The sequence below is a fragment of the Corapipo altera genome, unplaced genomic scaffold (genome assembly GCF_003945725.1).
Source record: "Corapipo altera isolate COAL_440 unplaced genomic scaffold, ASM394572v1 23b, whole genome shotgun sequence".
NCBI classification, from domain to species: Eukaryota; Metazoa; Chordata; class Aves; order Passeriformes; family Pipridae; genus Corapipo; species Corapipo altera.
In genome coordinates this window covers 11,056,717-11,127,598 of record NW_020884885.1, presented here as the reverse complement: position 1 = coordinate 11,127,598, position 70,882 = coordinate 11,056,717, and the positions used below count along the sequence as shown (strand labels likewise).

Sequence of the window (70,882 nt, the reverse complement as noted above, 5' to 3'; positions counted from 1 at the left end):
CAATTAAAAAAAATCTTTCCATTTTAATAATTGTGAAAGTTATTAACCCCTGGAAAGAAATTTAAATATGTGAGTTTTTGTTTTGGCAATGTTCCTTTGAAACATAAGAACTGAACTGGTAAAGGCAGTGACTTGTCTCAGACTGCCTCCTCCACTGTGCAACGTGGCAGCAAGCAGCAGGGCTGCTACTTCCACTCTGGAAGCTGCAGGAGGCAGGGATGAGGCCAGTTTGCCCTCAGCTTCCCACAGCTACAGACAAGGGAGACAGAGGAGCCACACAGAGGCCTGGCAGTCCATACAGAGTCCACAGCCAACCCAGTGCCATTCCTCCAGCCCCCACTACCTCCAAGCCCTCCGGAGAGGTGGTGGTGCTGACAGCTCTGCCAGACTGACTCTGACTGTTTGCCTCAACGTCTCCGAGTCTGTGAGATAACTGTAAAGCAATTCACACTCTGTCCTGTCTTTCTAGGTCATTAATTTACTGGAGAGGTTATCTTCTCTCAGTGCTCCTTCCTTAGCCTGTGTGTTAGCATCTTCTCCTCCGATGTGAACGCATGCCAGGCAGATTTCCAGCTCCTGTAAATTGGGACATATCTGGTGCCACCCTGCCCTAGTTATGCCCTTTGACAATAAACAAGATATTTCCATTTCCTGGCTGTGAGGAGAATCCAAATCTAGCTCTTCACAGTTTGGATACATCATCACCAAGGCATAGAAAGACTCCCATCACCTCGTCACTGGTACAGGGCTCATCTGAAAAGCAACAGAATTTGTGCCCTGTACAAGGCTTGGAGTGAGACTGGTGGCAGAGAGCAGATGGATGAAGCAAGGCACAATCGAGTACTGAAGGCAGAGGATCACTGGCTGTGGTGACTGTTTAGGAAGACCTGAAATTTGGGAAAGATTATAACTACATGCACCAGTGGTCAATATGTGAAGCCTGCTGGGGATGATACCTGGGTCTGTTCTCCCCTCAGGTATTTTAGCAGCCTGCAAAGCAAACACCATAGTCATGCAATTTCCAATTTGCCTCCATCATGCCTAAACCATGTATCCATTCATCCTCTTTCTCAATGTGGCTGCATGTTCGGCCTGAGCCCAAAGTCACGCAAAACTCAGCTGCTAGCACTTATCTGAGCACCCCCTCCTGACACAAAACCCACCCATCCCCTCCCTTCAGCAGCTTCTTAAATCTCTGTCCTAAGGAGTGATTTGCCTCAGGGACTTCAGTTCTGCTGGAGAAAAGGACCCAGTCAGGAGCTCAGCTCATCTTTCCATCACTGGGAGCTGGAAAGTTTCAGACAGAAAATCCTAAGACATAAAAATAAAAGTTTGGTCAAGACTTGGAAAGTGCCGGACGTGCAAAGGAATGACCTAAAAGGTAAAAGTCAAAGATAAATAAGAACAGTTCATGTAAACTGTGTGCTCATCTTAACAATAAACAGAGCGGCTGCCGCAGAGAAACTTGAAAGAGCTCCACTCTGCAAAGATGAATGGTTTGCTGAGCCTGCTCTGGGCTCTGTTTGAGGGGCTTCGGCATGAGTAATTGGGTGTGAGAAGCACTGGCTCACCAGGGCTGGAGCAGGCAAGCTCCAAGGAGGGGGAATGCGTAATGATCACTGGGGTTATTTATTGTTTCGTTTGCTCATTAGCTTGGCATCACCTTAAGTCTCCAGCCGCAGCACATGATGGCTTTGAACTGGCGCCCCGGGTGTCGCGGACACAGTGACATGCAGTTTTGATGTGTGCCCCACAGCTCCTGTAGGATTTCCGCTCTCCACTCTGCTCAGCCCAGCCGTCTGGCTGGGGATAAATCACCCTCCCCTCTCTAGAACAGCTCAGGGCTTTATTGGTATTATCTATCATTGTATAGTCCTTGTCTGGACGCGTGCAAGCTTACTGTCTCTCAACACTGAGGGCAGGATTTCAGTGTGCTAGGAGAGCTAAAACATGGGGAGCTAAACCCTTGTGGGTTTCCCCAGGCTCGCTATTCATCACAGGCAGCATGAGAAACTGGAGGCGGGAAGTGGGATGAAGACTCTTGCCTGCGGAGGGGCAAGTTCTGCAGCCAGCCCATGCACTGATCCTCAAGGTGAGGCAGCATGCAGGTCAGTTCTGCTCTCTGTGGCTTGTGGTTGGAGGTCAGGTGAACATACACTCTCCCCGGCAAGGGCAAATCTTCCTCACTGGCACTGCCTGGCCTGAGCAGTGTTGAAGATGTAATGTCAGAAGACAAGGTGGAGGAGAAAAGAGGATCTTACGGAGAAACTGTCAGTCCAGGGACACCTGCTCCAGTCCAAAACAGCATAAATGCCAGTTGATTGCTCATAAATGTAACGTATAACAGAGGATTTGGTCCAACACATTATGGACATTAGAAGGCCATCTGCACAAGGAGAGACTGCCAGTATCAGCATCTCGTGTAATTAGCCACCTTCATTCCTTTGATTTGGTACCAATTGTTCCCTAACCCAAAGAAAGCCTGTGTTGCTAGTGATAGACAGAGCACACAGGCTTACTTAAGACACTCTGATGTGACTCATGACCATGACGATGTGTCATGCAACTTCCAGGATAAAATACAAACTCAGCAGGAGTTTGCCAATTGGCAAACATTGGCAGGAGAATGCCAAAGAAACATCTGTGTGACTTGAGAAAGGTGAATATGTTCCCAAACTGCATTACAGTAGTGTTTATACTATCCTTGTTTTCTAACAGATCTGAGATCTGGTCTGCTTCGTTTCCCCTCACTTTTCATTAAGAGGGTTTGACCACATTCTGTGTTAATGGCTTGCTAGACCCTACTGCTTAGGGTGAACATCAGGAAAGTACCTATCATCAGAAATGGGCACATCACCAAAAGTGGGTAGGCAGATCCATTGCCTAACCTCCTATATCCTAGTGATGAATATCAACTAATAGAATGAGAACTCAGTAGTAAGAGAAACATGGGAACTCCAGTCTTCCTCCTTTCAGAAAAAACAGCTAGTTAACACGAGCCAGTGTAAACAACTAAATGTTTCAAGATGCAGTAAAAGACAGCAGGCTTTGAGTTCTGCTTAGGGGAAACTCGGAAGTTCTCTGCTGAGAAATTTGTGTGCTCAGACAGGGAAAACTGGAGACCACAGACAACAGCCTTTTAGAAGTTCCTAGTTGTTGGGAGGGAGCTCATATCCTTAGCTTGGAACCAGCTCAAGAGATCTAACACAGAGAACAGCAATAAACATGTGACCTGACCACAGGTGCAAACTCAAAGTTGATAATGTGTCCAAGGTGATGGATGTAAGAGGCATTAGAAGGCAAAAAGGTGTTTTTGGTGCTGTTATATAAGGTGTTTTCTGTGTGATTGTCCACCCAAGAGACATCACCTTAGCTCCTCTGGAAACAGACAGAATTACAATGCTCCCATGTGTTGTTCCGAGCATCCCTCCTTGGCACAACCATCCTGCAAGTGCCTCTGTAGTCTCTCTAGCAGTTTTCAAGCTCTAGATAATGCTGACAGCCTTTTCACCAAATCTCTCACTGACTCTCTTCCCACCTTCCCATCATAACTCCATGCAACACGAGCAGCAGATCTCCCTTCTCAGGGCTGTTTTCACATTTTTCCAGTGACGCTCTGTTCTGATATGTGCCCCACATATGGGCCAGAGTCCTGGAGTTGCAGACAGGGAGGTAGCTGCATGGCATGGATGATGCCCTTATTAACACACTTCTTCTCCAGGCTCTTAAACTGGATGTCTCTGAAATGCTTTGAGTGGCACTCCCAGTCCTCTGCCATTCCTCCTGCACCTCAAGAGAGGATTGCAAGGAAGGATGAAGCCAGAATTTGCGAAGATGGCTCCATTCCCTTCTTTCTAGCTGTGAATACACATAGTGGCTCTGTGTTTGGTCTTCCTCTGCTGTTCCACCTGCAGCCATCCAGGTGAGTGCAGATGTAGTACCCAGCTAAATGGACCCTGAAGAGGGGTGGAGAGGCCCTGGAAACCTGCAGGAACAGAGTGTTCTAGCTGGAAAACCCAAGTGCACCTCTGTGATGCTGGCTGACGGACACATTAAAGGCATCTATTTCAGCTCCTTGGAGCCAGATGCCTCCTCCTTCCTCTGCTGGGCAGAGAGCTGGCTCAGCATGGAGTTTTCTCTCCCATTTCCTAGGGATGTCAGTCAAAACCAGGCTCTTGGAAGTTCAAGCGTGGCCAAAAGGAAGCAGATTTCAAAACACACCCCTCCCTCCATTCCCCCCTTCCTAGGCCTTTTGTTTCCAGTTCCCCCTCCTCTCATCAAAGAAAGAAACAAGAAAAGATTCTGAAATCACCAAGCCATGATCTATCATTCTTTCAGGGGAGTTTCTTTTCTTCTAATATTAATCAACACAAGCCTTCCTCCCCACCTCCCCCACCCCAAGGGAGCAGTGGGCTTGGAAAGCTCAAGCGGGTTTCAGATGGGTCTTGCGGCAAAATTCCTTAGTTCTCAGTTGGAGTGAGATGCTGTCGGTGCAGTTGCCAGGCTTTCTGAGATTCCTGGAAGATAAATGAGATTGACTGCCTATTGCCTAGTGACATGAAGGCACAGGACACCCAGAAACTCTGCTGTTTTTTGCAAATTGGGGGCAGGGTCCCTGTTTCACTGCAATTGTCCCCAGTGAAGAAGGTGAGGCTCCAGCCAGCAGATGATGACACCTTCTGTATTTTGCTTTTTGACCCTGAACCAGATTGCAGAAGCATAAAGATTATCCTAAATAAGTCAGCTGCTGACAGACCTCCAGGGGTGGCCTCCCAGTGACACAGAATGAGAGTACAATTCTTGGGCCACTTTTTCCCCCTCAGGTCCCTCCCATTGGTATCTCACAGAGTGCCAGCAGAGCTACACAGGAGTGAGCTGTTCCATTCCTGTGCCCAGTGGTGACAGTTTTGCACTAGGACAGGAGACAAGTTTGGGCTGTTTGGAGGGTGCAAAGGGACTGAAGTGATGCAAAGAAGTTGCCTTGTCCGGCAGTCTCTTCCCCGAGTATGGTATGAATTCCTCTAATGAGGAATTTGGCTGTGCTGATGAGCCAAAGAATGTATTCAGTGGCTGCCAAGTGGGACACTCCTGTCCATGCAGTTCAAGATGCTGGTTGACCTCCCCTCAGGCTTGGGTCTGTGGACGGCAAGAGGCATACAAGGAGCTCCCAGCTCCTCCCTACCCAGAGGTTAACCAGATGTTCAGTCAGTGTTTGATCTCCCGGGGAAGAAAAAGAGATACTTTCAGGTTTCCAGGTAATATTAGAAGAGGTTCCTCTTCCCTTCTGTGTATCTGGCCTCCATGCCACACTTTTGACTGGGGATGAATTCATTTTCTACTGTACCCATCTTTGTGGATCTGGCTGGTTTGCAGAACATCATTTGCAAAACTTTGTACTTATGCTGTTGAAATAATATTGCCACTACACTTACTCCAATCCACTGAAACCACAATGGAGGTACTCTACTCTTTAATGAACCTTTGCCAGCTCTGCTGACTTCATGGATTTTGGTATGATCTCTTCCCTCAGTGTCCTTTTGACTTTTCTTTAGTTATTTATCTAGTTTAAGCATCATGAGGCACTAAGGAACTGTCTTACTAGTCCTCCAGATAGCTGCAAAACCACAACAGATGAGGGAGAACAAAGGGAAATCTTACAAAATCCTGCATGAGAACCTGGGTGCTGAAGCATAAACGGACCACACTACTCCTGAAAGATCTCCTGAGAAAGCCAGAACAAGTCACAGTAGAAGAATTTGCTGAGAAAATAGTGTGACCTCCTGAACACTTTAGTTAAAACAGCTAATTAATCTGACATATAAAGATTGTAACCTGAACCTCCTCCACTACCAAAAGCAGAGACTGCCTCTAAACCCTGATCATGTTGGTGTTCAAACTGACTTGCAGAAGTCTCCTTCTGATGACAGATAATCTGGCAACAACCCCTTCAACATATGTTACCAGCAACAAAGGTGTCCTCTCTGGATCACGATCTCCAGAATATTCTTGCTGTATTTTATTCACTTTTTGTTTCAGTCTAAAGAGAGACAACTTCATACTCCCTGATTTCTGATTTTCACTCCCATTGTTTTAATATTTAACCCTGCATGACTTTCTTTTTTTTCATAAATATTGATACAATGTTGAGGACCAGACTGAAATTATATGTGTCCCATTCTGCTTTCAAAGATCAGGACTACCAAGAAGAAAATGTAATGCTTAAAGTGCTTTTTAAATTCCTTTTAAAACTCAGCATCAAGATCTGCTGGCTCTGGGTCAGGCCTTGGTCACTGGTTTCACCCCCAAGGGTCAGCGTGGGCAGTCAGCACAGGACCAAGGGCCAGGGCAGAACAGCCCTCCCCAGGGCTGACCAGCTCCAATATGCCTCCTCTGTGAGATTCTTCCAGAGTAAACCTCACTATATTCACTATACTAATATTTATTATTTATTATTTACTTCATGGTCTCTCTAATGGCTCAAGGATAATCCCGGAATTAATACGGAATTAAAATATAGTTCATATCTTGGGGATCTTACAGTCTAGTTGCACTAAACCCAAACGTCTCTTAATTTAATTTCCCACCCTGACCTGAATTTCCATGAAGACTCTTCTGTTGAGGCTCATCTCAGAAGATTTCAGGTTGGATATTTGAAAGACATTCCAATAACTTTGAATGAAAGTGATAAAATTGCACTGATTTTGGGGAAAATTCCCAAAGAAAAATACCTTATATTAGATTTTTTTCTCAGCTATAATAATAATAATAATTGTGCTAGAGTTTCAAAAATACTATTTAATTTTATTTATTTTACCATTTCATTTATTTGTATATTCTTCTTGTTTCCACTATTTTATTGCACTTCACTATAAACACACGCTGGAGACACACTTGGAAGTGGTGTTAAAGCAAATATAATGTAGAAAGGAAGGAAGACAAAATGGTATTTTCAAATTTGACACATTTCCAAAAGTGGAAGCAGTACTTTTCTGAAACAAAAGCCTTTTAAAATGTCTGAAATTATCTTAAAATTCTGCTTCACTGAAAATTATAAACATATTAATTTTCATTTTTAGTTTAGACAGAAGAGAAACTCATCAGTGACGACATCTCCTGTACAAGCAGCATTTGGAGGCCGAAGCAGCCCTTGGTCTGTGTCTTTAAGAAGGAGGGATGACAAGATGCTGGCGTGCAGCGGCTGTTAGCATTTCCAACGTGCTTTCTATTATGGCAGGGCAGAAGAGTTGACAGTCTCTTCTCAGTTCTGTGGTTAGCTGGCTACAGGCATGCAGTCATTACTTTATATTAATGTGAGATGTGAACATTGTTTTGCTGGTTGTAATTATTCTCCAAGTGGTACAACCTTAAAAATTACAGCTTTGGAGAATCTCTTCCTCTGTAGTTCTTCCTGGGAGTCCCTGCCTGGGTCGGTTCCCAATAATGAGATTTTCTAAGGAGGCTGGGAACGTATTGATTGATTTATTTGCTTTTGGATTCTAATTAACTTTGATGTTCTGCAGCCACGCTCCTGGCTGCCATACTGCGTGCCGGGGAACAGCAGAGCTGGGTCTCAGCTTAGAAAAAGGAGTGCAGTGGGGGTCAGATGGGAGTAAGTGTCAATGGTTTGTGTTGCATTTTTCTTCCTGAGCCAGAAGCAAAAACCTTTCTGAAGAGTCCTTATTTTCACAAGACATGCCAATGGACAGGAGCAGGGACGTCCCTGCACACAGTCTTTTCTAATGTGGACAAGGCAGATGGACATGTCCCAGTGTGGGGCTGCCCTCCAGTGAACCAGGAGTGAGAACTGCCTACCCCTGCCCAGGGAGCTGTACCTTCTGGCAAAGGTTGTCCTGCAGCCACTAGGCATCCAGTTTCTGCCTTGACGAAAACAAAAGCTAGGAAAAGACATCTGAAACAATTGCTTAAGCAGTGATGAAAGGGATCAGCCTCCCTTTATCTCCACGAAAGACAGTGTGTCATCAGTCTTTGCACCATATTTCAGCACTATCCTCTCCATTGAGCCTGCCAGTGAGGGGCTGTGCGGCTGTGCAAGCAGATGTGGTGATGGGTTCAGTGCTGTTGAGTCTAAGGTTTGGATGAAAACCAAGTTGCTTCTCTCACACAGGCGAGAACTATCAGCAGTGATGACCTCTGGTAACACTCAGCTCTCAATGTGATCATAACCAGAGCCTTCCTCTCCATCAACCGGAGCCACTCAGTACACATTGAAATGGGTAATGGAAAGCCAGGAAGCACACACTCGAGCCCTGTGAGGCTTTGGGTTCATTTTGCTGTGGTACACTAATCCTCAGGCCAGCAGAGGGAATTTAGGAAGCAATATAGTTGGTTAATGCCACGCACTGATGTTCCCTTCTCAGCCCAACACCGGTAAACATACAAAAAGTGGCTGGCCTTCAGCTAGGGTCCAGAGTGTGCTTCAAGGTCAAAGTGAGACTGCACTGTCCAAACTGTTTGCATGCTGGAAGTGCAAACATATATTTTTCTTCTTTACTGCCTCCATCTTCACCCTCTTTTTGTTTTATCTTAGTACACACAAGAGCAAAGTGAAATAGGAATGAAGAGATGTACTCGTTCCTTCTGGTACTGCAGAACAGAGATGTCCTCTTTTGCAGAAGAAACAACCCTGTGCTTGTAGAATACCATTTTAAGAGTTCTAAGTCTTAAAGTGTTTACATGATGCTGCATCTACTAGAGCAACACATGTGATAACCACATTTATGGTAGCAGCCTCCTCAGCCATCATTTTGCCACACACATCATAGTCGGCAAGACCTCCTGCGTGTTGCTCGTTGGAGCTCTGGCTTTGTGCCTCTCCTCCAAACAATTTATACCATGCTCTGAGTATTCAGCAGCTTGCCACGGTGCAGAGCCAAGCCATAAATCCCTTGTGGGGAGTCATGCTATATATGTCCACTTGGACCTCTACACTGTCAGGATGAAGCAGGCTAGTCCCTGAGGCCACCAGAAAGTGGCCCCTTCTCTGATCCTGGTCACGCAGTCATCCTTAGAGTGGAAAGGGCCAGGTACCTACTGCTGCTGTTTAGGAAGGACCCAATCTGTCTGGAGCAGGGTGGTGTGTGCAACCACAGGACACAGCATGCTGCCTGTCCTTTCAGTTGTGTCCAGAATTCTGGGTAGTGACATAAGAGTTTGAGATCCGGATACAGCTTGGTGGCTGCTTTTTGATGTCACCTCTAAAAAGCCAGTCTACAAATGACGCTATAGAAGATGTGAGTGAGGAGAACCCCAGTTAATTCACTCTTGAGCAGGATGCAGAGAACCTTACTGAACCTAAAGTGAGACAACAGAAGCTCTGCCCTGTTTGACTTTGCCCTATTAGACCATCTATCTAGCACAGATAGATGGTCTAATAGGGCAAAGTCAAACAGTTTTCATATTGCAGTTAGAGGTGGCAAGATGAGAGAGGAGAATAGGCAAGAAAAGCTGTTCCTGTTCACAACATGGAAGGAGTAGAGAGCTGGTGCCGCTCATCAGCAGAGTGGATGCAACTATTCCTCTAGAGAGTAGACAAATAATATGGTGTAATCATTCACTCACAGTAAAGTGAACTTTGGGCTCCTGCTTCCTCTCTCTTTCTAATCCTGGCCCTGGTCTCCCATGATTATTCAGATATCTAACTCCTTTTTAGCTGTCGTGATCTGCACTAGAAATCCGGCCATTGGCCAACAGTCTGAGCTGTTAGTGACAGATCAGTGGGTGCTATGGGATCATTCGTTTAGCTCTCAGACAATGAAAGGACTGTTTTTTTCCAAACCTTCTCACTGACTGCCACATTTAATGAAGATACATATTGGGGCAGTCAGCACTTTAGGTGGTGAGACCATCAGTTGTCTTCTGCAATGAAAGGGGTACTTTTTTTCACACTTTTAGTTTCTGAAGCTTATTGAGAGAGACTGCAAAAGATGAATTATCCCAGCTGAAAAGTCTGGGCCTGCTAAATCTCGTAGGGTGGCTAGTTGGGCAGCACTATTGCAATACGAAGATGACTCAGCCACATAGCATCTTTGTTGGCATCCCCTTAGCTGCTGTGGAGATGATTATTTCTTTATTGCTAAACCGAGTCTGTCAGTGGCTTGGGGCATTTCTATGAAAAATGTAACAGAGGCGGAATAATAATTCAAAACATGTCAGACCAGAAAGCCATGGTTCATCATATCAGACTCCTTCTGCCTGAAAATCAACTAGTTCAGATCGTTTAGAGTGGGTGAACCAATGCCACAGATGCTTTTGAGTTCACCAAAGGCAGCGCATTGTTCCAGGAAAGCAGGATCCTCTTCTCATACAAATGGCTTTACAATACAGAAACAGAAGAGAGCAACGTAATTCTCAGAGTAGAAGCTACATCAGCAGAACTGACTCAGAGGAGAAATTTGCTTTTCAAAGTTTTCCATGAGGTGTCAGTTGCTCATGGGTGAAGTGATGCTAGCAGGCAGCGTCCCAGTTATTTTCCCACTGTGGGAACCAAATCCTTTTAGAACTGTTTTGACTGTAACCAAGGAATTAGAGAGAGGGATGAAGCCAGCCGAAAGTGTGACAATCTCCTAAAGGCACACAGATGGTGAGCAGACACTGGAAACTGATTCACTTTGAACGATCACTTTCCTGAAGCACATTTTGGACAGTTTTCAACCTCTTTGAGGACCTGAGGAAACCCGTAACTTCTCCAAGGCAAAATGAGGGGCAGGAGGGGAGAAGGAAAAAAGCATGATTTTTCCTTGAAATGCACATTCACACATAGTTAGTTATTTATTTGCCCTCTGACACTGAGGGAAGCTCATCCCAGAGAATGATCACCCGTGGCTCAGCCCAGATGGAGGTGGGCTACAAATTTCATTGCCAGTGCTAACCATGAAAATGTTTTCCCATTTCAACAGAAACCACAATCTCCCATAGTTTCCAGACTGTTCAAGTGATGTATAGCTTGGTAATTGTCCTGAAAGATAAGGGAAAGCCTCCTCTGTGGTTTCATTTGATATTGGCCTGATGTATGGGATTGCTCAGTGCTGGCTCGGTGGAGGGTGTCTAGAGACAGTGTGGAATATGCCTCTCTGCCTCCTTCTTGCTGGGGAAACTCTGCTGGTGGCAAGCAGGATCCTGAGGGTTGAAAATTGCTTTCCCACATCTAACATCCCTTTCATAGCAGCCTTAGTCAGTTTTTGGCATGATGACTAGAATTAAAGAGTTGTTTATAACTTGCTACAGAGCCTTCTCTGCAGTGCTGCCACCCCTGTGGTACCCCTGCACTGGGGACTAAGAGGAGCTGCTGAGACAGCTCAAAAGAGTAGGAGTGAAATGGGGCATGGGCAGAAAGTCTTGCAAGCGGAAGAGGGTGAAAAGCTTCTGGAGAGGGAAACTTTCACCCACAGCAAGTGACAGAAACTCCTTTTCTTCGGTCAGAGGAAGTGACTGTGGACAAACACCTGATTGATTGGCTATTGGAAGCACTGGTTGTTGAAAATACAGCCAACAAGATGAGGCCTGATACAGAGATCTTCCAGCTTGGTGCTATACAGAAGAGATGGGCCACTTAAGATTTTCAGATAAGACTCCGTAATGCCTATTTTTCTACTTTACTGAGAGAAGTGAGGATCATACTGATGATTTGAGATAAGACTGCCCAAGCAATAGGGACATACAGCCACTAGATGGCACGTCCATCCTTATCCAAACTGTATTCCACAGCCCTGAAAGTCCAGGTTACCGTACTCAACCCACATAGGTACAGCAAAAGGATGATGTTATCTCAGCATCTGCTCTAAGAAAATGCTGGTACACTTTACAGTTACTTCGTGTTGGGAATCTGCAATCTGATGAACATTCCTCTGTTATTTTGAAAGGATTTAAAAATAAGATGCACACAAGTGTTGCAAACTTGCTCTCGCTGGTTTCAGTGAAGATGTACTAAGGCTGCAAAGGGCATTTATGTACAAAACAGCTCGTAAAAGGAAATATACAGTGCTTTGTTCTCCCACAGGAGGGCTAGTGAATTATTTGGGTAGAACCCACATGAAGTAAGACATTATTGGTAGATACTACTTTCCAGATCCTTGGCTGCTGTTATGTGGTATACTTCCCTCATTTATACTAGCTGAGAGTCTAGTCTCTAGGTCTCCAGATCAGAATTAAGCAAGACACCAAGAGGTCTTCGGAGAAAGGAGCTTTTATTTGAGGGGACTGCCAAACACATTAGATTTGGACCACTTTCTCTCAGAGATTTAATCTCAGAGGAACTGGCAAAACAGAAAAGACCAGAAACAGGAATGAATCAAGCACATTAAGACATTTATGCTGTAAATGTTTTCCACGTAGCAGAAAATATCTAAAATCTTTCAAAGCAGGGAGTTTCAGTAGCTTTTGTCATTGAAAAACTGGCTTCCATTACACACAAATTGAAAAGGAATCCAAGCTCATAGATTTCCCTATCAATCAAGTCTCATATAGGATAAAGAAATTGTGTTCTAGTGCAAAAAAAGCTGAAATTATCTTCCCTCTTCCAAATTTTTTTTCCACTACAATATAAAGAGGTAGTAAAAGTATCCCTTGCCTTTTCTGTTTGTGTACAAGGGGAAAGACTGGGCTTTTATTTGATGTTATTCTGAAATTATCCCTTTGAAAATGCTATTTTATTAAGTCAGTGAAATAACACTTTGTGTTTCTCTTGTATGCCTGTGAACGTCTCTAGCACTTGTTAGAGGATGAGTCAAACCAGGCCTAGCTCTCTGTAACAAGAATTATATCAAATTGTACAATGAATATATTACTTCCACAAAGAAAAACAGTAACCAAAAAGAAATATTTGAATTTCCTAAGCACATTTAAAATTGCTGGGGAGCATACAGCAAAGATAAACAGCTGGGAGGAGAGGGAAAGGGAGTCTTACATCTTGTGAGTTCTCTCTGTTGCAAATCACTTTGGAGTCAGGGTGCACCACTGAAACTTGAGGGTCCTTATATGACGTAAACAACAAATACTCATTCCCAGGAAAGTGCTGTTGGAGATCTAGCCACAGATTTGAGACTAAAGGGAGACACCAAGTGGAAGAAAGACACATGACTAATTGTCAGCAGACCTCAAGGATGTAATTCCATGTGGTTCACTGCAGCTTTACTGACTAAGTACATGATGCAGGGGCACATTTTCACACCTCATTGCCCGTGTAGTCATTGAAACATGCATCTTTGCGAGAAAGAGAGGGAGGCAAAGGTGGAAAAGAGATTCTTTCCAATGCGAGATTTAAAATGGCTTAACACAGCAAGGAGAAACTTGGATGCCTCAATAAATGAAGTTGATGGCAATTAAATCTCTAAATACTTTTGTGGAACTGAGCTTATGTAAGAGGTATTAGTGGCATAGGATTGTTTGTTCCACTCTCCTTGCTTCTTCAGATAAATCGTGCCAGTGTGGCACACAATTCCCCGAGAAAATACCCAGTCTGCCAGAACCAGCTTCTGAATGCTTTCATTTACTTTGGCAGACCTTGAACTAGGTTCTTCTCCTTTCCTGGGTTTTCTGGAGTGTTTACGTCAACTGGACTGAAAGGGATGACTTCTCACCAGTCTCTGTAACCGTGGAGTGTGGAAATAATACTGCCTAAGCAACAGCATCTGGCCCAGCACACCCCTAATGCAGATCAACAGGGATCAGCAATGATCATTCCTCTCAATCCAAGGAGACAGACAGTTAAAAGAACTGTCAAGAAATAGTTGAGTGTTTAAACACAATTATTTGGCCTTCTATCACAGACAGAGTTGGTCCAGGTCAGCTTGGGTTCCAGAAGTGAATCATACATGAGATCTGCTCAGATGTGCTCATGTTTCTCTAGTGCCAATTCTGTTCTTCCTATTTTGAAAGACAAGGGCAGATCCATTCAACTCTGCATTCAAGGTATGAACTTAGGAGGAAAGTAATCTAATCAGCACTCTGGCTCCTTCTTCCTACCATGTAGAAAAATGCTTACACTTATCCAGGCAGCCTAACCTCAGAAACACTGTTATGGAAAGATATTAAGCAAAATAGCTCAAATCTTGTGGGAGGGGAGGAACCTCATGGTGCTTTGGCACTTTGTAACCTCCAAGTGCAAAGCTGCACATAAAATCCAGAATATCACTTCAATCTGTAAGTACTAGATCAAAAGGTTATAAGTGGAATCTATTGTGCTTCCACAGGCTGCCTTTAGAAACAAGAGCCTACTTGGTTCCTGAAGGGAATGGTGGATATTCTTGTTGCCCTCTGAACAGGAGGTTGTGTTTCAAGTAAGGTCTTTTCTGCTGTCGTGGTTTAACCCCAGCCTGCAATCAAGCCCCACATGGCCACTTGCTCATTCCCAACCAGCAGGATCTGGGAGATAATTGGAAGGGTAAAAGCTAGAAAACTCACGGGTTGAGATTAAGACAGTTTAATAGGGAAAGCAAAAGTGACACAAAAGCAAAGCAAAATAAGGAATTAATTACTGCTTCCCATGAGCAGGCAGATGTTCAGCTACCTACAGGAGAGCAGGGCCCCATCAAGGGCAATGGTTACTTGGACAGACAAACACCATCACTCCAAACGTTCCCCCTTCTTCCTTCTTTCCCTGACTTTATATACTAAGCATGATGTCATCTGGTATGGAATACCCCTTTGGTCAGTTGGGGTCAGCTATCTCTGTTGTGTCTCTTCCCAACCCCTCACGCACCCCCAACTTCCTCACCAGCGTGACAAAAAGCAGAAAAGGCCCTGGCACTGTGTAAGCCCTGCTCAGCAATAACAAAAGTATCTCCATATTATCAACACTGTATTCTGCACAAATGCAAAACACCCCCCCCCACATTAGCCACTGTGAAGAAAATTAACTTTACCCCAGCCAAAACCAGCACACCTGTAAAAGCCACAAACAAAACACCTTGTATCTCCAAAGAGAGAGAGAGCACATTTGAAGAAGTAGAATACTTCTGTGTAAGAGGAAGAAGAAAAATTTTGGTGTTTACTATATAAGCCTCAGGAGTTAAGTTCTTGAGGTGTTCATCCATATCTACAGGTGTTTAAAGGGACTGAGCCTGAATGCTACCTCTTTGAAATTAGTTTCTGGTTGCCAAAGATGCTTGCAAAAGGCACAAAGAGGATTGTATGATTGAATTAAGTGCTAGATCCATCAAGTTTCACAAAGTCCCACTGTGGATGTTGTTAGCCCAGGCATGCCCACAAACCGAACTGAGCTCAGCAGAACAAGCAAGAGTTCCTTTAGTGAGTGGGATGCATTTTTGAAACTCATCTGTAATTTTCTGTCTTATCTGCCTCAAATGAGCTAGCCCATAGCAACAGTCATGGACTCTTCTCTATCCAGAGATGTCTGTGACCTGCTCATAGATCTTTTGAGATTTGTTTCTATGAGGAATTTTTTTAAAAAGGGAGAAATTATGAAAGTACAGGATGGTAAATCTTGATGATTTGTTCCAGCAAATTTTCCATGCCAAAAGTCAGATGGACATCCAACATGTACTGGAGCACATGCTCCCATACTTGCTATTGCTTAACAGACCACAAAAATTGAGAGTTCAATAGTCCCAAAATTCCTGCCTAGGAAGACACATCTCTGTGTGCTGCATTTTCCAGCACCTGTCAAGGGGGGATCAATCTTTTCTTGCAAAATACCAACTTTGGGACTGCAGTCACCTCTGTAATAGTCAGCTGTGAGAGACCCTTACCAGGATCCAAAATAACCAATCTACTTCCCAGTTACGTAGTGTTTCTGGCAGAAGAGTTTCCTTCTAGTTTGTACAAGTCTAACCTCCTGCAAAATTTCAATTGCCTGCATTTCTCATTTCAGCCAGGGGAGGGCAACTGGTCATCAGGAAAGTTAATTCAGTTTACTAAAGCTCACCTGTGCACTTTGAAGTCCTAAAACACAGAATTAGTAAAAATACTTTAGTCCTGAAAACATACCTTTTAATAAACATATCTTCCCCTAATATAAGTTAAAATACTCTCCTCTTGCTCCACAAGCTTCAGCAACCACTGCACTTTTATTGCAGTTCACTCTAACCATGATTTTTTCTATATAATTAATTTGCTAATAAAACACAGCTTGGGGCAAATAAAAGAAGATTCTGCTTATGGTGCCATGAATGTACTTCTGTCAAATTAGACTTGACAAAAACTGTGATTTTTAATTGTGCTTTGCATTCTTTCTATTTTATACTGTACTGTCAAACCGACAATAACCATGAACTCTAAGTTCTTTGGTCATTTTTTTTTAACTTGGAGTTTAAAAAGAAAAAAAATATAGTAATTATTTGCTCTATTTTTTTTTCAAAGTTAGGCAGTTTGTATTGATAATTACAGCACTCATCACTGCATCACCCTCAGTGTTTTGGCCCGATCAACAGAAAAATCCTTCCTCTCTTAGAGTCACAGTAATGTGTGGCCAATTCAAAGCTTTTTTAAGGGCAATAAGGAAATAAATATGCAAACATTATAAGTCCATGTGTCTTCCTGTTTCTCTGTTCTTCCTAATGCCAAGGACTAATTTCCTCCTTCTGGTACATGTAACACTGGGCAGCAACCTTTGCCAGCTGAATCTCAGACCTTCTATTCTCAGAGATCCTCTAAGACTAGAAAAAAGCAGTTTTGTCCCTTTCACTCTGCAGCTTGCTGCCAAACAATCCTGAGACTTCTATCCCAGCTTCACAGAGAGACATGAAGTGCTGCCCATACATAAATGATGGGAACTTTCTTGCTTGTATCCCACTGTTTCAGGATGACCCTTACCCATCAGACATGGGTTTACCAACAGAGAATGAGAGGACCATAGCTCCCTCCATCATTATCAGCCATCCATAATTATCAGCCATCCATGTGTTTTTCATTGCAAAGCAGTGGGGACTGTGCAGCTTCTCACTACCCAGAGCAAGGCCGCAAACAACCATAAAGGCACAGCACAGCCAGCTCTGTGCAGGGCATTAGTATTCTCCTGTGCCTGAGAAAACAGACCTTGTGTACAAATGAACTGAGACCTGTACCAGGCTGCATCTCAGGGACTTGGACTGCGTGCAGACTTCCCTTGTTTATCCACAGAATAGGCCATGACTTGATTGGGTAAAGAGATTAATTCCTCCTGAAAAGAAAGTATTTGTTTGACCGGGAATGGTTGCTGTATTTGCAACGAAGATGGCCCAAGGCAAAAACAGATTGCTTGGCTGAATGACCCTTTGGCTGGTCTCTGGCTGCCATTGAAGTGAATTTGGTTTTCAGCCTCAAAGGCCGCATAATATTGGGTTTCTCCAGCCTGGGGTTTTCTTACAAGCACTTTTGTCTAATCACTAGCTGAGAATCCAGCCTAATGTGTACATTGTAAAAGATGCTGTTTATACTTGGGTTTTTAGTCCGCCATCTGTGCACAGCTTAGCTGCAACATCTCAGTAGATCTGTTTCTCCTCTGCTGCCAAGTCCCTGTTGCAAGCCTTCTGAAAAGCATGATTCGTGTCAGACTTCCTAATAAAACTCAGGCACTTTGGAAGCTCTCATTTAAAACCTATCCCCTGCTCTGAGCAAATGCAGTGGTATAGACTTAATACTTTTTCTACAGACTCACTGATTCATATCTGAGTGGCACTCAAGCATAACTAGTTATACACACAATCACTGATGCATATTTATCTCCACACTGCCCTTGCTAATATGTATCCTGTTCTCCAAGACATTGACACAAATGCATTTGGGCACCAGAGCTGCTGGCACGATCCATTTGCACTGTACCTTGCAATCACTTTTTATTTTAAACCCATTTTCTTTAAGAAACAGCCTTCACACTAATCCACCAGGGAAATATTTTGAGCCCAGGCTTTCTTCCTCAAAGTAGGACACTTTTTGTAGGAATCAGAAACAAGCTACACGCCCAGTACCTGTAAGCTTGGATATGGTGCAAAGATGAGAAAGACTAAATATAAGAACAGGCAGATGCTACTTCACCTGTCTCATAGAGCCTTATGTCTTTATAGGTAAGCATTCTGGCTTACAGAGTACAGGCATAAGCCTGAGCTAATGTTTAAATTAAAGACAAAGACTATTACAGAGAGAGAAAGGATAAAGAAAAATGGGCTTGATATTTTGTTTGAGAGTATGACTGTTTTTAATGAAGGTTAATTGCTTGAAAAGAGATGCTGGAGTGTTGCTGATATCCAGAGAGACACCTGGTCCCCAAGACTGGTTGTAAATGAGTTTTCAGATATCGCCCCAAAAAATTCTTATGCAAAATTTGTTCTTGTCTTAGGTGCTAAAAGCTGACCTAACAAGTTTTTTGGTAAGAGAGAGAAGTCTTAGCAAAGTTAAGTTTATTAGCCAGTTTGCAGGCCAGGGAGCCTGGTATTGCTATGGACAGCTGCAGAAACAGGAGTGGTGAGACCACACCCACAAAAGCCTCTGCAGAGAAAGTCATTTCACTTCCACCTTATCATTCCTCTTCTGCAGCACCTGCATTTGAATCACCCCTCCCCAGCTGAGCCCTCATGCCAGCTGATGCATCTGCAGTTATCTGCTGGTGGCACAGAGGAGGACATGGAGCCCAGGGTGCAGGATGCAACGTGTGTGGCACTCAGCAAGTGACACCTGCTCTCCAGGTATAGCCTCCTTCCATGGTCTCTTCTGCCTCATGCTATCCAACATACAAGAAGGAGGACTTGTTATGTGGCCTGTCTTCATGCACTGCATGACCTCATGCTCATCCTGACAACAAAAGTAAGACGTCTGCAGGATAATACACAAGCTAGTGGGAAGGCTTTTGAGTGTCATGGCTGAAAAAGGGAAAAATGATATGTTTAATTCTGGTACCAAGGAAAGCGATTGGGATCTGCAGGTAAAGGTTTGGACTGGATAGGACTCCAAATGCAAAAATTAAAGTCAAGTAGACACAATGAATAAAGCACAGACTAGAAAAGGACCTTTTAAAATCTTTTCTTTAAAGCCTGGTGTCATAGTGAGGAATCAGCCTGCAGGCACAGAAAAACGACTGAGAGAGGCTCCCTTGTAAGGAGAGAGTAAGGTAGTCATTGTACACCTGTCTCAGTAAAAAGGGCAAAGTGGTTTTTGCTGCCCCCAGGAACAAGGACTGGGGCCTTGAGCTGCAGGAATTCACTGGTCCTCCTCCTGTCAGAACAGAAGCCATGAAAGTGAGGAATGTTGCTCCTCAGAAGGGTGAGGGACATCCTGACCTTCCTCTATTTTAGGATTGGCTTGATGGATTTGTTTTCAGTGTCTTTGATATGAGAATTTAAAGACGATCATATTGTTGTTACTGTTAGATTGCCTTATCGCTTCTATTTTTATTTGTGTTCTACCAGCAGAGGCAGGATCCCATTGGGCTAATTATGCCACGTGCCCAGAACAAAGAGCTGTTGGTGTAAGCTTGCTGCCCACTGCACAGAGCTGATACACTGCAAAAAACGGGGAAGCCCATGGAAACAATGCAACGACACCGGTCAGCAGAGCAAACAGCAGCCACAGCATGTAAGCACTTCACCATCGTCAGTGCTGGAGGCACTGGGGCAAACAAGAGCTTAACGGGGTTTGGAGGGGGAACAATGCTCCGCTCTGCTGACGTTTACAAGCTTCACTGGGGCAGCGAAATTACGCGTTGGAAAAATCTTTCGGTGGATCACCAGGCTTGCTTTCACCGGGCAGAGAGCCACAGTGCACCTCTCTCTCGCAGGATCAGACACGCTGCCCGTGCCCTTAAACTTTAATAGGGCTGGGGGTGGGTGCGTGTGGGTGTGCACCTACTTGACGAGGCACACAGGGAGAGGTGGGTAACACGGCAGGAGCAGCGAGGCGAGGCAAAGGGCCCCAGTGCAGAGCTTGGCCACCTGCCTGAGCGGAGCAAGGTGACTTGGCCGCAGCGGGAGAGGAGGAGGCAGGGGCCGAGGCCACACAGGTGGGCAGTGGAAAACGTGTCACTCGCTCTGAGGAATGAGCATAAAGGGGTCCGCAGCGGGCAGTGCCCCCGGCAGGAGGGCGGGCGGAGAAGCACCGCGCAGCACCGCACGGCCGCGGGCGCAGCAGCTCCGCCGGGAGAGGCGCTGGCTCCCCGCAGCCCCTCTGCGGGGGCAGGGCGGGGGCGGCGGCCCGCCCCGGGGCCGGCTCAGTGCAGCCGCCGGCTCCGCCCCGCGGGGCCACATCGGCGGTGGGAAGGAGCGCAGCGGTGCCGAGCGGAGCCGAGCCGGGGAGGTAGGTGCGCTGCAGCCGCCCGCCCTGAGGAGTCGGGGAACGGGGCGGCACCGGAGGAGAGGGCGTGTGCCGGGACTCCCTCGACTGTGGCCGGAGACCCCGCTAGCCTCGACTCGGGGGTCTCGGCGTGGAGAGTCGGGGGCTGTGCCCGGCCGGGACTTCCCGGGGGTTTTCGGCGGGGCTTTCTTTTTGGGCCGGGCGCGGGCCTCCGCTGTGTCCGTGCAGTCCCGCTCGAGGGGCAGCAGCCGGTGGGGCGGCCCCCCTGCGCTCCGGGCAGCCCCGCTCCCCCTCCCCGGGCGGGGATTCCGCGCCAGGGCCGGCGGAGCCTCTCGGGGCGCCGGTCCCCGTTGCTCGCCGCTCTCGGGCGTGTCCCTCCAAACTTGAGTCGGTGGGCGAGCTGTGATCCTCTGGCGCAGCTGGTGTGCGGCCCGAAAGAAACCATCGCCAGGTGCAGCGGACCCGGTGTCTTGTGGGCCCGGCTGGTTGCTGCTGTGAAGGGATTTCGGCCGAGTACCTCCGCTGCCTGCAGATGAGACTGGGCATGCGGGGTCTTCAGTCGGCTCTGTCTTGTTTGATTTCTAGGATGCGGGTTAGGTGCCTCTGTAGCGATTTTACTCTATTACGACTACAGAAATCTGGTGCTGGCCCAGCTTAACGTGTCCGTCCCCCCCACCCCCCCACCTTCCTTTTAAGATCCCAGTGAGAAGTTCAGCGTAGTTCAGCTTGAGGTTCAGTAGCTGAGTAGATGTTGGCTGTGAATTGCCTTTGCAGTGTGACTGTTAACAAATCTGTTGATACGAGGATAGTGGCATGTTACAACCCAGGCATGCTGTTTCAGCCCCAGAGCATAAAAGCTCTGCTGTGTATGCTTTAGTGTAAAATGGAGCACTTGGTAAAAAAAAAAAAAAAAAAAAAGGGGGAGGGGGAATAAAACCAGACCTAACCATCCTGGAATCTAAATGTTGGCTTCAGTAAACTGGTTTAGAATGAAGTGTTCCTATATCTTGGACAAACTCTAGTCTTGTGTATGAGATGAGAACTTGAAACTTTCCTAGCTGTGCAAGAGAGGGACAGTGTCCTGTTGCAGTGCTCTCAGAGGTAGTGGCTGGTGAGGAGAGCAGCTCTTGGAGATGTTTGAGCTGCTGTTGACAGTTGAAGATCACAGGGGTGTAACCCATCCCAATGCTGGTGAGGCCTCTTGATGTGTGACTTCTGCCAACTCCTGTGTGCTTCTGTGCAAGCAAGGGTGTGCAGCTGGAGAGTGCTGTCTCAAAATCTGCCATCAGTGATACTTCCTCTCCACGGAAGACTTTTTTTTTTTTTGTTGCTTTCTCAGATACCATGGGCTTGAGAAAAATCCTCATCAAAGCCTGAGATGTGAGCTTGCTGCTGTGAAGCTTGCTTGCTGCATGAGAACCATCAACCAGAAGCCTGTGACTGGAATCCTTTTCGTGGACAAGGTCCAAGTGTAGAAACATGGCTCTGAAAATCTAGAGAGAGGTGTCTAGTGAGAGGAGCAGTCTCAGGAATGTACTACTGTATGCTGATGTCAAGATAAGCATATGACAAGCTGTAAAAATGACAAATTACTCAGATCTTACTGAATACTTCATGAGCACTAAGTGGGAAGAAAGTGTTAAGGAGGCAGAAGGTCACTGGTGGTGTCGTCAGTGACCTGTCACTGCATGGGTGGTGAAAGACCTGCCAGTGTCCCATAGCAGAACCTCATGTAACAGTGGGGTGGCTTTTAACATTCACACTTGTTTCTGGTCCTTTTGCTGAAGCAAGAACTCTCACAGCTACAGTTGTACTTAAAAAAAAAAAAAAAAAAAGAAAAAAAATCCATGGGTGCTTGCTCATGTTGGACTGCCACACAGGTGAAAAGAACCTTTGCCAACTGCTCTGCAAGCTCACTCCTATCATCCTTTCATTTAACATCTTTTGTAGAGGGATCTTGCTTCCAAAACAGCTTCACTCTGTGGAGCCTCTGTGAATCTGAACCCCTCTTGGCCTGGGCTTCTCCATCATTGCCAAGAGCTGTGGGGACTGCTAAGATGACATCCTCAAACCCTGTGCTGCAGGGCAGGTGTGGTTGGTGAAGTCTTGCAGTGTTTGTTCAGCTTCTTACCTGTGTGCGACAGAAATAGAACAGGATGCAAGCTGAATGCCTGGAGAAAGCCCTCCCTGTGGGCTGCATAGAAGCTCCTCCCTTAAGAGGATTTAGCTTTAATGATGCAGCTCATCTGGACTCTCTTCATTACTGTTATTGTCTCTATTTTAGTTCTTGGAGGACAGGCAGGTGTTGTGTGACCTACAACTGTAAGATGGTACAGAAGGTCCTCTAATAAGGCCTTCCCACAGCTCCATGAAGGTTTCCTGCCCCTGCTACTCAAACCACTCTGCTTCCAGCTCTGTGAAGTGCAAGGTGGGGGTTTGTATGAAATTCCTCATCTGACTGTAGCCGAGGAAAGGTTTTATCCCTCTCCTGTTACTCCGTGTCCTACTGCTGTAAGTCAGGAGAGGTCCATCCAGGACCGCAGGTGTTCATCCAGTAGGTGTTTAAATCAGAGAAGTGCAGGTGGGAGTTTTGCAGACCTCTGGTAATCACAGGCCCTGAGACACTTTCCAGCTCAAACCATGGCTGTGGTTCTTGGTGCCTGCTGGCATTGTTACAGCAGGAAGCACACAGCACAGCAAAAGGCGTTGCCACAAGGACTTTGGACACCAAAGGCATAGGGTCTGTCACAGGAATGTCAGGATGATGCTGGGAGTTGGACCATGCCCATGCTATCTAAAGTAGTAATTATTGGTCCACTTTAATGGTATCTTAAAATGGTGTGGCAGCCACTTTCTTCCTGGTCTCTTTTCTGTTTCTGTTCACTGGTGAGTGGAGGTGCTGGAGGGGGTCTGTCAGGGCTCAGGCTATGGCTGAGTGGCTTTGAAGGCTGGAGGAGGTAGCAATGTTTTCAGTGGTTCTGTGCAGCGAGGATGATCAGAGCATCAGTTCTTGCACTTCTTCCTCAGTTTCCTGTGTAGAAAAACTTTTGTGCATCAAAACTAACTTCTTACTGCCAGGAATTATGGCTTATGCTAGAGTTCCTTAACTTCACCTCTCTAAAATAGGAACGTGACATCTGCATCCCCTTATTCTCCTTCCCTGCCTTCATTTGCCTCTGAATGTGGATCACGGTGTCCTGAGATCTGGAGTCCTTTTGTACAGCAGAGGGGGAGCTGGGCCCAGCAGCCTTGCTTTCACCGTGTGCTTGTCAGCTTTGATGAGTAAAGAAATAAACTGTACTCTTACACTGATGTATCTGTTGGAGGAATGTGAGATTGGAGCTTTCTACAGGCAAATGATTAATGACAGTGTGTGAAGGGGTGGCTGGGTGAGCCACCTTTCCTTTAGGAACTGTATAATAAGACTCAATCCATTACCTAACCACCTCTGCCTCTTCTTGGCTGCTCTGTGTTTTTAGATGGAATGAAATGGAGGAAAGGCTAAAAATTACAGGCTCTCTTGGCATGGTGAAAGGAATAATACAGGAGGCACAGCCAGTGCCAGTAGTTCCTTGAGGACTGGTTGGCTGTGGTGGAGCCTGTTTGCTGAAACCTCTCTGGGCTGTCAGGGCTTGGAAACACTGAAACAGTTAACTGCTGACTCGAACCTAGACAGGATGATAAGTGAAGCACAAGGAACTGTGTACTGGAGATTACTTAAATCATTGCTTGTGAGCACTGACAGATTCAGAGCTAGCTAATTTTCTGGGAGAAAGATGAGGCGTTACCGTGGGCAACTCTGTGAAAGGGACTGCCTTGTAGATGACAGCAGAAAAAGCCTGTTGGGATGGGGACAAGGATTGGAGACTGTTGGCTCAGTACCCAAGTGTGTGTCCTCTCTAACACCACAGAGCCAGGGAAGCTGGATGGTTTGTGGCTCGTCCAAAGTAAATACAGGGGAGAAAGGGAAGGAGACTAAACTGAGGGCAAGCTTTCTCCTGTGTGTAGAGGCACGTGCACCAGCTGTCTGGCTGACTGCTCTAGTTCTTTGTCTCCTTGATGGAGCTTCAGAACTGGGACACCACCATTTAAAAGCAAGTCAAACCAAAGACTGGTGCATGTACTTAATTTCTGAAAATTGCTGCTGAGGTAAGTGGCTTGTCTGTTTTTTAAGGAGCTCAGGAGCAGAGAAGGGCCAGAAGAAGGGCCTTGCACATAGGCAAAGGACTAGGGGCGTTCATTAAGAATTTTGCTGGGCTGGTGATTTAGTTTCTTTGCAGCGCAGACTTGAGCAAACAGGTGCATCTCAAAAGCGCTTTACCCTTTATTGCAAAATTGTTGCTGAGCTGTAAGCAGATTGCTGATCTCTTCTAGTATGATGATAATCCCATGGCCATGTGTACTGGACAAATACTGGTCTGGGAGGAGCTATATACATTAGGATATCCAGCAGCCTGAAGATTTGAAGTTACATAATGGAGAGTTCCCTTTGTAGGCAAAACAATTCTGCTTCAGTCAGAGGGAGGTCTCTCATACACAAGCAAAGGAATGGATGATCTGTCAGAGCTGCAGCATGTACTTTGAGCCAAGCTAACCTTCGCACAACTGGAGATGGGAACTGCCCTTTGTCCCTGCTGCTGCTCCTGCTCTCCCTCCATTGCCATGGAGGTGGTTTGGGAAGAGGGCAGAAGAGGAACTAGCTTACAGGGATTGGCATAGAGGGGACTGAACATGCTGCAAAGTAGCTTTACCTATTGTGAATGAAGGGAGCTGTTTCCCAGAAGTGCCTTGGAGAAAGGGTTACATCACTGGATCGGACCATGTCCTCCACCAGCACCTTGTTTTGGTCACTGCCTCTGTGATCCATGAGGTTTCTGTGCCCTCCCCAGAATGGGTTTGAGGGAACTTGCTGCCCTCAGGAGAGGCTTCATGCAGCACCTTGCCTGTCTAGTTTTAAAAGCAACCTGCTCCAGGACCTTGATTTTCCTTGAGCGGGTGTACCAGACTGGCACAGGTTCGGGTGAGCTGTCTCTAGGGGTTTGGTGCATTGGGGTGCTGTGGGACCACAACTTATGCTCTGTTGGTGCAGGGCTTCTGGAACAGCATGCAAGGCAAGTGTGGAAGTGGCATCTTGGCACTTGACTAGGACTTCAAGGGCTGCTGCTGTCACCCCATACTATAAGAATATGTAAATACTAAATGTCTAGAGCCAGCATCATGTCTCCTGTGATAGATGGTTAGCAGTTTTGTTGGGAATCAATTGTGAAATATAAATTAACTAGACTGTCTCTACTGTTGTACAAAATGCTTCAGTGCTCTAGTTAGACCTTTCCAGGGAAGTTTCTGTACCTTCATGGCATTTTGGTTTCTAGGTGTTCTGGGCAGAGAGAAAAAAATATCTGTGTTGGGAATGTCTTATTCCTTTCCTACTTGATTTTTTTCCTGATTTCTCCTTGAGCCTGCAAATGGCTTAGTTAACATTACTTGGGATATGTGTGAACAGAAATTTAAAAGAGGTTCTGTGTTCAGTGGTGGCAGTATAGAGGAAATTTTGAACTTTGGTCCCCAGAGCTAATATGCCTGCTTTCAAAAATCACTGTGCAGACTGCTCTGCTCCTCTCCTTTTTGCTTGTAGTCAAAGAATTTGTAGAGTAGTTTTTGCATAAAAGGGTGACAGGCTGGCTTTTGTGGTGGTAGGACACTATCTCTAGTACTGTAGTTATAATGATGCATTGGTTCTGGGGCTTCTTTCATGCTCATGGCATGGCACAAAGTATCCTCTTGCCTGCTGTGGAGCTAGTCATGTGTCTGCCATGTGTGTCAACGTGAATTGAAGCTGCTGGTGATGAGTCAATCTTGAGTGGCTTTACTGGAATGTCCTCAACTTCCCAGAGTGCTTCACTATGTAAACTTGATCTCCTGTCCCCTCACTCCCATTCTTCTGTGTCTTCTGATCATGGAGCTAGGCTCCCTGTTAAGAGAGTGGGACCTGGATTAAGGAGACTGCTCACCTGCAGGTTAGCAAGGCTATTTGCCCCTGCTGTTACCTTGAATTTTTTACCACCCAAACAGAGATGGGAACTATTATGCAGCATCTGTGCTGCATGCTTGAAGAAACTGAAGCTTAATAAGCAGACAGGAGTTCTAATTATGCTCATCTCTGCAGTCTTTTCAGAGTGAGAGGAACCCCACTCAGACAAAACCCAGCTGTCTGGATATAATTTCCCAACAGTCTAAGAAGCTGCTGGACTCTTCTTTGCATTCAGGTCCCTTTCTAATGCAGGCTTGCAGATACACTGCACATGGAATAACTAAAGAGCCCTCTCAATTGTGCAGTAAATCTGCCTATTCCCAAAGGAAGCTCTTTTAATTAGAAAAGACTTCTGCTCGGCAGCTGCTGTGTGGAACAGTGCTAGACCACAGCTGTGTGGAGAAGCCCTGGTGAGCCTTGTGAAACAAGGTAAAGGCATAACCCTCTCCCGATTCTCGAGGGGTCTGTTGCACCTCTCTGGGAACACTGCACAGGAGTGGGGAGAGAGGCTGCAGGAACAATGGAGGTTACTGGAGGCTGGAGAAGTGGAGCCCTGTCCTGTGTGACAGGTCAGCCTTGCGAGCGAGCTGCATGGGGTGGCTGCTCCTCTTGCGCAGGGCTCAGCAGCTCCTTTGCACCAGATCCCTCCAAGGGTGATAACACTCTGCCAGTTCAACTAAAGTGGGGGTGGTTGTGGCTGCTCCTGAGGGGTAGGCATGATACCTACAGCTGCTGGTACTTCTCCTGCCTGATGTGAGGGGACCTGAAACGTCAGTGTTTCCTCTCGCATGTGCTCTCTGGGGAAGGGTTGTGACTAGTGGCTTCCTGGAACAAAACTGAGGTGACCAAAATGTAGTTGCCGAAACTGCGTGGGAATTTCTTAATGCCAAAATCTGCGTCAAATTGTCTACTGCCTTGGCAGAAGAGGCTATTTCAAGGGAGGGCTATTTTGAGGAATGGCAAGCTGCTTTAATGCCCAAGTCCAAGACCTCAAAGGCCCTTTTATTTGATGCTACAGTCTGGCTGGTGGTCTCAGAGCCTGGATCTTTCTGCATTTGTTCCCAGTCCATCATACTGCAGCTGTGGAGACTGTTGTGGCGGTGGTTTAGACTTGATCCTGTAATAAAACATGAAGTTGCTGTTTTGCCTAGCTTCTGGCAGATGGGAAACCTCTTCCTAGCCCAGCTGTCAGCTACAAGCAAGACCTACCACTGTGTGTACAAGTAGATGGCCAGTGCTGTCCCTTGGGAACCTAAACAGTTGCTCCTTTTTTGCCTGGAAGAGAGACAGCCTTCATGACAGGGTGTTTGCTGTCAGGAATAACAGCCTGTATAAGCAGTATGTGAGCTGGGCCAGGTCAGCAGCTGTGTTACCGTGGTGCTGTCTAATGATTATTCCTGTGCCCAGGATCTCAGTGGAGAGCACTGGTGACCTGCAGTGGGTGGTTCTCCTGCTCACAGCCTCCCATCAGAGAAGGACCAGGCAATGGGCTTTTACTGGGCTGGGTTTCAAGCTGCTGCACTAGTGACAGGTGGGCGTCTATCCTGAAAGCAGAGGGAGCCTGGTGTCACAGCCATAACCTGCCCAGGTAGCATACATGAGACCCCTTGCTGTAATTTTATGTCATTGGTAGGTTTGGCTTGATTTAAAGTTGTAGAGCTGATGTGACATAAAAATGGGTGGGCTGTGGGGGAAAGAGCACAATGTGGTTGGACAGAAGCAAGTAAGAAAAAAATTGTGTCTGCAGTCCTATTTAAAAAGTAGTCTTATCCTCAATCATGATTTACTGATTAAAGATGAAACAGCCCTGCTTTTTTTTCCCCTTTGAAATGGGATCATTTATGTCTGCATTGAGGCTCAGCTGATTATCTCTAAATAAGTTATTCTGTATAAAAGTTTTTATTTTTAAAATAAATACCTCTGAACTGCTCTTTTCTATCTCATTCTTCTAACGTTCCTCCATCAAATAGTCTTCTGAAATATTTGTGCTCTTAAGTATAGAAAAGGAGACCCTTTCAGGAAAGTAGAAAAGGCCACCCAGCCTCTCTTGGTTCAGGTTCAGCTGAACCCGTTTTACAGACTGTGCATAGGTTGCAGACTCAAAGGAGGCCCCTCTTTTTCCCAAAATAGATCCAGCTTTTCGAAGTCTTGCTGTCTATTTTAACTGCCAAATTCCTGGGGAACTTATCCCATATGTCTGTTCCTCTTGGCTTGAAATAACCCTGTCCAGAACCTACACATTGTATTGCTTTGAAGCTTTGATTGATTATTTTCTTTTTTTGAGATGGTGTTGGTGGAAGAGTGATCTTAACTGCAGGTGGCAGGTCTGTGATTGAGCAATGTTCTTGTATTAACTCTGCTGGGATTACCTGCATGGTAATGTAACAGTCATCAGGGCAGCAAAACACCTGTGTCTACTGAATCCTGCCCTGGCCTCTAGGACCATCTTCGGAAAGGGGTCACCAAAAGTTTTTGAGTATCTCTTCCACCTGGCAAAGTGTTTCCTGGAGGCCCCCTTTGTTTTCCAGCTTTGTCTACTGAGATTTCTTATTGTGGCATTTTACTTCCTAAAATGCTTAGTCTGGGAACAAAGCAGCTTTGCTGCAGCTTCTGTAACAGCTCATGCTGTGTTATTCTTGCTCCTCACAGTGCTGTGTTTTACTGCTGTACAATGCAGCTTTCTTTTCCACTTTCTCCTGTATAAAGAGCTTGGCATGCGGAGACTGTTCTGTGAAGGTGAAAGGAAAAAGTGCTAGACAATGCTGCTGTACATCTTGGAGACTGTACAGCAGCTTCTGCTGGGACTGACTCTTCCAGAGCAAAGCGTGAAATAACTTCTGAATTGCATCCTCAGAGGGATCAGGACAGCAAGGGGTTTGGCCGGGTGTTGCCAGTTACAAATGCAAAACTGTTTATATTATTCACCTTGATGTTGGAGGGGGAAAATGTGGTTGCAGGTCAGTATTTTTGAATAGCAGGGAATGACTCAAAACATCCGTACTCTGAACTCTTGTACTTTAGGGCTTTTCTTGCCCTTCTGCCCTTTCTAAATCATTTTTTGAAAGAGAGGGTGCTTGAGACAGAATCCCTTCCTTAGAAGCTTTTTATAGCTCTGGCTTTCTCTTCATTCATGCCCACTGGTAGGGTCAAGTGGTATCCATGGCATGAAACTCAGGATGTTGTGAAATCCTCAGACTGTCTGTGACAGTGCTCATCTTGCCAGCAGGCAGGCAGACCATGCTGCTGCAGGGCACAAGATCTCTTGCAACCCTGGGATGGTTTGATGGGAAGTACAACTTCTCTTAGGGTAGAGGGCAGTGGGTGCAGAGGCTGGGCCCAGCAGTAACCTTTCATGGCTGTGGCACTGCTGCCACGGCATGAGTGGTTCTACATCAGAGTCCACTGAGTTTGGGGACGTCAGGCTTAGCTGGCCCTGTCTACTTTAACAAATGGGTTTGCTGAATTCCTTTCCTTGTCCTCCCTGATATGCAAGTGTGGGAGACATCCTGAGATCCTATGTGTGAGAATCTTGCAGGAATCCTGTACTTCTGGCTCCTGTACTTTACTCCTGTATTGTCAGCCTGAAGTGGGGTCCTTCAGACTGGAGACTTTGCTGAAGAGGGATAATTGTTACAGCTGCTGATCAGTGGTCTTCTGCTCTAGAATCACATGTAGCACTGCAAACATACTAGCAGGGGAACAGCAGTGGTTCAGTCACCAGTGGCATACTGGGCTGGTAAATTATCTGCAATTAACAAGTGATCTATTTGGCAAAAACAAAGATTCCTGAGATTACAAATAATAAAGGGACTGTTCTGGTAACAAGCCAAAAGATGCATTCCCTGTGGCCTGAGGCACTTTCATGTGCCAGTAGGACTTATGGCGACTTTCCAGTCATGATGGGTTTGCGGTAGTCTTTGAGCTCTACTCGATCTGTGGGACTAAATGGTTAAAGCCTCTGCTTCTTGAGGTCAGTGCCTTGCTATCAGCAAACGATCTGATACAAAGCATGTGATATGATTAAAGTAGACTAATAGCCTGTCTCTTCTGTTGCTTGAGGAAGCTGACAATCCTAAAGCTTCACAATCATTTGGAATAACAAGGCAGAGGTCTCTGCTCTGTTTGCTTTGTGGTGGGCTCTGGGTTTTGGGATTTCTTTTTTTTCTTCTTCCACTTGAGATCATGTGGATATACTCTAGAGGGAGAAGTCTTGGGGAGAATCCTGGTGACAGAAGATGCTTCCATTCTCCTGTGGGCTGGTCTGTCAGCTGCAAGGGACTTCATTGCTCTGGTGAGCACTCTGATAGCTTGGCAGGGTGTTCGAGCTTCTCTAGAGGCTTAGTCTGAAAAGGACAAGGAGTGCTCATCACCCTATGCTCTTATGAATGGTCTCTACTGCTTTGGCTTCTCGAAGTGACTGGCTTCAGCTATGGAGGGAACTATAGGAGAACCTGCTATTACTGGGAATGGTGCTGGGTAAGCTCAGCTTTGTTCCCACGCTAGGTGCTGGTGCCTAGGCTCTGCTCAGCCCAATCCACCTGTCTGTGGAGGCATGTGGTTTGAAGCCTCAATGAGCAGAGGGGAGGTGGAGAAGACAGGTTGTTTGTTTTATTGCTGTGCAAGTTGCCAAGCTGAGGAAAACTTCCTGCCCTTGAAGTAAAACTACTCTCTCTGCTAATTCCCGGAAAGAACCAAAAGAGTAGGAAACCTCATTTCCCAGCTCAGGCAGATGCTGTAACTTCTCAGAAACATGTTTGGCATGGGTGTACTGAATCTAAACACCCACTAGTTATCTACCCTGGCATCTAAGAAAATGGAAGTAACTGAAAGCCAGTTTGTTTTGAAAGGGAACTTTACAGTAGAAAGTCCTTGACCTTGACCTCTTCCGTTTTATGGGAGGAGGAGGTGGAAAAGATAAAAATCAGTTATACTACCTGGCTCCTTTGTAAGTCTCACAATCTCTGGTGCTGTCTTGTAAGGTAGAAAAAAGCTTGTATTAAGGTTTTCTTCCTACCTGGATTGGGTGCTCTGGCAGGGTGGGAAAGTTGCTGGGTCTTATTAAGGTATCTACAACCCAATCTCCTTGGAGGAGATTTGTTGGCCTCCAAGGCATTGCTTGCATAAGAATGGAAGCATGGGAACCTGTCCTGTGCAAGTACTTGCACCGGGGATTTCCAGGCTGATGACTGGTGGCAACGGCAAGCACTCAGAAGCATCCTCTGCGCGCTGCAGAGCCACACTGGGGAGAAGCTTACCTGAGCGCAAGCAAAGTGCTGCTTGTCTGTGCTGGCCACCCCACTGCAGTTTGGGGTGCAGGTCCTGCTCACAGGCTTTGCCCCTCTGTAGGGAGATGTGGGGCAGGCGATAGTGGGGGACTGCTTTTGACACACTGGTGCCACTCACAGACACGGGAGCTGGTGGGCACATCCATTTCAGTTTGCACCCTGACAGTTCTAAGTGCAGAAAACAAAGCTGAGCTGGTCTTGTTGCTGAAGCCATTAAAGAGCCAATATAGTCAAGTGACAGAGTTGCCCAACCGGTTTTGTGAAAGCTGTGCATTTTTACTGCGTTGTATGCTGGCTTTAGTCAGTGTGGTGACCTCTTTCTTAACCTGACCTGCAGCGTTTGTGGCACAACTAACATTCTAATACGTGGCAATAAAAAAGAAAGTCCACTAAACTGTACTTTCGACTATTTCTTCTGTCTGGGATTTTTGGTAAGTTGATTAATTTTTGTTTGGTTGGGTTGGGTTGGCTTTTTTTTTTTTTTTAAGGGGGAGAGGAGAACCAAATGACTTCTGGGGCATTTTGTGGGGTTTTGGGTTGGTTTGTTGGTTTTTTTCCTCCCACTTTTTTGGCAGAGTTGTATCTCTGGTCTTGCTGAATGGAAAGATTTGCTTAAATCGGAATAATGCTGCGTTGCAAATACTGTCATGCTGGGCAAGCATGAGTGTATAGGCTGAAAATAGCAAAGAACTTTCTCAATTTGCCAGTTGTAGGGACCGAAGACGTAATTAAATGTTGGCTTTCAAACTGAAGTGTGAAGACCAGATGTTCTCAAAACCTATTAATGCCACTTGCAAATATAGAGATGAAAACATGCTTCTAAAACCTGCGCTGCTTTTTGATACTGAACTGTGAGGTCGGTTTCTTTTTAACAATATGATAGTGTTTTATAAATATCTAATCACTTCCCCTCGAGTATCAGAAGTACATTTCTAAAAATGCATTTCCTTTTTAGAAAATTCACAACATACTTGCTATGACAAAACATGCTGAAAAAACTCTGCCATCGTAGGTACCCCTATGAGTGCTTTCTAATGTAGGGTCTCACTGGAGGACACTGTTGCCAGTCAAATTATTCACACAGCAGTATACTAGCTACAGAAGTCAAACAGGAAAGCTTAATGTCTTAACAGATGCACCAGGAACAAATCTACCTTTGCGGTGTGAGCTGATGCATTATCTCAGAAACTATTCCTGAGAAATCTTGTGGTATTTCTTGCAGCTAACCATTTCATTGGTATTTCTTGCAGCTAACTGCAGCTAACTTGCCTACTTGGTTCTAGGCTGTTGCTCTGATCTGCTCCCCTTACTCCAGGGATAGCAAATGTGGGACTGCGTGCGGGCTTGAATCTCTGTCCTGCAGATGTCTTGCAGACAATGTTAGGGTCTTGCTGTACATGCCTGTACTGCGAAGTGCTAGTTGAAAGTTTGTGGACAATTAAGTGTGGTGCTGCAGTTTGCAGCCTGATATAGCTGTGCTCCTTTCTCTTTGCCTAGCCCTCAGACCACCTGCTCTAGCTTGAAAGCAATTGCTTCTACTTAAGATAAACAACAGCTGTCTCTAGAGCACATGGGATAGGAGTCTGTTCCAAGCACCTTCTTTTTTCTGTTTCTGACATTTGTATTATTCAGAAATAGTTTTCTGCCTTGCCCTGATACTTTCCTTCAAAAAGGAACTGTACCTGGATCAGTGAGATATACACACACACATATATATACATATGTGTGTGTGTATGTGTAAAAATAATCTCTGCAACTGCAAGTGTGGCCTGTTTGAGCAGGTAACCCTAATAAGCAGCCTTCATTTTTAGGATCCAGCTTCTCCCTCAATCCTTCCTTTGTAACTTTTGAAGAGATGCTGTTTGGAAAATCTCCACAACAAATATGATCTTGTTTATGTTTTCAGGGTCATTACACAGCTGGTATTATCTCAGTGAAGCTTAAAGAAAAGTTCAGTGAATTCAGACTTGAGTCATTCATTGGCTTTGCGGTTATTTGCTTGCCAGAGACAAGATGTACTTCCCAGGTGTACTGAAAGTCCAAGGCCTCTGAATATTAACGTCAACGAGATGAACTCCTTAGGATATTCTTTGTATGTTAATGTGGCTGTAACTTGCAGTCTCTGCCCTAAGGGCAGTGGTGTACCTGGTTAACAGGAGACTTAGTAACTCTGTCATTGTTCATTAACTGGTACTGTTGTGTGAAGCTGTCCTGTCTCATCACTGGTGATTGGGAGACCTTCTTGTTGCCAAATGCCTGTTCTGTATGTGCATGGATAGAGAAGCAGCTGAGCTTCTGGGTGCAAGGGCTCAGAATCCTGTAAAGGATGACCTGTTTCCTTCTGTCCCATGGCTTTCTGAGCTGCCCCTTCCCCACTCTCTTCTTCTGCATGGGTGTGTCTGGCTTGGAGCTGGAAAAAAAGTGATCAAGGGGAAGTGATTAGATCATTTAGTGACCAACTTCTTTATTAAGCTGGCTTCTTGGGCCGCTAGCCAGGTGTGCGTCTAATCTGGTCCTGGTTTCTGGATTGGGATAATACTACAGAAAGCAACTGGCCTTCAAAATGGCCTCAACCTCATGCAAGTTACTGTACAGATAAACATCTTTATGGAATCAGCAACATGCTGATCCTTTTGTAGGGACAAATGCTAGTTACTTGGGTCAGAGAGCGCCAGTTCTGCAACCTGAGTAGATCAGTGGGAGTTCCTCCTTCTCAGAGTGTCTTGATCAATCTGTCTACAAATGAACCCAGATAAGCTGGTCAATGTTGTGGCGTGAAAAAAAAGGAGGGAGGTGAGATTAAATCAGGGAGAACTTTAAAGATTTTCAGCGTCCAGCCTGGTAATAAAATCTTGAGGGAGACACCTTGTTGCAATGTGTAAGGCTTGGTTGTACGCACGGGGAATGTCGTGGTTACCTGTTGTGTTAAGAAGCACTTGCAGTGCATGAGATTGGCTGAGGTTGCTTCAGTGGACCAGATGGACTTCGACCCAGAGGTCCCACCTGCCACATCAGATGCAAGATGCGAAGAATCAGGAGCCTGGGGGTATACTGCAGAACCTTGGTTCACAGTGCTTGCTGCTGCATCTCTGCACGTGCAAACTTGGATGTTTCTCCTTGAGCAGGCAGGAGGGATAGCAGAACTGAGCCAGCATGCCAGCCTTACAGGGTATTTGAGGTGTTTGTGGGGGTGTAAGGGAAATAGCAACTTGAGAAAACCAAATCTGGTGCTGGCTTGACCTCATCCTAATCTGGTGGAAGCTGGCTGCAGCACATCATGTAGGGTCTGCCTTTGTTTTATGTCCCCTGATGTTAGAGCCTGAGAAGTGGTGGTGAGGAGCAACTGGCCAAAGTACATAGAAACAACCTGCAGCTGCTTTGTAACCAGTTATTTCATTTCCTTAAGTGAGAGGGTCTGGGGAAGAGAGGGCAACATCTTCAGGCTATTTAGATGCATTAAAATGTGCCTTCTTTACTTGAGTTGGATTATTGGGGCTGACTGGCAGAGCTCCTTGCTCTTGGGAGCACGTGTGCTGTCCTTGAGGGTTTGTGTGAACTTTGCACTTGCTTATAAATCAACTGAGACGGTGATTTCCACAGCTGTCGTACTCTGGTTTGTTTTGTGGTTCTTCCTCCTTCTCTTTGACTGCACTCATAAATGAGCCCCTTATTTGTGCTGTATGGTAACTTGGCAGCTGAGGTGCTTCAGCTGCCAGAGCTCATCAGGAAGAAACCTGCAGGGTGAGCATAAGGGTGGTGCTGCAGAGGAGGGCTGAGCTCTTACTGGCAGAGCTGCATGGCACAGGCATGTACAGTGCTAGCCTGAGCCACATCTCAAACTTCAGTGAACACTAAGCATGCAGTGCTTGCTGGGTGGAGGCAATACAGGATCTAATTTGAGAGAGCAGAATTGCAATTAAAAATTAACTTAGCCTCTCTGTCCCTTGACTCATGTGGTTATAATGTCTGTGCATGAAGTTTCCCCCTCCTGCCTCTCTGGCCGGTGGTGGGTCCAGGAGGCAGAGGTGTTCAACTCTCCCCATATCACCTGTCCTTCTCTGCGGTCACCTTTTACAGGAGGGGGGCTGGGAGTATCACAGACTCCTGCAACAAAAATAAGTTAATCTGACCTGTGATGGGACTCCTGCTGTTGCTAACAAAGCAGGCCTCTGTCTGCCTCTCCACAGGCACATGTCCTGGATTTTGTGCTCCTGCTCTACATACAGGTCTTGCTGTCATTGCTATTGCTGGGAGGACGACAGGCCTGAGAACTAGAGGTGAGGGAGGGGGCAGGAAGCCAACCCCAGATGCCAGTCTAGTCTGTGCAGACTTGTTCTGTTCCTCTCCCATGGGAAACCCCAGGGTCCTGGATCAGTTGATACCTTCCTGGACTTAGTTCTCCCTTCAGGTCCTGAGGCTTAAGCTAGGCTAAGAAAGACCCAGAATCAACTACGCAACAGCTGACCAGGCTGTGTTGGCAACCAAGTTTTTATGGCAGTGGTGCCTCAAAGCAGCAAACTGCATAAATAATCCTGCATGTCTTTATGAAGGATGGGGAATGAGAGGCTGGGAGAAATGCCATTCTCCAAGCTGATGGTTTCTGACATCCTCTTTAGAGGTGGCATCAGTCTGGAAAATGACAGGGAAAATTTGGACATGTGTAGGCAGGATTGTTGAAAAGAGTGGGTGTTGCTGCTTGGGGAGGAAGATTAAAATAGTCAAAGCAGTTGGGGTGGAGAGGAAAAGAAAGAAACAAACAATTGTGGACAATCAGTGGAATTTTAAAACTGCAAACTTAATGTATTGAACATTTGCATGTGTTGCTGTGGGACATTAAGGCTCAAAACTTGACCAATTTCAAAAGGCAAATGGGCAGCTTTGTGGCTGTGGTACTTAACCCATGTTTTTGCTGTTGAATGGCCTGTGGATATGCCTGGTTGTGATAACTCCAAGCTCCTCTGCTTCCAAACCCGACCTATCTCAAATTTTGTTGAGCTGCTGCTTCTAGTGTTGCTAGTTTTGTCGCTGTTTGTGCAATTTCATAAGGGAGGGGTTTGGGGAGTTTCATTAACGCAGTGAACAAAAGCAAGTTACTTTCTGAAGAACAGATGAAGAGTTGGAAAATCTGTAATGTTTGAATATGTAGGGCCCTAAAGTATTTTAAAAGCTCAAAGCAAAACTCTAAAAACCTATTTCTCTTCTAGCTTGAAAACTGTACTTTGAAGTACTTTATGCCTAGGAGCTATGACAGAGATATATTACCCTGTGGAAAGAAGAGAATAGTGCATAGTCCTGTAATGCACAGTTGGGGTTTGTTGGGTTTTTGAATAAACATTGAAGATGATATGCCTTTAACAAATAGCTAGGAGTAGAAGAGCCCTGAAAGCAATATTTTACACTTGTTACCTCAGGCATGTCTTCTTCCACAACAGCTCTTCTCAACTTGTTTGGCTACTTAATTAGCTTAAATAACTTATCAATGACTTATCAAAGAAGTGTAGGCAGCTTTAAATGACTTACCAAAGAAATGTGGGCAGAGTTGGAAATAGGTAGCACAGGCTATTCCTTAGTGCTAGGAAGCAAGTCAGCAACTACTGGGACTTGCCCCTCCAGTATGAAAATAAGGAGAATTGGACCTGGAACCAGGCATCTTAAGGTAAGAAGTCCAGTGCATTGGGCAGGAGGTTATCTAGCTTAGTTCCTGGCTAGGTTAAAGAGTAGAAAACCATTTGTAACCCCCACAATAGACATTCGTTATCAGCTAGAGTCCTAGCTGCCTCATTGTTCTGATTAGACTCCCAGGCTCCAGTTTGTGATGCTATTAAGAGGAGATGTGTTCATGGTGAAGCCAGTAAGCAAGCCAGGTAGATGGGAAATTTTACATCTTAGTTATCCTCTTCAAGTGCAGTCTTAGGTGTTGGTGCCTTTCAGGATTAAGGGCCTGAGAGAACATTTTTCCTGAAGAGGAAAGGAGGAAATCTGCTAGCAGAGAACTTTCACTCACTTTTCCTAGGTTGGTAGCGATGCAGCTGTTTGTGTAGTGCATCTGTGCTGGAACAGAACCAGCTCACAAGTGATGGCTGCACCCAGGGACACTGGAAATGGTAATGCTGTGTGTTTGATATTTGGTGGACATATGCACCAGAAACTATTACGGGAGCTTTCCAGGGCTCATTTGAAGGTGCTGCTGGCTTTATGGACTCTGACCTGAGGGGTTAACTGAATAAAAACTGACAGATGTTGCTAACCTGGCTGCGCAGTAAGAGCTCCTTAGGTGCAGTGACTGCTATATAGATGAGATTTTTGAGATCAGTCTGTAGCACAGCTGGATGAGGTTGTATTTCTGTGCTGCTTTCCCACCTCAGTAGCATCTTGCTAGGTGCTGTGCAGCGATGGGCTTAGCATAGTCTCTAGCTATGGCATCCCTTGAAGTTAGAGCAGTAGTATTATCTTCAGCCGCAGAGTTCAAACTTGTGCTCTCTCCTGGTAGTTAAACGGTGACCATTGCTTGGTGGGAAGGCTAGCCAGTTATAACAAGGCCCACATACCAGTTTAGCTCCAGAGTTAACCTAAATATTTAATAGGATTAAGCAAAAGCCTTTGATTGAAACAAAAGAACATACTGGGCTCCCGTAATCATTGGTACACCCAGGCTGGCAGAGGGAACCCTGCTGACCTTGCTCTCTGTTGGGGCTATTTCTTCCCAGGCTAGACTGGTGACCCCAGCCTAGCATTGCTCTTCCTGTGACTGTTGATTCTTAAAGCAGCATGGTCTGTTCACAAGCAAGCAAGGAGCTTGGTAGAGCAAATTTTAAGGAACTTAAAAGTCCTCTGTTGCCTATGCAAGAAACATAACTGAGCCTGGGGAAGGAAGGAGAAGCAGGAAAGCTGACAGAATCACAGAATGGGTAAGGTTGGAAGGGACCACAGTGGGTCATTTGGTCTAACCTCCCTGCTCAGGCAGGGTCATTCTAGAGCACATTGCACAGGATTTTGTATCCAGTCCGTTCTTGAATATCTCCAGTGAGGGAGATGCCACAATGTCTCTGGGCAATCTGTCCCAGTGAGCAGTCACCCACATTGTAAAGTTCTTCCTCATGTTCAGGTGAAACTTCTTGTGCATCAGTTTCTGTCTGTTGTCTCCTATCCTTTTGCTTGGCAACACCCAGAATAGCCTTGATCTATTTTCTTGAAACCCTCCCTTCAGATGCTTATAGACATTGATAAAGTCACCTCTCAGTTGCCTCTTCCTGAGTCTGAACGGGCCCAACTCTCTCAGTCTATCCTCATAAGAGAGATGCTCCAGTCCCTTAATCATCTTTGTTGCCAGTGAATCCAGTGGACTTACTCCAGGAGCTCTGTGTCTCTCTTGTACTCTCTTGATCTCTGAGATGTTCCCCCACCAGTCCTGATATGTTGCTCAGCTGTGCTGCTTCCCCAGGAGGAGGCTCATTTCAGCAGTGGGAATGGTTTGTGGGACTTTTTTCTAGCTTCCAAGCTCTTCAGTGTCAGACAGTTAAGTAGCTTGCATCACTTTTTACCACCAGGAGTAGTTGCTAGAGTTGGTGTTTTGGCTGTTGCTACTATTGCAAAGTCTGTATAAATAGTGGTGGAATTAGCAGTGTATTTGTTATTAAATCTCTTCTGGAACTGCTGGTAGCTCTCTTGGCAGCAGTGTCTGTAGTGACAGCAGTGTCCTGTTTTGCCGTCCTGAAAAGGCAACTTGGGTATTCTGTGGAAGACATGCTATCTGTGCATATGCTCTGAGACTCCTCCAGATGATCCAGAGCTCCACACAGGATAAGGGTGTTGCTCTGAAGTTGCCCAGAGGACCTGTCTGTAATATAACTGGTTGTCTGTCTGCTTTCCCCTTAGGTCCCATAAGTGAAAGAAGATGGGGTCTGGCTGCCTAAAAGTCACCAAGTACTTCCTCTTCCTCTTCAATCTCCTGTTCCTTGTAAGTATTGTGGGCATCTGTGGAGTAGAAAGGAAGGCCTGGGCCAAAATTAGCTGGAAAGTGTTTTTTGATGGATGTTGGCCCAGTGTATTCACTGAATAAAATGGCCACAGTTTTGGAAGGAGGGAGGGAATCCCTGAAGCTCAGGGATGTCAGAGCTGCAGTGTATATTTCAGGTGTGCTGAGCAGCTCTGCTCCCAGAATGCACCTGTGGTCTCCAATGCACACAGCTCCCTTCTTGCACTGGGAAGGGAAAGAGGAGTTATAGGTTCTTTCTGGAAGGAGAGTAGTTGTAACTACTTTCTCTGACACATCTGGAGCAGCAGCTGAACTATCCCTGAGCAGCAAAGCTACAAAACCTGCCAAGTAATGGCAGTGCCCTCCTAAATAGGCCAGGCAGGCTTCAAAGAACAACTCTAATTTTGTTTGAGTCCCAACGGCTGGTTTTGATTTTTAACGAGATGAATTAGTCCAAGTTTGAAATGGAGTTGGGAGGTGGGGCAGACTGGGGCAGGCTTGTCTGGGGAAATGAAGCAGCCCACTGGGTGCAGTTATTTTCAACTGTGAGGCTTAGCAAAAGATGAACTCCTTTTGGAACAGAATGGGTGTGGGAGGGCCACACACATTCTTACATGTATTCCTTTTGAAGCTTAGATATTTTGTCATGTGGACGGTGTTGGTGATGATCATACTGTTGGTGATGCCTGCTTCCATGGAATTGTGTAGTGGGGATGTACAAGGTTTCAGCTTTCCACATTTCAGCAAGGAATAGCCTGTCAGATATTGTTACACTTGTGCAGCGTGTAAGGAGAAGGAAGGGTCAGGCTGGGAGAGAAGGGAGGGAACTGGAGGATAAGGTGAGCACAGCTTTCTGGTCTCTGTCCCTGCACACAGCTTTTGCTTCCTGCATGGTTGTACTGTGCTGCTAGCACACAGAATGAACTTGAGGCACATCTGGATCTGGTTTTCCTTGGCCTACTGTGCTTGCTCTTTGCTCTTTGCATTTTGCTTCCATCCTAAGAATAGTTAGCTGTGGTCTATCAGCCCAAAGTCAGAGGTGCTCAGAGCATCCTTGGGGAAGGTTCTTGGGAGAGAGGGGAGAGGAGAGTTTTTTCAGGTGCTACTGGGACTTCCAGAGTATGATCCAGTCCACTTTAAAAATAGGAAAAATCCAGCTGAGTCCAGGCCTGTCCCCCTGTTAGTGCAGGACTCCTCTGAAGGCATTAATATTCAGGCTATCTCCTCTCTTGAAGAGGTGATAAATTCTAAGCAGCATATAAAAACCAGTCTACCCTGGTAAGCAGAGCTGTATTTGTTAAGGCAGTGTTTGAGTCTTGCTGAAACCCAATACTGGGCACTGGCTAGTTTTTCTTTATGCCTAAACCTAGGTCCAAGTTCATAAGCTAATCTCTGTACAGAGAAAGTTCTCTTCAAGAAAGCCAGCCTAGTGTATGAAGAAAGGGGATGACAGCCTGATATGCTACAGTGTCTTACAATAGTGTCACTGTTTTTGCTGTCAGTTGTTATTGTGGTATCTCTATTCCACATTGCCTTTCCCTCCCTTCTTTGCTGAGCCATGCTTGCAGGCAGCCTGTGGGGATAGATGTGCTGTCAGGAGGCAGAGTTGAGCTGCTTTGTTGGGCTGACCCACATCTGTGCTGCATTTTCCTAAATTTTGTGAGACTGGTAGGATGGCAGGCTCTGAATCCTTCTGCGGATGCTGAGGAGGCTTGAGCACTCCTCACTGGGTGATGAGTGATGGGAAGCAGATGTTCTTTGTCTTGTGCACATCCTGCTCCAAACCTACTCTACTATAGCACCCAGCCCCTCTCCCTCTTGTGGAAAGCTGGTCTGGTGCACTGAGCTGGGCCTGGAGAGTAAGAGCTTTAAGATAGGTTGTGTGTGAGAAGGTCTGTGCTGACTGAGGGGAAGCTGCTTTAAATGAACTCTTTAAACCTGCCATGCAGCATGGGCACTGTCTTCACCTCAGGCTGCTCTCTCAACATGAGGTCTCCAAAGCCACTGTGTTCTGGGGTGGAGCTCGATACTTCTCGAGTGAAGATTTTGAGTGTGCTTCTGTCTTGACTGATGGCAAGCTTTTGCACGTGCCAGATGTTGAGGAAGGTGGCATCCCTTACTGTCTCACTATCATAGGAAATAGTTCACCTGAGAAGTTTTTCCACTATGGTTGTTCAAAGTCTGAACTGGGGATGGGAGTGTGGTTGTTCTTGAGTTTATACAATGTGTTAGAGCAATACTAATCTAGCAGAGAAACTGCTTGTGATGAGTTACTGGGAGCTCTCAGCCCAGACAGGTCTTTCATATCTTGGGCTGATTTCCTGAAGCTGCTGAGTTTTGTTGAGGAGCGTGCTTGTGTAAATATGAACATTAATGCTGGTGATGAAGCCCTGTGTCTGCTCTGGACCTTGAGGTGAGCTTATGTAATTGCACCCTGTGCAGGCCAACCCTAACTGTCTGAAGTGTGTTCTTCAGCCTTGCTGACAATTGAAGCCTTTAGAGACATGCTGATGACTCTTTTTGGATGTTAGTCATTGAAATAGCACTGCTCTACAGCTTGAGGTCTGTGAGAAAGTCAATTGCTATAGCTGAAGTAGTTCAGGGACTTGGTAGTATTTTGCAGTCTTGGAGCCTTACTTCAGGGAAGGGTTTGACCTGCTTCAATTAAAGGGAAGAAGGTTACTTGGACTGCTTGCCTGCTTGCTAGAAAAGATACCAAAAACACAAGCTTGGAGTATAATTTTAGTTTCTCTCATCAGAACTTAACACATCTACCTTCTTGGCTAGCAGACGTGTACGGTAGCACATGCTTCTTCTTAAAGGGAGAGCAACTCTTTGAGACAAGTTCAACACTCTTTGGAAACTATTCGTTTAGAATATATAACTGTCCTACTTCTAACCCCTCTGTAAATGCAGCAGAAGGCTATTACCTAAAGCAAAGTCTGGAGTTTTAAGAGCCTTTTTCTTGTCCCCTGTGCCAGGCTCAATGTTACCTCACACAATCTGAGTGTAAAGGAAAGCAGTGCTGGGGAAGGATAGTTGGGAACCCCCAGCTGCTTTTTCCAGAAAGATGAGTCAGCTCCATCACAGCTTGGTTTTTCCAAGCCCCTCTTGACTGGCTCTCTGTGGGAAACTGCTGACCCTGCCTTGAGGGAGCTGCATCCTTCTGTCTTGGGCATGGAAGGACATTTTGCTGAAATTGGGGGTGAAACCTCCCCCTACCCCCCAGGGAGGAGGGGAGACATGTTTTCCCCACTTCAGGAATTTACAGCAATGAAGCAGAGGACTTAAAATCCATGCAAAGCAGACATGATTTCTTCCATGGAGGGTCTGAAGCCAAGGCAGTGGTAGAAGCAGCCTTGCTATTAGATGCAAACTTCTGAAGATGCTGAGCAGAGATACTGTCCTGCTATGAGGTAAATATACCTTTGTTAATAGGACAGTGTTTTCTACCTGGGACTGTTGTTTCTCTGCCTTCCCCTGGTGGTGTTTTCCACAGCAGCTCCTGGCAAACATACAAGTTGTGGACTGGAGAAAAGATCAGAGTGAAAACAGGCCTTGGATACTTTGAGCACCTCATAGCAAATAAATTCCCAGAAACTCTGCTCAGCAGCCGTTCTGTGTTTTGTCTGCAACAGCAAAACTTAGGTGACATTTCAGGGTCAGTGAACCAAAAGAGATGTCCCATATGCCTGGTTTGCATCTTTTTAAGACAAATATTTATTGAGACTATAGTTTAAATGTGAGACTGCCTCAAACTGTCAGTTCAGCAGTTCTGGGTACTACCAAGTTTGAGAGGAATTTTTTAGGTGTCACAGCTGTTGCACGTTCAAGAGGCCTTTCTAGCTTGATCACCAGATTGCGTGTTGTGGGTGCAGCATGTTGGAGCAAGGGGGAATTCTTTTTTTTCTGGGATACAACAGCTACATTTTTTCTGAATCTGAGTCAGTATGCTCCATCCATCTTTGTAGGTGGGAACTCGCTTGATGACTTCCTAATCCTGTCCTGAGAGCTAACTACGTTGCACCCTCTGCCAAGCCAGAAAAGCTTGCAAGCAGCTTATTTCAGACTGTGGCTTTATCTTTGCTCAGAAAAGCTTCTTTGTATGAGGAGCTGAAGCATAGTGTAAACTTTCAAAATGTGGAGCCAATACCTGTCCATACAAGCCTCTCTGCCAGCTTGCTTTAGGTGGTGGTTTGGCATCCCAAGTATCAGAACATTCTCTAATGAAGTGCAGAATTGCAATCTCTCTTCAGCCCTGTTAATTTATTTCACTTCATCCTTTCTTGAACTCTTGCTGCTGCTGCTTCTTGCAGTTCATGTCCTCTGGAAGCATCTCACTTGCAATTCTTGTCCTTCCCTTGTCTCTTCAAAGTCTATTTTAGATCTTTGCACAAATGGTTTCCAGTCTCTGCAGACTTCCAGGCTTCTCAGTGTAATTACTTTGTTATGGGTATAGTGGTGCTCTTACCCTGCCTTGGGAACTGGGGTCATCTACACTGAAACACTTCACAGTGTAGTATAAAACATGGTGATATTTGGAAGCTAAAACAGAGCATGCTTCCCCTTACCTTCCAAAGTGAGATGGGAAAATTGTGTGTTGCTTGACTTCTCAATTAGGTTCAGCTGAGTCCTCACAGGGATGTATTGCTCTACTAATCCTTGCCCTAGATAAAACTGTATAGTGAGCAAGGCAGAGGCCGTTTCATAGAGGAGTTTCATAACTCTTGACTCTCTACTGGGGCTAAGATGTGTTGGCTTGAGGGGCTGTGGTATTCTGGCATAAAGTAGGGGCCAAGGCAAATGCCTAAACTTGGCTTTGGAAGGAACGAAGCACTTTGTTCAAAGGAACCTGCTGCTGGGTTTTTTGTATTTGTGATTTGAAGCCGTAACATTATAAGAGCCTGACAAGGCAAAGATTTCCCTTCTGGAAAGGTTCCAGCTGCCAGATATCTAATCCTTTGTCAGGCTCCCAGCCTGGCTCCATAGAGTCATGGGTTTCTCTATTCAAAAAATCTTTAAAATCATATACGTTTGTCCTTCTTCAGTTCTTCACAGAAGCAATGCACTTACCTTTTGCTTCTGACAACAGTGTTCTAGCAGCAGGGCGTCTCTTCCTCAGACTGTTTTGAATGGTCCTCCTATACAACAACATCATGTACTGTTCAAATACTGTGTGAAGGACTGCCAAGCAGATCTTGGGGCTCCTGTGCAGTTGGCTGAGGCATTTTTCCTGGAGTCATGCTAATCCTGTTTACTCTGGGAGGAGTACCATGGGGGAGATGGGTGGGAACAGCAAAGGAATGATTAATTTTAGTCTGGAAATATGGATAATGGTGACTGCCTCCTCTTATTTGTCTAAGCTAATAAGCCAGCTATGTATGTTTTGTTCTTGCTCTTTCAGATCCTGGGGGCTGTCATCCTGGGGTTTGGAATATGGATTCTGGCCGACAAAACCAGTTTCATTGCGGTTCTACGTAAGCCTATGTTTCTTCATCTTCATTCTTCTTTTGAATTGACTTTCGTCTGGAGCTGTGTTTCACCATTATGTAGACTAGGAAAGGCAATACTTTTGTGCATGGTCTGTGGCCTGAGCAGTAACACTGGTTTTTAGCAAGACGAGACTTTTATCAGGGACAGGATGAAAGGGAGCAACCCTGGAGACACAGCATTCCTCCTAGTCTTGTGGATTGCAACACCACAGTCAGACTGAGTGAGACCATTGCCACTTCAACCAACAATCCAAATATTTTAGCTTAAACATACGGAATAGTATTTCATCCTATTTTCACTGCATACTCAGTTTCCACAACAGCTTCCTTATTACCGTTGGGTCCAAAGACTCACAGTCCCTTAATGTAGTTTTGCTGTGTGAGTCCTCCATGCTTCCATTACTTGCTTTCTGTATTGATCTACTTCAATTTGACTGTTTTAAATGCCAAAGACAATAAGTACCTAGTTTTATTGATGCTTCATGTACATTGATAGTAGACACTATATTTGTTCCTAAGCAGTTGAGGATGTAGATTTGGGGATGTAGATTTGGGGATTTGATGGAAGGGGACTTGAGTTTTAACAGAGTCTGCTTTCTACAATAATCAGAAAAGTGAGCTGACTTAGCAGAGTCTGGGCTTCATAGGACTGTAAGTGGACTTTCACCAAATGAGTAGCTCAGCTCCATCTTTCACAGGCTCTGCGTCCTTTGCACTTTTTCCTAGAGGAGACTTCAAACAACTTTTCTGTTTGATGGGTCTGGTTACTTGTTACCACTACCTCCAGAATTGCTGAGTCTGGCACCAGCCTCAGATGCTGCAGTAAGGCTGTGTGCACACTGCTTGCAACCCCAGAGAATGAACACTAGTGGCATTCATAGTCCCTTTTCCAACTAGACTGATTCTGCAAGGAGCTTTATCTCCCAAGTCCTGCTGAGCACTCTGGCCTGGCTTTGGAAGGTGCTGGGTGGAGAGATACCCCCTGCTAATACCGCACATGTGAATACTGCTGCACTGTTTTTGTACTGTGGCATCTGGCTTGCTACTGCGGTACTAGAAGGTCAAGAAGGACAATAAGAGGGTGTTGGTTAATAAAGTGGGGACATGAGCAGAAATGAACTGATACATGCAGCCTAAAAGGAGCTTATCGGGGCCTGGCTGTTTGCAGCACCCCTCGCAGTGTGAGGTGTGCTTAGTACCGGTGGGCCAGCAGCTGTTCCCTCAGGTTGTTGGGTGTAACAGCCACTTGTGGAGGTAGAAGTCCCTGAGCTTGGCTCAGCTTCTTCCCATTTTACTTGGAATCTCTGCTAACAGAGCATTTAAGGATTTTGTTTCCTTCCTGGAGATTTCCAGAATCAGCTCTTTCTCCCTGCCCCCTCACTTCCTTTCCCATGCCTTGCCCCTCTTTGCCTCTGCTTTAGTGACCTAGGCATCAGGGAGGAAGCTCGGCACAGCAGGGCACTCCAGCTGCTGCCAAAGAAGCCTGTTGTACTTGCTTGGCTGGCTGCCCAGTGTAGAGGAAAACACGGAGCGACAGGAAAAGAGCAGGAGTTGAATGCCTGCAGAGCCTTCTGTTGCAAGACAAGACTGTTGCAGATAAGAAGTGCAAGTGTGGCTCCTGAACGCTGTCAGTTCACCAAAGGGCTTTTGAGTTGGAAATAGCTTTTTCTTTCTTGTAATGGAAAGCTGACTTAGAGTGCTTTCTAGCACTGTGGAGGTGCTGCAGCCTGGGCACTTGAACACTTAGTGTATGATGGCTGAGCAAATTTTGAGAGGGAATAGTATAGACTTGTGAAGGCCACTCCTGTAAGGCTGCTTCTTCAGTAAATGCTTTGCAGTATCACCACCTAATCTGCACAGCAAGAGTCACAGGACTGGTGAGGAAGTAGGATCCTGGCTTCTGTGGCATATGTCCAACTAGAGAGAGTCTGACCTGGAAATTAATCAAGGATGAAGTGACCTGTGTAGCGAATGGATCTGGTTCACTTTTTGATAAGTGAACTTTGTTCTAGGGAAAAGGCTTTGGAAGCTGGTGACTTGCACCAGTATCAGAAGTGGGGGGAGATATGTATGAGGTGGGAGAGTATTAGTCTGGATGATTACTCTTTTAATGTATTTCAGAAGGAGCTCAGAGGAAGCTTGCCTCCTGGGACTTCTGTTCAGGAAACTAAATGCTGAGCTCTAAAAATGTATTTTCATTAATCACTGGACATCCAGAATTCCCCTACAATGTGCAGCTTTCAGATTTAAGAATGTCTCTTAATGATAAATGAGGTTTCTAGTTACTATTTCTAGACAGTATCTCTTCAACTTTTATGCTGTCGTACTTGCTCTCTCCAATCCTATCCTACAAGAAACAGTCCAGTGACCAATTCAAATGTAAGCACTTGTTTCTTCTGTTACTCGGAGTACTAAATGGTGAGGGGAGAGGGCTGAAAGCACCAGCATGGCTGAAATAATGCGACCTAACTTAGCTGAAAAACTATTGAGCATTCAGGAGCAGTCAGTCCAGACAAAAGCAGGCGGATAGCTAGGAGGTTTTGTAAAAGTAGCTAATTTGGGCATGATATCTGTTTTGATCTTAGAATAGCATCTGTTTGCAGGGGGTCATTCATAGGTCCTGCAACAGCCTTCAGTAAGTACCTGGCTTCAAGTCATTCAATGCTGACTTGTCAAGTAACCTGTCACATCATCTGTGCTCAACACTAGCTGTAGCTCTTGTTTCGTATTTCACTCCACAGAGTTTGTGTGTCCCACTGTTGACCATAACTGGAAAAGTAAAAACAGAATGGCTAGAACATAGAATAAAGTGAAAAGATGATCCAAAAAGGGGTTTTAGAATTTGGATGAAAGCTTATGGGAAGATGGGAAAGGGAATTCAAGCAAATAGGTAGTAGTTGTAGAGTAGAACATCCTTTATCTTATTCTCACTCAGAGCGCTTTCATGAGGGAGTAAAATTCCAGTAAGCAGCTAACTTTCTCCAAAAAAGGTTCATTTGTTTCAAGTGACCTTGAGTCTTCCAGGCTCTGGAGACCTGCAGGCTGGCTTTGAAAGTCTACCTTCAACCAGAAGACACTCAGAAGCAGCCTTCTGTCACCATGTTCAGCACACCTCTGTGCAGTCCCTTTGTTGAAGACAAAAGACAGTTACCGGGAGATAGGGACACAGCTCTATAAATGGTGATGGCAGATGAAGTTTTTGTCAGTAGCTAATGTTGTTCCCTCTCATGGCTCCTACAGAGACGTCATCTTCCTCCCTGAAGACTGGTGCATACATTCTCATCGGTGTTGGGGCACTCACCATGCTCATGGGGTTCCTGGGCTGTGTTGGAGCAGTCAATGAAATTCGATGTCTCTTGGGTCTGGTGAGAGTATTCATGCTGTTTAATAACTCTCCTGCGAAATGTCTGTTGAATTGTAGCTGGATCTCTGGTCTCCTGGGGATAGTACTTTGCTAGGTCAACTTAGATCTATTTCTTAATTTGCACATGTTAAATTCTCCAGCAGTCAGCAGACTGCAGAGCACTTCAGAGACTACTGAGATGATAGCTCTGTGAAATGAGAGAGGATGTCACTGACACTTTCTGCACATAGTGAGTTCAGGACTGCCAACTGCAAGTGTCTCAAGTGACCCTGTACCCTATCCCCCTTGCCCTGACTTCGCAGTTGGTAGCACAGTGAAAGAGAACGGGAAGAATAACAGTGTCCTGCCATGCTACAAAGTTCAGCTTCTGTGGAAAGTGTAAGAGTCGAGAGAGACTCAACTAGGAATGTCCTTTATGTCAGGACTTCTCTTCAAATAGTTCATCTATAGGAAGTTTTCTGGCTGTGATGGATGAGATGGCACTAGCTTCATACACCTCAGCCTGCTACTTGACTTGGGCTTATTCAGAGCACATGTGTATAGGAACCCAAATATCGCACACATTGTGTGTCCTGGGGCATCTCCTAGTGTAACGGTAGTAGCTACCATCGTTTTAAAAGTAACCTCAGCAGTTTGCTGGTGAATCTTAAATTTAGATCCTCAAACAAGTAGAATAGCAATTTTTAAAAAGGTAACTGACTTTAAAAACAGTTTTAAAAAACTAGGTTTGTAAAATTGACTCTGTTTTTCTGTTGAGGTTTGGGATAGGCAGAGTCCAATGATGGAGGCCAGAGTGGTCTGGGAATGGAGCTGGAGGTGGGAAAGGGAGTCCCAGTTGGAATGACATATGCAGACAGTGCTTGTAAGCCCTCTCCTTCCTGCAGTCTTCCTTTTGGCCTGCTGGGAGAAGTGCTGAAGTGCACTGGTCTGATGTGGATGCTTGTATGTAAGCCTTTTCCCAGGAAGAGTGTTGTTGATAGCAGTTTGTCTGCAAGCACAAAAGGTGTTAGCTCAATGTTGTGATTTCTCTTGTATATGAAACCTTATTAAACTTGTGCTATTATGTACAGACTTTTCTAAAGGTTTCTTTTTGGTTTCCAGTACTTCACCTGCCTGATGATAATCCTCATAACTCAGGTTGCTGCTGGACTGGTCATCTACTTCCAGAAAGAAACGGTAAATATTTCTTACTGTGTATCTTTTCCTTGGTCTTGGCTTAGGAAAACAGGAGACATCTAGAAATTCTTTCTTCCAAACTGGGCTATAACGAGCAGGCATAACCGGATTCTCCTTTCCTCTACCCACACTCAGCAGCTTTGCTGGGCAGTTTGCTTTTTCTGTATCTGCCTCAGTAGTGCTGCTTTCTCAGGTAATATGAAGCTCTGTTTGGTATGCAGGCTTTATTTTTGGGTGGTGGGAACAGTAAAAAGAAAATCCTGAAAGGCTGTAGACTGCACTTCCTCTTGATCCTGCTGTAGACAACTATTTGGGCATGTATTAGCAGTGGTGACTACCATGTTGCCATCACTGGTGCCTTGAGGAGTTACCAGCCTAAGCGCTTTTAGGACTCATCTACCTCCTTGTACCATCTTGTTCTGTGCTTTCGGTGTTTCTACATCTGTACAAAACTTTCCTTGCAAGAGCTCTCCTCTTTCCCCAACAGCAAACCCAAATATCTGACGGTTCCTGTTCTACAACTGGAGCTTAAAAACAAATGGTTTAATATTTTGAAGTGGATCTCTTTGTCAGGAATGCAGTTTCACAGTGTATGCTTCTAGAGCTCCAACAGGCTTGGTAGTGTAAAGGGAATAATTCTTGAGCTACCTAAGTGCATTGCAACAACCCATCCTGGCTAAACTGGGAGCCACAGAGATGCAGTCACAAGTTATAACTGTGGGGTCACTGCTGGCTTCTGGTACCAGTTGTGGATAACCTGTCCTTTGCTGCATAACTGTATATCTATACCACTGTATGGCTGTGCTTGTTTCTCCTAAGCCAGCCCTTCAGCTAGGCAGTTACAGAAAACAGATAGCTGAGAAAGTTATGGATGGGACCTGGTGGAGTAGTTTGGGAGCAGAGGGAAGGTGCCTTCCATGAGCCTAATGGATATGAGCTTTGTGTAAGTGGCTGTGGTGACTCTGAACAGCTGTTGCCTGGGTTCCTTGCCAGATGTGGTGTGAATGTAGCTTGCTCTTTGGGCTGACTGAAGCTGAAGGAGAAAATAAAATGTTGGCTAGCAGGTGTGTAAAGATGCAGCTTTAAATGAGCTGCTGATTCTCAACAGCTCTGACTAATACTGGGAGGAGCCGTGGGGATGGGCATTCCCCTGTGATGGGGAAATATGACTTTTCAGACCATGAAATTCTGTACCTCTGTTATTTCTCCTCCAGTTGTCACTCTGCTCTAAAATAAACTCTAGCTTTTAAGCTGTAGCTCTTCATTTAAACCTCAGTCAGACCTGGGAGAGATTAAAGTGCTGGGGGTTATTCTGCACAGCCCTGGGAGCTGGTGTGACTGACATCATCACTTGTATAGATCTGACAGAACGGTCAGGGAAGCTGGGCTTTGAACAGATGCTCCTGTTCAGTCCTCAGTGAACAGAATCCACAGAAAAGCTTTTTGCTAGAGCCCTTCTATTTCAGGGGTCCTCCAAAGTGCCAGCCTAAAGTGCTAAGAAAAACTGTTTGAGGAAGGTCTTGGCTGGAACCTCCAGCACACTGGTTTGAGGCTGCGCTTCAGTGCATGTCGCTCTGCTTCGCTTGGTGTGCGTCATCCCAGGGCAGCTCGGAGCACAGTGAAGCACACTGAAACTGCACAAGATCCAGTCCCTAGATGTCTATTGTGTTCTTTGTGTTTATTTCTTTCTGACTTTGGGAACTTGGTTAGATATGAAACAAGGAATAACAGAGTGAGGGCAAGGATTTTGGATCCAGGATGCAGCAAGTTGGTGCTTGCTCCTCCACTTCTTGTAACTCAAGTATTTATTTCTACAGGTTCGCTTGATGTTACTGGAATATCTGCTCCTTTTCGGTGTCAAAATCCCCTCCACCCTGACATGTGACAGTATATTGAAATAAAGTTGGCATAACTAAAAGGCCGAGCCTCTGACAGGAAGGCTGCTGCTTTGCCTCTACCATGAGCATTGTTAGAGGAATGCCCCTTCAGACTGGAATTGCCCAGTACTATTGGGAGGATGTTGATGCAACATTCATTCCCCTACGTCTGCTGGTGGCTGAAACTGTGGAGAGGTTTTTTTTAATGGATAACGAAATACTAACTTCACAAATGTTACAAATGGCATTCTACTTTGTGAGCCTAATGTTGCTACTCACCTACATCTAGTGGATGACAAGCCCTTAAACCTGAGAGCCTGGGCAAAGTCTCTCTTGGCCTAGTCCACACAGTGCTCTGCAGCTTGCCTCTAAATGCTTGGAGTGAAGGAGAGCAGTGATGTTTTGGGAATAGTCCTACTTGCTAGCTATTGTTTGAAGCAAACAGGCTTGGGTGATTTTGTGCAATGACTTGTCTGGGGCTATGGACTATGCATTAGTTTACGAATCTGAAGTGACTAGGTGGGGAGAGCTCCCTCCAGGTTTTTTGAGCTTATTTTTGTGTGCAGGCTAGATGCTAATAAATGCTGGAGGAAGAGTCTGGCTTGAGTCTGACAGAGGGAACAGGATAGATGACTGACAGTGGAAGAAGCCTGCACAATTCATTCTGTGATCAAGAGTGGGATTGAAGACCCAGGCTCTTGCCTCTGGCATTCAGCTTTCTCCGTCTCCCTCTTCAGTAAGCCCATGTGAAGGGGAGACTGACAGCCTTGCTGCTTTCTGGCAGTGGTCTGTGGCTTTTCCTGGAGCATTGAATGTCTCACAAAGCACTGATTCCTGACAGGCCTTAAATGGGTGAAGATGGTGGAGATGTTGAAAGCCTGTCTAAGGGTTCCATAATCCCTTCTAGCTTATTGCTCTTTGTTTTACTCTGCCAGGTACCTAAGGGTGAACAGCTGCAGGTGCCTGTGTTTTCCCTTTGGGCTGCTCTGCTGGTTAAACTCATGAGCAAGCTGGCTGTGTGTGTGCTCTCCAGAGCTGTGCTATTGTTTGCGTAATATTCTCCCTTTCTCAGATTACTTTCTGAAACATGTAGGAATGCCTGAGTTTTTCTCTAGCTGAAATGGCTCATTTTTTGAAACCAGTGCTGTTTGCAAGACCTCTTGCCTGTGCTTGTATAAGAGTAGGGGAATAACAGACATACAGCTTCCCTATGCAGCTGTGATTGGGGTCACCAGGTTCAAGTCTTGTCTTTGCTTGTGGTGGGGTCCTGGGATGGAGAACAGAAGCCCTGCCTGGGATTCGTGCAGAAGTGACACTTGGCTCCATCTGACCTAGTAGCTGAGGGACTAGATGGGCCCAGGGTAGGAAAACAAATCCAGCTCTCTTTGCCTCCCTCTGCATGTGGAGCAGCAGGGTGCGGGAGGGGTGAGGGTGGGAACTCAGAGGTTCAGTAACTGATAAGGCTTATGGCAGAAGCCAAGGCCAATCTCATTAGTGAGAACCAGGTCAGGTTGCCTCAATTTGAAGGGAAGGAAAAGGGGAAGCGAAGTAATTAAAAGGGGAAGAGCTAGACATCATGAGAAGAAAGATCATGCAGCTCCCATCTATCTGGCCTGACATAGCTGATCCTAGTGAACTGAGCTCCAGTTTTCCTAGGAAGAAGAGTTGGTGATGTAGAAAAGCTTTTCTTAACAGTAGGAAGTGTTTCCTCTGGCTGAGTGTCCTGGGGTTTGCTGTGGTCATTTACCATGCTTAATAGTAGAAGAAAAGGGAAAAACCATTTCCACTGATTTGAAATATGCTGTGGTACCCCAGTCAAACAGGTAATATATAGGATGGGAACATCCTAGTCCTTAGTCTGATGTAACTCTGTCCCATCCCTCAGGTAGTCTGATGACACTTTTTTCCAACTTCTTGTTATCTGGGTCTGTCCTTAGCAGTAAGAGCTGTCATCATGTACGGGCTGGTGAAGAAGAGCTTCAGAAGGTGGTGGGAGGAAGAAGGTGAAAGAGTCTGCCAGGTGTAGCTTGCACCTCTTATCGAACTGAAAGGTGTTGTAAATGTCTCTGGATAAGGAATGGGGTTGTAGGGATGATTTAATACACCTGAACTTTGTGGTAAGACTGTTAATGAGCAGTTTAGATAGTTGTAATACTTCCTGTCTTAATACAGAAACAGAAGTTGTAGGAGTCTGAGGAGAGGCAGTTCAAGGCCTTGTGAAAAAGGCAAGTTTCCACCAACTGTTTGTCAGTAAACTCAGCTGCATACAGCAGCAGGAGAGTGACTCATGCCTTCCCTGAGCAGTGGAGATGAACTGCAGTGACTGAGATTCTTGACCAGAGTTTTACCGGCAGTACACAGTTAGGAACACATTTTTTGTGAGTCCTTAAGGCAACGTTGTCCTTCAGCTTACACTTATCTTGCACATCTCTCTTGTCTGGGGCAGGCAGTTCAGTCTGTGTCTTAGCAGGATAACTATACCTGGTTCTGTTTCCTTACGGCTCATCAGGCTTGAAGCCCTTCCCAGTGCCTGGGCAAGGCCTTTCTGGGAAGTACTGGCGCTTTGACTGCTGCAGCGGCAAAGCTGCTGTCCTTAAGTTATTACTTATTGCAGTTAGCTTTTTAGAGTGACTGAAGCTTCATATATGTATTCTAAGTCCCAAAGAAAAGGCTACAAGGAATTGACTAATCTAACTCTCCTGCCTCTTTTTTTCTTGACAGCTGAAAGGAGAGTTGTTCAACATAGTTAAAGATCTGATTGAAAATTATAACCCTTTGAATGAAGATAAGAAGAACTTGCAAGAAGTATGGGACTATGTGCAAATACAGGTGAGTCATGGGGGACAACAAGAGTTAGATGACTTGTCAGTTCGGACAATGGCCTTTAAAGCTAGGCTGAGGACAGGGAAACAGATATTGCATGTTGATCTGGCTGATCTGCAAAGTTGCCTGTGAGGTTTGGTGCCTGCAGACTAGAAAATGGTCTTGCTTGCTACTACTAGGTCACACCCTGGACCGTTTCTGCATATTGGCTGTTAAAACTAGCTAGTATTGGCTGCATGGTCTAATGTATCCAGGCTGTCCTTGTTTGCTGGGCTTCCTGAATACTAACATGTGAAAACCACTTTGCATATGACTTTTGTAGCAAGTTTGCATATGATATTTGTAGCAAGCTTATTGCCAGGCAAGTCAGCAGCACCATCTGCCTTACTACTTGGTGCATGTTGCTTGGTTATTGTGATGGTTCTTCTGCAAGTGTCAGCATTCTTGGGAGCCATCCAACTGCCCATGGTTTCTGTTTTAGCATCAGGGTCAGCACTTGAGCAGCTAGAGAGTATTCAAGCACACTGGAGTCATGACAGCTGTTTACTGCCAAACCACAAGCCTTGAGAGCTGGCTGGCTGTTGTGGTTAAATACATGCCCAGCATGGGACTGATGTGTAGTAAGTACAAGTAATAGCATTTGTCTTCTGTCTGTTCTTTGGTCTACAAAATGTTGACCTGCAGTATTTCTCCTCCTTGGAGAATGATTTATTTATGTTTTATCACTGTGGTTGCAACTCCTTGCTAGTGAACTCAAGAGAGGCCTGAGTCTACTGGGGAGAGAGGCTCATGCTTGAGCCCTTTTTGTACGTAAGAAGACAAGAGGGTTTTGTAGAGGTGGAGAAGTAGAGTGTTGGGAGTCTTTGCACACTGAAGTTAGCATTTGAAAGGGGCTGGGTATTCTGTAGACCAGTCTTGGAGTTAAAATCCTATTGTGAGGCAGAGGTAGTTCCTTCTGGAGGCTGGATCTTCACAACCCTTGTTGGGAATGCAAATACTTGTCCTGGCGTGGATTTTCAGCTGTTTGTATCTCTGGTTCGTGTTTGTTATAGCAGAAACACTACTTTTCCTTTCTGGGCAGGGGGAGATTTTCCCTAACCTTCTACCTTGAGATTTATAACCCTTTCTGCTGTGTGCCACCATGCAGGCACAGGGATCCGTGCTTATGATAGGATCTTAGTACTTGCTGGACTTCCCGATGTGCTTTCCCCTCCAGCAACTACAGTTTTATCACGTGACTGTATAGAAATGTAAATGTTTTTTTGGATGGAAAATATTCCTCATCCCATTTTCCAGCCAGTCCCCACTGCAGCCTGGCAGGCGCTAGCTCACGGTGACGTGCTGGGGCTCGGCAGCGTGGTGACGCCATCGTGCGGTGGCTGCTGCTGTCCCCGGGGCCACGGCTGAGATCAGTGGTACCTTGTGACTGGGAACAAGAAAATGAGAAGTTCCTGTTTCGTGCCTGATCAAAAAAATGTGTGCTACTCAAAGAAAAATCAAGTATTAGCATTTAAACCTATGGAAGTGGCATCACTAGTGGAAGACTAGGTAGTAAGGCTTTTGTCATGTCTGTGAATACACGTGATGAATTTTCAGCATATGACTCTCTTGCCTGACTTACCTCTCCCTCACCAAATCAACCTGCCAACGATAAAAGTGGAGGGACTGAAAAAATCTCTCAAATGTGTCACACAGGACAACTGCCCTCCTCCAGCTGACCCACCAGCAACCCACCTCCATTTGCATTTTTACCTTTATTTAGCATTGTCACCTGGAAATAAAATGAAGTTTGCTAGTGTTTAGTCTGCTAGAAGTCAACCTTTTAACTCTTGTTTTGCTAGCAGAGTGATTCTTTAGTAGGAAATAATGACCCTGTCTTCTGGACAGCCCTATGCATAAGTGACCAGGGTGGTGGTCTAATGCAGCTAATTCATGCAAATGGTATGACCTGACTGTTGTTGTTTCATGGAGAGTTTTTGTGTACTTCTGCCTGTTTATTTTCATGTGCAGTTATGTCGCCAGTGCAAAGTGTAAGACTGTGATGATCTCTCTCTGGTTATTAGATCTCCTGCTGTGGCTGGACTGGAGCAAAAGACTGGGAAGATAATGAGATTATTATCAACAAAAGCATGACTGAGTATCCCTGCTCCTGCTCCAACAGAACGGAGGACTTAGAGGAAGGAAGAGGTTTCTGTCGTCTGGATGACCCTGTCAATGGCACTGCAACCTATACTGACTGGCCTGTTCATGGGCAGGTGAGTGGATATTCCTGGGCCCTGTGAAGCTTCCACTGAAGTTGCCATATCTTTGTTCCTCTGGGAACTAATTTCACATCATTAGTGCTTGAAGTACCTGTGGAATTTGGGGGAAGCGGGAACAGAGATCCCACCCTTTTTTGCTAAAGCTACCATGAAACTTGGTATAGCATATAATGGAGATAATTCCTGCATGCAAAGGAGATGTGTTGTGGATTTTTAGTCTTGAGATATTTAGATTCACACTTCTTTTCCTTGTGACCATATTTTTTCTATAGGGATGCATGGATGGTGTAGAGCAGTGGTTGAAGGACAACCTTGGTGTCATTCTTGGGGTTTGCACTGGTGTTGCTGTTATAGAGGTAAGTCACTTCCTGATGTGAACCTGTACTCTCTTACCATGGAGATTCTTTAAAAGGCAAAGCTATTTTCAAGAGTAATTGACACCTGGTTTAATGGTGGTGCAGTTTTAGCTCTTGGTTATGTCTACCTGGGCCTTTGAACTGCTGCTTTCATTGATTGGATTAAAAATGGAACAAAGCCCTGTCTACTTGTGGTTCTGATGTGTCTGACTCTTGACAATTCACTGTATGCATAACCAGGAAGACTGAGACAAGCAGCATCCTGCTAGTGGAATTCCACTTGTTGCCTTAAAAAGCCCATAACGTAGATTCGCGAGGAAGGCACATCTTTCTGCAGTCCATTTTGCCATTCCAGTTACTGCATTGGCTTTGTGTTGTGGACCAGTTCTATTCACCTGTGTGGTGTCATTGAAAGACATTCACTGTATTCTGCTCCCCTGTATCACCTGTTCTTGCCCCCCTATTATCTGTCTGGTTGCTGATTTTGTTCCCATTCTTTGTACTTATTCCAGCTGCTGGGGATGATTCTGTCCATTTCGCTTTGCAAGAACATACACAGCGAAGACTACACCAAAGTGCCCAAGTCTTGAGTTGGCTGACTCCAGAGCTACGGCACCACAGAGAAAGGAGCAAACAGAACATTCCTGCCTCATACCCAGACTGTCCAACCGTTGACCATTATTCCTGTGACATCCCATTTCTGATACCACTCTGCTAAGAACTGTTAGACCTGCAACACAGCCTGATCTTCTGACAATAGGGCCATTGGGCCACCTGCATCCTGCCTCTGGATTGTTTCTGCTTCAAGAAGAAGAACTTGAACTGTCTCATATCACGTGAGACACTGATTAACCTGAGGGGACAATGCTTTTGCTGCCTGCTCCATGATAAACAATACTACTCATATCATCATTCTGCAACCCACTGGGCCTAACATACAATAACTTCTCTCTCCCTCTCTCTTCTCCTGCACATCTTTTCACCTCCCCCCCAGAAGTCCCATCTCTTAGTCCCATGAGCCAGGAATTCTGTTGAGATTCCAGTGCTTTGGTAGCTTCACTTGCTTCACTGACTTGTGGTGGTAACTAGTCATGCTTTATAGGCTTTGTCCTCCCTTGCAGTTAACCTTATTCAGCTCCTACTGTGCATCTTCCAGATTAGGTTCTCATCTGAAATAGAGTGCTACCATCATACTTGCTTCTTCTGCTTCTGGAGTCAGCTATGCCTTGCCTTCAGTGGAGTTCTTCACTTTGAGCGTGATGAGAAGCCACTGGGAGGGAGCCAAGCCTACCCATTAATTCCTAGTGTGACCTGGCTGATTGTGGTGGCGGTGCTCAGCTACCTCTGGAATGGATCCTTGGGTTTTGGGTTTGATGCTTAGATGTTTCTCCCATTTGCCTACTTACCTTTTCCTCTCCTCCTAGCTCCCCTTCGCTGGCTCCTGTCAGTTGAAGGTACTTCAGAGACTGCTGCATAGTGTGGACTCAGCCCCAGGCTGTCTCTGCTGGTTGCATTCTTGGGTTGCCAACTCTATAGAGGTTATGATTAATTTTGATTCTTCCCTGCCCATATATGAACCTAAAATTTGTTAGCTGTGGTTTTTAGATATGAATATGGAGGGATCTGACTGGATTGCTGATGCTGTATATTGGAAAGACCACTGCTACCAGTGCCCAGTGTAGGTTCTGTAGTTTGGATGCAAGAATAAGTTGCTTTTATTTCAGTTGTCCATTTTTCTAACTCCACTGTGGTCTGGAGCCATGGCTGCATCCTGAGTTCTGTCTCAAGTGCCAGCACTGCAGCAGATAAGTAGCAGGTTCTGCAGTCATGCAGGGTGGGTGGTTTCTGTGTTAAATGGCTGGGCTGTTCCCTCTATTCAGCCAGTGGCCAGCAGCAAGGAGTGGTGTAGACCAAAAGAAGGTAGGAGATGTGTGTGAAACACTGCCCCATCTTCCTACATAAGAGAGCTGGGTGCAAATCTGCAGTCTTAGAGGTGTCTTGCGCACAACAGGTTTCCTGCTGTTGTACATGGTACAATCACCCTGATAGCGGGAAGCTGTATGAGAGTGAAGTGGGTGGTCCTTGCCTGAGACCTATTACGAGGTACCTGGTGAGAGAGCCTTTGCCTTACAGAGGTGGTCCCTGGACCATCTGTCGGGAGGGGGTTGGTAGTCATAACCCTAGTAGTAGTTCCGGAGGTGGTTTCACTACCTACTGAGTTTTCTTCTGGGGAGAAAGGCTTGTGCAGGGGATCAGGGCCCCATCAGTGGGTCCCTGCTCTGTCTTCTCTGGACACAGTAGTGACTGGGGAGAGAGTAGCTATGACTGGGCAACTGGTTTTTATAGAGGTCGGATAAGGCTTTGCAGTTCTGAGATATCAGCCCCTTCCTGCACAGATCCTTTGAGCTGGTCTTTGCTATAGCAGAAGGCACTTTTAGCAGTAAAGCTTGCTAGCTTTTGTAACACACTCTATTCTCTAATATGTTCTTATTTGTAAGATTCTTGTTCAGTTACAGATGCCAATACCAAACAGCAAGTAAAAAAATACCAAGCCCATTCTGGATTTCCTTTTTTGTTTTTGTCTGTTTTTAGCAAAATCTTCCTACTGGAAGAAATGCATGTACAGATATAAAAGTCTAGAGGGTGAATATTTCTGTAATAAAGACTTTACTAAAAAAATATATATCTCTGTCTATGACTTGTGCATTGCAGTGTTTTCCCTTTGCTTCCTCTCCATCCCCTTCTGCTTTATGTGCAAATCACTGACCTCTTGTTTGTTCAAGGTAGCAAAGGGGCCTCTCAAAAAGCTGGTCTCAGACCCATGTGTGAGATCAATGTGGACTGTGAAGATACTGCCAGCAGAGGGAGGTGACAGTTTTCTGGGCTGTACTCTGCCTTGCTTTTTATGAAGTATGTTTGAATTAGGGTGAACTGATTGAGTGGTAGTTCCTTTAGATTACCTACTATGTAGCCTTGGGGACTAATTCTGACAAAATACAACCTTGCTGCTATGCCCACAGTGCATACAGCTCTTGCTAGCTTACCTTTATAATTTTTTCCTACTCACCTTCAGTAGGCTTCTACCACCAGGCTGCTATTTTAAAAAAAGATTCCTCAGCCTCTGCCCTACCACTGTGAGGAGGAAGAAAGAAATTTTTGTAGGTTATGTCACCACACACTGGGCTTCAGTGAAAAGCTCTTGAGAAGTAGATAGGGCAAATGTATAAATCTTGCTTTTCTTAGCTTGGCAGTTGAGAAGTGGATATGAACTGGATCTCAAAATTCTTTCAGATCCTGTGCCGTGTTGGTGTTTCTGGCCATTTAAAATGGCTTAGAGGAACCTGTGGTAGTGTGCTAATGAAGTCTACAGCTGTTGCTTTAGCAAATAATGAACATGACCTAAGTCTTCATACATGTTTGAAGAAACAGAATGAAGTCTGCAGAGAAGAAAGTACTAGGGTGCTATCAGCAAACACTGGTGGCAACTGGATCTAAGTCAAGACTTCAGTAACCCTGACCAGATGAGTGCAGAGCAAGAGGTGCTTAAATAGATCCTGGACCCACAGAAGGGTGCAGTGATCTGTCTTATTGTGAGTACAACTTGTTCCTTTCAGCTTTCCAGGGCTTTGCTTGAGGAGAGCTTGGTTCTTGGTAATACAGAGTCTGCCCTCTTTCTGGTTGGTTTCCCAGAGCACTCTGCTTTAATCAGGTGGCAATGCTTTCCCCGGGCCCCACCATTTAGAGGGATACATTTCATGCCAGACCCGACCAGATGACTCCTAGGTGTAGAAGGGCGCTGCTGGTTTCCCTTCAGCCTGATGTGGAGCTGGAAGGAGAGAGGAGGGAAAGTGAGGACTGGTCCGTTGCATGTCTGCAGCTTGGGTTACAAACTGCCTGAGCTCTGTGGAAACCACTTGCCTTTAACCACTGGAGGGAGGTGTTCCACCAAGGAAACTAAGTTCAGGCGGGTCCCTGGGGAATGAGAGGATGACACTGATGGCTTCCTTCTGCTCCTGGCAGCAGGGTAGCTAAAATAATTTGTAATTACAGATTTATTCTCCTCATAAAAGATTTGCGCTACATGCTTGGCATTTTTAGGCATAGCTTTCCCTTCCATTCCTTGGGGTACACTGTTGGATATTTTGTTGCATGTCTTTCACTACTGTGAGAGTTATGTTTCCTTGTGTTTCTGCTGTATGTAGCTCTGGAAGTTAAGCATGAGTAGCTTGTCCTACTGCTTCTTTCCTTGTCCCCATTTTTTCCTTTTTGCTCCATCCTCAGTTCCTTTGTGCAATCAGTCTGTGGGGAAGGAGAGGGCATTTAATGCTTATAAACTTGATCTAAAAAAGATTCCAGGAAGAAAGTCCTCAGATCTTCAGAGAGGGAAAAAATCTGCTGCTGCTCCTTGGGGCAGGCTCCCAGCTCTTCTCTAGAGGTAAAGGTTTGCTGCTGGAACTAGGAATCAGACTAGCACTCGGACTTCTTGGGAGCTGCAGTGTTTGTCTAGCAAAGCCCACAGGCCAGCCTCTGCAGAAGCTCAGCACATGGAAGCATTTTGTGTGTAGCCAATAAGCTGCTATATGGCTGTCCCAGGCCAATAATTAATATTGCAAGTAGAGTTGTGACTGCCATGTGGCCTGAAGCAGAGCCTCCAGTAATGAACTGGTGACATTCCTCATTCTTTGTGATCATGAAGCACGCAGAAGCTGCTATAATTCTTTCCATGAGGTGTTTTTTCTTCTGGAAAGGGAAAAGAAATGGCATTAGTTAGAGTGGCTATGGGCAAGTCTATAGGTCACAGTGCATCTTGTTTTCTTTTATGGTTTCTGCATAGCTTATGCTCATATGTAACGTGGCAACTGTTCTTTTCCCTCTAATTGTCCCATGTGTGTTGATGTGGCTGGTCTCTGCCAGCTTTGCTCCGGAATTAGGCTGAATTTGCTAGACTTCAGAAATGTCTGATTTCTGGCTGCTGAAGGACAGGCTGCAAGTGGTGGTGTCAGACTCCATGACTTGGTTGGGGAAGGCAAGGAACAGGCAGCCACAGGGGCTCACTGCTGAAAAGCCTGAGGACCCTGGGATTCCTACAAATGCTGCCACTCGATGCCATAAATGGAGAACATACCCTCAATTATTCATGATCTGGCTCTATTCCATTAGCTGAGACTCTGCTCTAGCTGTGGCCTTTTATTACAAATAAATCTTAGTTAGCAGCCAGGATTTCTGAAAGATATATATTAAACCAGGTTGACACTAAAAACTTGTCAATGTAAAAATCTACTAGCATGGAAGTCTTCAAACACTTGCAAGATGGCAAAAGGCCCTTAGCAAAAAATATGCAAAAAGTGAACCAAAGCTGTTAGTAAAATGTTGCTAGTAAAGCTACTAAGTGTGCTTTAGCCATCATAAACAATTTTTAGTAAGTGTGGCTGGCAGAGTGCGTGCAATTTTTTGCCTTGTGGCAAGAATCCCTTCTGCCAAACGTGGGAAATTACCTTCTCCTAAGTAGATTGTATAACTCCAGCCATACATTCTTACTTCTCCCAGATATGAATTTTTGGGGTTCTCCCTGCTAAGCTCCTAGTATTACAATTGGCTGAGGTGTGTGTGCTGTTTGGCTTTTGTAGGGTGAGATTAGGGGAGTATTGTTTGCTCTGTACATGGAGAAAACATATTCTAAGTTCTCCAGGCAAAAATATTACCTCTATTTAAAATAGGGGTTTAAGAGGAGGATGAAGCTCCAAGTAGTATGTGGATGCTCTAAGAGGTATGGAATACGAAAGGTAAAATCCTGCTTTAGGCCCCTAGGATGGTATTTGCACGCACTTGAATTAAATTTCTCTCTGGTATCTTCTTTCCTATAACTCTCTCACTGACAAATGGCATCATGAAGTGACTCCCCTGTCCACAACAATCCAGAGTTACGCAGAAAGTATGGAAACCTACTTTTGTAACTAAAACAGGTTCTATCTTTAGGAAACCAGAGAGCATTTTCCTCCCCTCCTATGGGCTCCAGATGTTAGTAACTCCCATTCCTTCACAATGTGTCTTAGAGCAATGGCAGCAGCTCAGGGATTATCTTGATATCACTCTTTGTTCTGTGAGTGTTCACCAGCTTAGGAACTATTGGTTTTACACCACAGTGATGTCATCGTGCTGTTGCTCCAGACCTACATCAAATCTAGGCCTCCTGCAGGGCCCAAGATCCTTACTATGTCACCACTTGGTTCGCTGTGTGTCTCTTGTCAGCATTACCTGCTGTTCATAACCTTAAGTCTTCTCTATGTTGTTTCTTCATGTCCAAGCAATTTTCCTGGAAGTTCTCAGTCTGCAGTTCTTCCTGAATCTGACTGCCATCAGGTAACCAACTCTAATAAAACAACAGTTGTGACAGTGCAGGAGGTCAGAGGACTGTGTATCAGACTAATTTTCCCTTTTTTTTTTTCCCCTCTGTAGAGTTACAGACTGGACATATGGAAGTTCTTCAGAGACAGCAAGAATCCCAGAGCATGTGATCATCTGAATGGCTTACCCAGCATACTTCCTGGGTATTTTCTACATAGCTCTTCTGGAAACTATTTAGGGTTTACTAGGGTAGAAATGTGAGGTCCTGTCAAGACCATGTTGTAGTACAGACATGTGCTTTGTGCACTGAACTTGCACAATGATGTCAGAATAGTATACCTCAGGCAGTGATATCTGCAGACAGCCTGGAACTATAACCCAGTACAGTGCAGATCTTTGGCAGAGGTTGTTTCATGATGCTCTTAAGTATTTAAAAAGAAGTTGTTTTTTTAATACAACGTAGTAATTAGCTCTGGTTAGCACTGGTTGGGAATTCTTTTGCCAAAACAATTTTTCCCTAGAGGATGTAGGTTCCTATAAAACAAAGTGTGTTTTATTTATGGGGGTTTTTTTCCTTCTGCTTAAACAGACTGAAAATAATTGGATAACTTCTGATGGAGGGATTTCTTCTGCTTTCTTAGTGGTTGCTACATAGTAAACATGTTAAAGACTTGGAATTGAACAAAATAGAATTATAAAACTGTATTCTAAATCTGTCACCTAAAACCTGGGTATATGGGGCTTCTGAAGTGGGACAGAATAGGAAGATGGGTACATTTTTTCTGCTAAGATTGAGTCCAACCACAAACTGAGCACTTGCAAACCTACCAATAAACTGTGTTCCAAAGTGCCACATCTGCATATCTTTTAAATACCTCCTAGAATGGTGACTCAGCCACTTCCCTGGGCGACTTGTTCCAATGCTTGATAACTCTTTCATTGAAGAAATTAATATCCAATCTAACACCTCTCCCCCTGCCCAGTGCCACTTGAGGCTGTTTCCTCTCATCCTGTCACTTTTTATTTTGGAAAAGAGACTGACACCTGGGAATTTTGTATTTTGGAGCAACTCCTATAGACCATGTGAGCAATTCCTCAGAGCTTGTTTTTAGGTGGAAATGCACCAGTACCAGGTCTGTATGAGCCTGTGGAGGTGCGGTGGTCTGGAAGGTGGGCTGGGGCAGTATGGGAGCTTCTGGAAGGTGAGGTGCATCCACAGGAGGGAACAACCTGGGGAGGAGGATGAGCCCTTGGCACACGATCTAGGGGTGAAGGAGGTATCTGGGACAGGCAGAGGTGTTGTGGTGTTTACCCTGACAAGTGGGAACCAGGGTAGAGGGCAGGGCCCTACAATGAGCAGGGTGGGAAGGTAGTAGAGAGTAGGGTGGTAGATATCCATTCCTAGATGTTTAGCTGCAGCTATTTGCTCTAGAAAATCTGAATGACTGTTTAGAAAGGGGTTTGGCTTTAATTTGTGTTCTTATTGAAGGCCTAGTTTGTGCCCCAGGCAATGGCAACACCACCACCTCAGGGCTGCTGCCCACTGTAAGCCAAGCAGGAGTCATCTGGCAGTGGTGTCAATCCATCCAGGAGTCTCTTGGATTCTTGAGGCAAGGAGAGATGAGACAAGGCCTCACTTCCCTGTTCTGCAACGTGACATAAATGGGGGGGGCAGGTCATGCCTGTGAGAGATGTGCCTGGAGAAGCCTCAGGAATGGGCCCCCACAGAGCAGCACCCACAAGCCAGTCTGAGGAGCCAGTGTGGCTGGGTAGGTTGGTTTGCTAAAGAAATGCCAAGCTGTGGTCTGACCATGAAGGGCACTGGGATGAGCTACAGCTAGCCCTGGAGGGGATGTAGGAAGCACATTTCTCTGGAAGAGTTGTTCTCAGGAGGCTGGGAGTATGAGATAGGTAGGGCAGTGGGCAGTATTTCAGCTCTTGAGGTTTGCCATGTTAGTTCTCACCGGCAGTGTGAGATGGAAGGACACAACTTCTGTGCCTGAGCATGAGCACTCCATTGTAGGGCTGCTGTTGTGGAAGTAGGCAGCAGGGAATGCAGAAACGGCAGCAGGGAATGCAGAAACCACAGCACCTTTGCCCTTACGTAACTCTACTGCCTTTTGTATTAATTTCAGGATCAGTTTGAAACCAGTTGTTTATAAAACAATCTACAAGGTTGCCAGAGTTGCCTTTTGAGTATTTCCAAGTATTGGCAGTCTGTCTATTGGTTTATACACTTTCACCACAGATATTATGAAAACAATCTCCTGCCTCCCAATCTAAACACTCAGATTAAATGTTCTTTCTCACGCTTACTGGCTCTTCCTGAAGTCCCCAGCAACTTCTGCTTTGGCTAGTGGGTCCCAAAACTTGATGACGAAGTTTGGCTGCAGAATGCTGTGGGATGCAGGCTCTTAGTTGCAAGGAATCCCCACACACTGGTGAGCTGTGAGCAGAAGTGAGGGAAGATGTCCTGCCAGGGACCAAGGCTTTGAAACAGAGGTGTGTCTGGGATTTGGGAACCCTCTCTTGTTTTCTCTTAGATTTCCCACAGTATCTCAGTGGTCAGTGGTGAGGAACTTGCACTTTGTTAGAGTAGTGAAGAAGCTGGTTACACCAGCTTTTATATGACGAGAAGATGGAGAGAGTACATCGCTGTTCAGATGGCTATCATAAAATAAAATAAAATTAACAATTTCATGCCTGGCATAGTGGCACCTAATTAGTTCAAGTCTCACTGACCTGAGCTAGGCAACAGCAGAATTGTATTGTCTTCCTATTAGGCAATAGTCTTGCCTGACATGAAATGAGATGTCTGGTGATTCTCATAGTTGCATGCAGCCATTTATTTTTTACCACAGCTAGATTGTCTCACTCTTTAATAGCCAGCAAAATGGTAATGAGATCATCTTCCCTTCTCTTGAATTCCCCATGAGCTGTGCTGAGGACTCCTATGCTCTAGTAGCAAAGGGGAGGGTAAAGAGGAGGAAGCAGTCTCTCTGTCTCTAACCCGAAATGAGCTTGGTGGGAGAGGGTAGTCTGCGAGCTGCTGTCTTCATGGTGAAATCTCTGGAGTAACTACTTCCCACTCAATCCTTTATTCTCCCAAACTAAGAGAACTTCTGTCATGTGCTCTGGTTAACACCAGCAGGACCTTCTAAGAGCTTTGCTGACTGTTGTTTGCAGGGAGAGGACTACAGTTGAGCATGTAATTGGTTTACATTATGCAGATATATTTCCCATAAGGATAAAAGCCAAGGACCAGAAGGCTGAGGGTATGGCACGTTTCAGGATCCTGGAAGACTTGTAGTACTTACAACTGCTGTTGTCAGATTCCATCAGTAAAGCAAAGCCTGCCTCACTGGCAATGAAAGGTTATGATTAGGATCCATGCAAGGACAAATAAAAGCATATTAAAACTGTAAAACTCACCTGTTTATAGCAGAGTAATTAATTGGTGACAGAAGCAGAGAATGTCTTGATAGTCTGGTTAAGGGGTGAGGGGGAGTATATTTCATAGAAACATCATAGAATAGTTGGTGATCCACCATCTCCAACCCCCCTCAATGAGCAGAGACATCTTCAACCAGATCAGGTTGCTCAGAGCCCCATCCAACCTGGCCTTGAATGTTTCCAGTAATGGGACATCTACCACCTCTCTGGACAACCTGTTCCAGCATTTCAACACTAAAATTGTAAAAAAGTTTTCCCCTTACATCTGATATGAATCTACCCTCCTTCAGTTTAAAGTCATTACTCCTGTTCTATTGCAACAGGCCCTGGTAGAAGGTGTGTACCTGCCTTTCTTATGAGCCCCCATATTTGTGCTGTTGAGTCCAAGCCTGCCCACATAGCACTGCTGCTGTTAGACTGCAAGGGGAGCAGCCTGACATGCTGTGTGAATGCAACTCTAACAGCCTTTTTTCTTTTTTCTTTTTGTTGAGTCAGTTGCAAGGACAGTGAGGGCTGGGACAAGAAAAGCTGAAGCTGGAGTTTGCCCATTCCTTGGGAATGGATGAAGTCTAGCGTTGATAGGATTCTTTGGCTTCAGTAACATCTTGTTCATGGGAATAAAATGAGACCTCAATTAAGAATGAGAGTTGAAGAGCTATGAGCTATGCAAGAAGGTTCTAGTTTAGGAAAACTTCTGGCACTGGAAATTTTTATTATTTGTGTTAACTGTGGGATGGAATTGATTTAAGAACACCTCTTACTGCTGTATTCTTAAAAACCTGTGACACTGGAAAAAGAAACAATAACTTATTAGGGGTGAAATGAATTGAGAAGCTATTGACTGGCTTATGTTTAGACAGTTGGGTAAAAGGTCCTAGAACAGCCTTTGTGATCTCAGCACCCATTGTACAGCAATGCTTCAGGACTGCCCAGAAAACTAGCAACTGTAGTCAGCCTGCTACTAGCACTTTGTTACTTGGTTAGGGGAGACGGAAGTTCAGTCTGATTCCTTCCCAGGCCTAAGCTTTGACACAGCATGGTGTCAGTGAAGTAACTGCAAGCTATAGGATCCTACTGAACATAATTCTTTCCACTATCTATGGAAGTCTTTTAGTATGTAAAAACAACTCACATTCTCCTCATTTTTCTTGCATACTCTTACACTACATCATAATTGGTGAGACCTTGTGTCTTCTAAATGTCACCCTTGAGTGCTGCTGTTTCCTTGTTCTTGAGAGCATAATAAGAACTGGTCATGGTCTATACCTCTATTCCAAAAGCAAAGCCCACCTCCAGCTGTACATTCAGTTTCAAAAGAGTTTGATAGTGCAAGCTTAGCCACAAATAACACATAAGCCAAGAAGCCCTAGCTGCCTGCTTGTGCAAATTTCTGAGATTCATGAACAAAAGGAACTTCTAGTTGTTTCCTTTCCATAGTCCTAACTTTAACTGAAGGCTGCTGAGGCACTGCATCCCTGAAAGTAATCATGGCTTGGAGGAGCTTTCTGGCATGCAGTCACAGCATGCTCTTGGAAACCTACATATAGGAATCAGGCTGAAACTCTTTGATACTTCTATTTTGGAAGAAGAATTATAAATCCAGTCTGAACCCTGGAGTTCACTTAGTGCTGCATAGGCCTCCCTGCAAGTTCAGCCAGAGCCACCGGGTGTTTGCCACAACAGCCTCATTATATCTGCAAGCCTTCTGGTATTGCAGTAAAAACTGTTTATTACAACCGCCTAATGCTAGTCTAAACTGTGGTCTGCTAATGCCCAGAGGTCTCAAAGTGGAGGCAATTCCTAGGATGTTACTGATGGCTACCCATTGGGATGTGCCTGCGAGTACAATTTAGTGTTGAGTAACCTTATTTCTAACTCTAGCTTTTAGAGAGAGCACAGATTTGTAAAGATGCTTTGAAGTTCAGCACAGGTGACAGAACTGCTCGGTGTCTTTCCACCAGAGACAAGGATAGGATTCGGGCTGGGATTAAGATTTGTTGTTCTGTTCTGGCTTTCCTTGCCTACAGGGCAAGAATAAAGGCTGTTTCCAAGAAGGGCCATGGATGTTTAGGTACCAGTTTGAGGGTGAGGTGAGGCTAGGGTTGGGCAGTGTTCAGGAGAGGTAGGGACTAAAAGGGATTTGGAGGATCTATTCAGGTTTTGTAGTATTAAGAAAAAGGCTAGTGAGGTTTTGGCAAATGCGTGATGCATAATGTGGGAAGTGGTTACTGGATTGGATTTAAAACTAAGATCAGGAAAGAACGCTCTGAGGGAGGTTCTTTTGGTTTAAGGGAAAGAGGAGAAGAAGGGAGTTTCCCTTGTGCTTGCCAAGGTAAGAAGCTTGGTAAGAAACTTCTTCTGAAGCTCCTGCCAGCCCCTATTACCCTTGAGTGTTTCTTGTCATCACCTGCTAATACCAGAGACTTTATGAACTTCCTCAATGGCTCATTTCAAACTAAAATGTTTGTGTTCCTTCTAGAGCCTGCTGATTACCAGCTCCATCCCAAACGTACTGGCATGAATGAGATTCCTAGAACTTCAAACTTTAGCCATGAGCTCTCTGCATACTACATTAAATGCTGCCACCAGCTTCAATTAGAGAATGCGGAGTGCCTCTCAGCAAAAGAAGATGGTTTAATTGGGACATTCAGAGATGTGGACTTAATTAGGCAATTTTGCTCGTCTCGCCCGGGGATAGGAGGAATCATTGCAAATAGCCAATAGAAAGTTTTATTAGAACTATATACCTCTCCTTGTGCTTTTCCATGCAGGTTGGAGCTCTTCAGACTACTTTCAACTGATGTCAGGATTTTTTATCATTTACAAGTGCTGCTCCCATCACCCTTTCAGCAGCTTTGTGCCACATACTGTTCTACTTGGCTGTTTCCCCATAGGGACTGCATTCCTCTTCTGTGATCCATACTGGAGAGTAGCAAACCACTGTTTGGGGCAGATACCTCACCTAAAGGTGAGGTGATTCCCAAACACTTCTCATCCCAGAAAAACTCAAAGGTTATATAATCTTCTAAAGAGATAAACAGGTTTGCTTTCTTTTGACATTTCTTCTTTCTGGCAAAAATCTACAATCACTTTTTTTTGTGTAAAAGAAACAATGGGGTGGGGGTTTTTTTGTTGTTGAAATGCCTACAGATTTTTTTGTGAAAATTAATAAAACCTGGAATTAAAAGAATGAAGGAGATATGCACTGCAGATTTTTTTCTGTTTTTCAGCAAATGAAAAATCTTCAAAAGAAATCTGTTGCACATTGCTCTTTGTCTCTAGAAAAACCAATTTCTTGTCTAACCCCTGTGTGTATGTAAAATGCCTTACCCTTTCCCCTCTCTAATGTTAAGATTTATGGGCTTCCTTCCCAGCTGTTAGTCGTTCCTCCAATGAAGAGAAGTAAAACCAGCAATAAATAGATTCACAGTACTAAGGCTATAAATTTCTAAATCTAGTTGCCAAAACTAATTCATCATTTTAACATAGGCACCAACTCCGATAAGCTATGGACCTGCAGCATTCAGCCCATTCCATGAATTTTTATTTAGTTACTGCACTTACTCCATTGGGAAAAAATTCTACTTGTGCTAAAAATTGGTGGGTCATTTCCTAGCTAACAATTCCATAGTGATATCAGAGGTGTTACCTACCATGCCCCCATGTGACACAGCTGTGGCTGTTTGGGAGCACTGTTCTATTTCTCTGTATTTAGTTCAAGTCTCAGTAGTGGGTACATAAAATTGAAATGTGTTTCTCCTTTCTGCTCCTTTTTCATTTATAGCTTTATAAAAGTCCACAGGCTATATATCCCAGGTCCCAGTAAATATTTAGTTGTCTTTTAAATCTAGTACACAAACATTTGTGATAAATAAAACAACATATTTATATAAACTATCTCATTCTCTTAAGAGGTGCTCCCTAAATTAACTTATGTTACCATAGTAATGTGTTAGAACTTATATTTTATACCTGATTTTCTGTAACACCTTTTCAGGAATTTTAAAGAAAGTATGAGTATCTAAGTCTATCAAACTCACAAAATTATTTTCACAAAATGTCTCTATTAAACATACAAGGTAAATTTTTCAAGAATTTTATTAGTATGAACATTCTGTGTCCCACGGTAACCCTCTTGCTGTATTTAATTTCTTTTTTCTGCTAAGAACATTTTGCTTCCTTAGTTCTGACCTGACATGACCTGAGTGG

The 70,882-nt window shown here is 45.1% G+C and overlaps 1 protein-coding gene across 4 annotated transcripts; it reads left to right on the top strand.

Moving 5' to 3' along the window:
* The first annotated feature begins 20,146 nt into the window (after window positions 1-20,146).
* Window positions 20,147-59,558, top strand: CD82 (CD82 molecule). 4 transcript variants are annotated; one of them, XM_027642363.1, is made up of 9 exons: window positions 20,147-20,242; window positions 39,427-39,508; window positions 44,931-45,003; window positions 48,259-48,383; window positions 49,484-49,558; window positions 54,157-54,264; window positions 56,322-56,513; window positions 56,792-56,875; window positions 57,388-59,558. In XM_027642363.1, exons 2-9 carry the CDS (start codon window positions 39,446-39,448, stop codon window positions 57,463-57,465), a joined length of 798 nt encoding a protein of 265 aa, XP_027498164.1. In that variant the 5' UTR covers window positions 20,147-20,242; window positions 39,427-39,445; the 3' UTR covers window positions 57,466-59,558. The 4 variants fall into 4 exon arrangements, with proteins under 4 accessions (XP_027498164.1, XP_027498163.1, XP_027498167.1 ...); XM_027642362.1 differs by having other exon boundaries at window positions 20,164-20,238; XM_027642366.1 differs by lacking the exon at window positions 20,147-20,242 and adding an exon at window positions 30,724-30,742.
* The last annotated feature ends 11,324 nt before the right edge of the window (window positions 59,559-70,882 follow it).

Excerpts from the sequence above, each read along its gene's own strand:
- CD82 (XM_027642363.1), top strand. The coding sequence starts at position 39,446 with ATGGGGTCTGGCTGCCTAAAAGTCACCAAGTACTTCCTCTTCCTCTTC. Across the intron at positions 39,509-44,930 it reads TCTTCAATCTCCTGTTCCTT|ATCCTGGGGGCTGTCATCCT; the intron begins GTAAGTATTGTG and ends TTGCTCTTTCAG. Across the intron at positions 45,004-48,258 it reads CAGTTTCATTGCGGTTCTAC|AGACGTCATCTTCCTCCCTG; the intron begins GTAAGCCTATGT and ends TGGCTCCTACAG.